The 72,089-nt window shown below is 32.4% G+C and overlaps 3 protein-coding genes and 1 long non-coding RNA gene across 12 annotated transcripts; 1 reads left to right on the top strand and 3 right to left on the bottom strand.

Moving 5' to 3' along the window:
- Positions 1-14,340: 14,340 nt before the first annotated feature.
- LOC127062206 (potassium voltage-gated channel subfamily KQT member 1-like) lies at positions 14,341-43,632 on the bottom strand. 2 transcript variants are annotated; one of them, XM_050989981.1, is made up of 5 exons: positions 42,408-43,632; positions 29,134-29,741; positions 26,290-26,472; positions 21,010-21,187; positions 14,341-16,118 (listed from the first exon to the last, which is right to left on the bottom strand). In XM_050989981.1, exons 2-5 carry the CDS (start codon positions 29,225-29,227, stop codon positions 15,785-15,787), a joined length of 789 nt encoding a protein of 262 aa, XP_050845938.1. In that variant the 5' UTR covers positions 29,228-29,741; positions 42,408-43,632; the 3' UTR covers positions 14,341-15,784. The 2 variants fall into 2 exon arrangements, with proteins under 2 accessions (XP_050845938.1, XP_050845939.1); XM_050989982.1 differs by lacking the exon at positions 14,341-16,118 and having other exon boundaries at positions 21,006-21,187; positions 42,408-43,575.
- Positions 43,633-45,649: 2,017 nt separating this feature from the next.
- Positions 45,650-47,058, top strand: LOC127062207 (STING ER exit protein). Its single transcript, XM_050989983.1, has 4 exons — positions 45,650-46,237; positions 46,310-46,466; positions 46,549-46,777; positions 46,853-47,058. Exons 1-4 carry the CDS (start codon positions 46,117-46,119, stop codon positions 46,997-46,999), a joined length of 654 nt encoding a protein of 217 aa, XP_050845940.1. The 5' UTR covers positions 45,650-46,116; the 3' UTR covers positions 47,000-47,058.
- Positions 46,465-57,730, bottom strand: LOC127062194 (uncharacterized). 7 transcript variants are annotated; one of them, XM_050989952.1, is made up of 11 exons: positions 57,019-57,730; positions 56,018-56,238; positions 55,763-55,903; positions 51,884-55,590; positions 51,581-51,818; positions 51,318-51,495; positions 51,055-51,246; positions 50,394-50,930; positions 50,083-50,316; positions 49,330-49,999; positions 49,057-49,259 (listed from the first exon to the last, which is right to left on the bottom strand). In XM_050989952.1, exons 2-11 carry the CDS (start codon positions 56,209-56,211, stop codon positions 49,204-49,206), a joined length of 6,147 nt encoding a protein of 2,048 aa, XP_050845909.1. In that variant the 5' UTR covers positions 56,212-56,238; positions 57,019-57,730; the 3' UTR covers positions 49,057-49,203. The 7 variants fall into 7 exon arrangements, with proteins under 7 accessions (XP_050845905.1, XP_050845904.1, XP_050845906.1 ...); XM_050989948.1 differs by having other exon boundaries at positions 46,465-49,999; positions 56,657-57,727; XM_050989947.1 differs by having other exon boundaries at positions 46,465-49,999; positions 57,019-57,727.
- A 2,996-nt stretch (positions 57,731-60,726) lies between these two features.
- LOC127062210 (uncharacterized) lies at positions 60,727-62,839 on the bottom strand. Of its 2 annotated transcripts, XR_007781083.1 has the most exons (3): positions 62,735-62,785; positions 62,418-62,516; positions 60,727-61,408 (listed from the first exon to the last, which is right to left on the bottom strand). It is a non-coding gene; the product is annotated as an uncharacterized LOC127062210 (long non-coding RNA). The 2 variants fall into 2 exon arrangements; XR_007781082.1 differs by having other exon boundaries at positions 62,418-62,839.
- Positions 62,840-72,089: the final 9,250 nt, after the last annotated feature.

Raw genomic sequence — 72,089 nt, 5'->3', positions numbered from 1 at the left:
AACATATAATTCTATTAAAAAAAAAAAAAAATAATGAGTGAATTTGATTTTGAAATTTTTCTCATCAGCTGATCTGGCAAAAAGAAAATAATTGACACCATACGATGTATTTCCTTTGTATCAGACAAATTTCTATCAACTTTTTTTGAAAAAGGATTAAATAGATTCAATCCTCACGAAATATTCCAATTTTTCGATATAAACGGAACACCCTGTGTGTTTGTGTGTATGTATGTGTGTGTACATAACTCTTGTGTGTGTCTGTGTGTGTGTGTGTGTATAAATACATACACACACACGCACACACATATACTCCTTTGAACCCTTGTTTAAATTTACGAAGATAGCTTGAAGCATCCGGTAAATTTCATGAATAGCCCATACGTACATTTCCATATTCTCATTAATCTTCCTTCATTACTTCGACGATACAATATGAATGGGACAAAAAAGAAATGAGGAAGGAGCGGAGAGGCAAAAGGAAGAGAAGATAAAAACTAGATTCTATTAGAATCGTTGAAAATTTTTAACTTCATCTTCGAGTTAATAATTCTTTCTCGTCGAAAAATTAGCCATAGACGCATTATACATTGAAATTTGTTACTAAACGTATGTATAAATAAGAAAAAAAAGGACAAAGAAAAAACCGAAGAAAAAAGAAACTAAAAGCGAACGATTACCGTTCTCATTGTTAATGTACCAGAATAAAGTGAATAGAAATTCCTTCTTTTAATCTATTGCTGAAAGATCAGCCAACCAAAGATTTCTCAAAGATTCATGTGCCCCGTTTGATGGATCCTGGTTGGTTTGGCAAAATAAAAAAAAGGAAAGAAAAAAGGAAAAAAAATGAAAGAAAGAAAGGAAAAAAGGAAAAGTAGCAATTATGCTCTTTCATCTTTTATTTATGCTTTCTTAAGGATTTTCACGATGAATAAAAATCGTCCCTGGTGAAATGATCTTTTGTTTTACGCGAAGGAAGGACGGAAAAGAAAGAGAGGGGGGGGAGGAGAGAGCAGTGGAAGTGTCGTTATTTCTTCTTTTTTTCAAGTCTTTCTTTTTCCTAGCAGATACGTAGGTACATACACTTGACCTATTGTTACTAACACGTCATATGTCGGTGTTTAATGTCGTCCGTCGACAGTTTTATTGTTAGGCAATGTCGTCCAAATATTTATTTCGTATAAAAAGTAGAAGGACTTAACCGTTTCTATAAAGACATGTAGTAATTTTCAAATCACAGACTCATATATCAAATATTTTTTAACTCCTATTTCATTTTTTTCATCGCAAAATTAAAATAGTTCATATCTTTATATCCAAATTAATATTTCAATCTATTAATTTTTGTCAAGTATAAATTATATTTATTATAAGATATACAATTATAATATATTATAAATATGTACTACCACATATTACATTATATTACTATTATATTAGTATATATTATATTTTATTATAATATAATTAAAAATACTTAATATAAAATTTATTATTATAATACAGTATAAATAAATACTATCGTGTAATATAATATAATACTATTATATATAATATAAATTATACTATAAATTCCACATTATACAAATTTCTGTTACCCATATATGAAGATTGCATATGGATTTGAATTATAATTATTTTATTCCTCTTTTCTTTTTCTAATTTTGTTTTAATATTTCGAACTATTTTGATTTCAAATAAATACGTACATGCTCATAGCCACAACTATTTCAATCTATAATAACCATTTTGATCGTAAGAAATCGTTCGTTTTCTACCATTACGTATCATTAACAAATTGATGGTTAAGTAACATCGAGGGAAAAAAGGTTCTTCTTCCTCCCTCTTCCTCTCTTGCCCTCTGTGTTCTTTGTTACACGTCGATCGGGAATGGTCAAGAAAAAAATGGAGAGTAATCGTATGCGACCTTTCTGAACGACCTGCGTTGTATTTGTACCAAAAGAGTCTTTTCATTGGAATAATAAATAATGTTTTCGTCTATTTATCTTTCTCCTTTTTCCCATTCTTTCTTTATTTTCTTTTATCTATGAATTTTCGAGAGAATTTCATTGAAATCGATCTTAAGATCGTAATTTTTTTCATACATATGTATTTACAACTTACATTCATTCATATATATACATATATTTCATTTACTTCTTACAAAATTTTTGAAATTTTAAAATTTTTCAACGAAATCGATCTTATGCTTGCACATCGTAAACTACACCTATATACACACACACGCGTACGCACACACGCTTACATGAACCTTCTTACGTTTGTGTAAGCGTTCGTCACGAATATCTTACGATGTTCACGATAAGACAATTCGATCGGAGATCAACATAGGGAAGCATTTAATTCCATAGGAAATATCACCTCGGGGAAATCAACACCTTTCAAATGTGGAATATTCATTAAACGTAATGCTACAAGATAATGATAGAATTACAAAAAAGAAATAGTAGAAACGAGAAAAGAAGAAAAAAGAGAGGAAAAGAAAAGAAAAAACATTTATTCGAACGGACTCGTAGATTAAAGTGATTGAAACTCGAATTCGGCGGAAAACGAAAAGTCTGATCGACGATTAAATTAAAGCCGTGATCCTGGCATGATCGGTAAAAAAAGTTCGCTTTTTTCAAAGAAGAGAAATATCAGTATACGCTTCGTGAGAATAGAAACGTCGAACTACGAGAAAAAGAGGAAAGAATGAGAGGAAAGAAAGATTAAAAGACAGAGAAGGAGAGAATAAATAAGAGAGAGAGAGAGAGAGAGAAAGAGAAATAGAAAAAAAAACAAAGAATAGGAAAGAGAGAGAGAGACAAAAAGGAAGATTAAGAGAGGAAACGCGTGGGTGAAACAAGTAACAGTGAAAAACCGTTCGTTTAAAATAAATCATATTCCCTTGTTAAGTGGCGTGATTATATTATACCATCAGAAATAGTTCAGGTAACTAGTTTAGTAATATTTTTGATTTGAATCGAAGTCATGTTATTTACTATGTCCTAAACATCATGACGTTCCTCTTCGACGTAAACTATAAATGAAGTGTTATATATAACGGATGGTTTTTGCCTCTTTTTTGTTTTTAATAAAATTTGTAAATAATATTGATATCCAAGAAATATGATATACCTAAATACCTATTCAATTCTAATCGATAAATGCAACAACACGAATCGAAAAGTCTCTCTTATCATTTTTTCATCCTTGTTGTTTAACCAGAAAAACAAAAAGAAAGAAAGATAAGACTTGCGTGTAATAAATTCTTATCAAGTCGTTGACAACTTATTTTCTCGGTGGAGACGTTCATAAAATAATGGCAAGCGTTTCGTAAAGTTTGTGTCAACCAACAAAAGGGACATCAAATATATTTTCAAAGAAAAAACTTTTTTGTTGGTTAGTGTCTTTTTCTTTAAAGAAAAGTACTGTAAAGAATGTATATTAACTAAAATTATATTACTTTGTACTCCTAATTGTTCTTGAAAATTCCGTCGTGAAAAATCTTGGGATTTACAAGAAAATCTTGATTTAATTTTCAAAAATATTTATTTTTTATGTTTTCTGATTCTTGAGAAAAATACATATTATTAGAAAATTTATTATTTCTAATATATACTATTAGAAAATTTGAGAAGTTTTATTAATTTCATATAAATATATAAACATAATAATTATATAAATTTAAATAATTCTGCATATTTTATATTTTTTATTTCAAGGTTTTTTAAGGGATCAATTAAAAATTGAGTCGTTTTGTAGCAATTTTCTTTTGTACCTAGTAATAATTGAAATTTCAGTTGAATAATTTTAGATTTAGGTTAGTCATTTTAAATTTAAATATGATAATGATTACGACTTATATGACAATTATTCTGTAATTTGTAATTTAATAAATTCTGTTTTTTAACGTGTTTTATTTATTCTGTGTGTGTGTGTGTGCGCGCGTGCGTGCGTATGTGTATAAAATAATTCTTTCTCGACTTTACGCGTTTAATGCGGTAATCCTTCACACACAAAGTAATCTTATTCAGTTCATGCTGCTGGACTAGAACTTTTTAGTTAAACTAAAATCTATTACATTAACCCACACCACAAGATATTCCTTCTTCCAGTCAAACTTTTTTTATAAAACTAGAACACCTATTTCAAATCATTCATTCTGTTTCTGAATTTTAAAGATGCTTGGACACAGATTATATGGTCGAAAATTATATTAACGTTCTAAAAATATTTACAACGATTTTTCTGTAAATTTCAACAAAAAAAAACAAAGAAAGAAGAAAAAATCAGTAACTTTAAAACGAATACTATTATTTTTACGATGTAATTTGTGTTTCAAACGCGGATTACCTTTTCAATAATAATTAAAAGATTAAATAAAAAAATAGATGAACATATGAAATACAATTCAATATACTTTATTTTTATTTGTCACGAATTTTTTTTTCCTTATTAAAACAGATCTTTTTTCAACTAAATTATTTTTCTTTTCTTTTCTCTTTTAAAATCATAAGTTCTTCAAAAATATCCGAAAAGGAATCTCCAATCGAGAAATAAATTAATTACTAATTCAGGAATTCCCCAATCTCGAGAAAGCAAAAAATTCGGGAAGGGGCAATCCTCTCGCTCCTTCGTCTCTCCCTCTCTCTCTCTCTCTTTCTGAATCCTTCGATTTATTCTTGAGCTTATATTTCGGCATAAGGTTATCCTTTGCGATCGATATTACGTAATCCTTTCGTAGTTCCTTTTCATAAGCACATACTTCTTGATACGAGAAGCCTCTTTATTTCCCATTCAATGAAAGACCTCGTGGTCCCTGACTCTTGATAGCTCTTGAAGAAGCTTCTACATCAAGATATTCCCTTACCTACGCTCTGCTTTACTTTACTCGAAGTAATCCTCAAACCTTCGAAGTCCATGTTCAACACCTTTGCCATACGATCAGGCAATTTGATGAAAGTGAGACAGATAGTGAAAGAAAGAAAGAGAGAAAGAAAGAAAGAGAGAGAGAGAGAGAGAGAGAGAGAGAGAAGTATTAAAGACTCCGATTTCTTAATGATATTTCATACTCGAATTACAAAACGAGATAAAACAAAAAAACTCTAAATTATTTCTGGCCGAGGATAAAAGCCATTCAGAAACCACCTTGAAAAAATGAGTGGTATACACTAGAAATTATTCATCATCTTAATAATGGTTTCGCCGAGATAATGACAATTGGGATTGTTTGTTATAAACGAATATGAAGAAAGAGAAAAAAGAAAAAGAAAACGAAAAAAAGAAAATATTTTTCTCTAAATCGAGAAAAAGTTTTATTTTATTATTTATTTATTTTATATTATTTATTAAAGATTTACTTTACTATTATATTTATTAGATCGAGTCATAAATATGATTCTGTCTTATTTTAATAAACTTTTTACTTTATTACTGAATCAATCACGTAAAAAAAAAATATTTCGAAAAAAAAAAGAAAAAAAAAGAAAAGAAAAAAGAGTAATCGTTGATAAGAAAATAAAAAAGTAAGCTTTTTATCGATAACAAATCTCAAAAATGTTACAAGAGCTTTTATGTGTTAAGAAGATCGTACATACTCCGTGGGATAGTTTTTATACATTCTAGAGTGAAACCACAAGCGACTTTTATCAGGATCATGTGAGCGTATACGCAAACGGTGCAAGAAGTTCGTTGTGAAATGCTAAATACCTCCGACGTTCCGCGTGTCTATTTATAGAGACGACCCGATCGATAGTCGCCCGGTATAGAGAGGTATGAGTGAGAAAGAAAGAGAGAGAACCGAGAACGAGAACGAGAACGAGAAAGAGAAAGAGAAAGAGAAAGAGAGAAAGAGAGACAGACAGAAGAGAGAGAGAGAGAGAGAGAAGGAGAGAGAGAGGGAGAGGAGGAGAGAGAGAGAGAAGGAGAGAGAGGGAGAGAAGGAGAGAGAGAGAGAGAGAGAGAGAGAACGTGCCCCAGAGAACTCTTATACATCGCTGCCCGCACCAATTTCATCCTGCCATTTCAACTTTAGCAGCAGACTCGACTCGACTCGACTCGATTCTCGAGGACTTGACTCTGAAACTCTTATCCATTCACCAAACTCACTCTTCCTTCTTTCCTTTTTCTGACACGTCCACAAGTCGTCTTTTATCTAACACTACGTAGTTACAGCATATCGGAATACACGTTGTTCGTTCGTGTGTGTATATGTATATATATAGATACCACTAAAAATATATCGATACTACCAGCACCCAATATGATTCTGAACCGGAATATTTGAAAAACGGACCCGATGAATTCGAACCGTGAGAAAAATCCTATCGGTGTTCTCGATCCAGGACTTCCACTGTCAGGAATATTTCTCTCTATGCATGTATGTGTCTATGTGTGTGTGTATGTCTCTCTCTCTCTCTCTCTCTCTCTCTCTCTCTCTCTCTCTCTCTCTCTCTCTCTCTCTCTCTCTCTCTCCCTTTCACTCTTTCTTTCTCTCTATTTCTGCGAGACACGTACCGGAAAACCTGTGGGTACGAAATAAGAAAACTCGGCAACGATAAGGCGAAATAAAAAGGAAAAGATTCTCTTTCTTCGACCGTCGACATGAAGCCGGACTCGTACTATTTTTTTTTTTTTGTACAACCACAGAATCGTTCACTAGCTTTTAAAGTTATCTTCGATATTGTTAGATCGTATTTGATGATTTATACACACATACATTTTTTATATTAATCAAGTTATTTCCACGTTTGTTTTCCATGTAGGGAAGTGATTTAAACAAATATTTATTGCAAGTGGATATATGATCGAAAAGAGACATTGTTTTTACATTGCAATTAGCTTTTATCGATTGAAATCATATTTTTCCATTGATAAACACACATATATATACATATATATATATATAAATAATGCATACATACATATAAATAAAAATTTTTAAATATATATATATGTATATTTAAATATATTATGTGTATATATATATATATATATATATATATATATACTAATGATGATACAATATAGAATTTTTTTTTGAAATCACAAGTAATTGGTATCATACAGGCACACATACGCGTGCACACGTTCTTATAAAATATCGTTTATCCATTTACTTATTGTAAATAGGCCAATTTTGAGAGAATCACAAATCTATATATACTTTGCCCACGCTCTGATAAAGTAATACCGGAGACGATGCTTTTTTTGGTTTATCGGTCGTCGAGGAATACAAGTCGGCATCATTTAAATATCACGTAGAAAAGACTTGACGATTTAACGTTGCACCCACTATTATGCGAGAATAAACATGTGTTGTGACTAAAAATGAACGGCCGATAAGTCCAGAGTGAAAACGAAGATTTTGTTAAATATTTTATATTTTTTCCGAGGCATATAACAGCACATGTATACGTAGATATGTACAACGTAAATCGTAAAAGTTGAATACCATATAGAGAGAAAAAGAGAGAGAGAGGGAGGAGGAGATATAGAGGTTAAGCAATTTTCTTTTCGTAAATTGAAAATTGAACGCAAAGAAATAAGGGGAGAAAAAAGAAAAAAGAAAAAAAGAAAGAAAGAAATTTGATTAACGTGTTTTTCTTTGATACCGATGCACGAAAAGTCAACACGAGATTTGATAACTACACCGACAAATGAAAAGTTAAGATTTAAATTTTATCTTTCATATGGAAATAGTATTTACATTTCCAAATTCAATTATTAATGATTTGATTACTACATTTTTAAAGAAAACCCTCGTTGACTTTTTCAAACATATTCGATAGAAATAATTTCGTTATTTTATATTTTTGTCAAAAAAAGTAATATTCAACAATTGGATCTTTCGTGTGTGCATGTGAAATTAAATAAACAAATGTGAATAAAAAATTATATACGATTGAATTATTATCATCGAAATGGTTAGTAATCGATTATTAGACAAAAACAAAAGATAAAGTGTACGAAAGGGGTCGAGAAGAAAAACTAAAAAAAAAAAAAGCGAGAGAGAGAGAGAGAGAGAGAGAGAGAGAGAGAGAGAGAGAAGAGAAAAGAAATTACGTGCAACATTTATTCGCGAACAATGATAAGCTTTATAAACCGATTTTATGTACGTACACAATGTTTGCGGTAAAATCAGACACAATCTCCCCATGTAAAATACAGAAATCGCATTCTCTCAAAATTGATTTCCCGATTCACATGCACGCGCGTACTAGGCGTATGCGTAGTAGTTTTACTGCTAACTTGAAAATTCGCACGAATTCGTCCAATTTCAATAATCACGAGAACGAAAGCCGATCAAATTTCTGATTCGCTTGAAAATAATCGATAATAATACGTAAGTACATTTACGTAGGCATAGAATTTACGAACGATTTTATTGAAAAAAAAAAGGCTAATCGCGATATAACAGATATCCGATCATCATTCCTATAGAGCTTTTCGATTTGTAGGATATCGAAAGTAATCGATTGGATGAAAGGACTCTTTATTAAGACCACGTTAATAACGATATTGATTACCATCGATATTGTTTGTACGTCACCACTACTACCACTCACAATACACATAACGTACTTAAACGTTCTTTACACATTACAGGAGTGATGCGAGTGAGCGCGAATGAATAGCTTCAGTCTCTTTCACGTTTGCTGGATGATGTGCACTTGGCATACGCGGATAGGTGCATAAAATGGAGAGATAGATAGATAGATAGAAAGAAAGAGAGAGAGAGAGAGTCTCAAGAGAGAAAACAAAGCGATCCACGGCAAGTGGAATGCAAATAAGTATAGGTAAAAGTATATGTAAGTACGTATATACGTGAGAGTGTAAGAGGGAGAGAAAGAAATTGTGCGAATATGCATGTTACACATGATTTCTCACGCGTTTCTTTTTCTCTTTTTCCCTCCCCCCTCTCTCTTTCCAATAGGCATTTTAGAAAATGTCCGATAAGAAAAATTTAACGCTCTGAGCTTTGGTTTTATTTGCGAAAATCAAACACAGAAATACGCGAAATACGTGGAAGTTCGACAGAAAATTTAATGGTGTCGATCGTGCCCATTTTCAAGCCCAATTTTACGCTCGACTTCAAAATATTCCACAATCCGGTGAAACGATGCTATTTCTATTATTTTTCTTTTTGTTTTCATTTCATTCTCTCTTTTTCTCCTTTCTCTTTCTCTTTCTCCTTTTCTCCCTTCTTCTTTTTCTCTTTCTTTATTTTCTTAAAAGTATCTTCAATTAAAACGTTTGAAGAACAAACGAACGAGTTACGAGTTACTTGAAAGATCGTAGCGGGCAAATGCACCGTAGAAGTTTCTATCTCTCGTCTATAGATATAAACGAGAAAAACGAGAAATCAAACATAAAACGCCATTACTTGAAGCATCATCAGAATCTAGTATAACTGTGTGAACTTTATATCTTATGACGCTAATAACCAGCAAGAGCGATTAAACGGTAGGAATAAAATAAAAAATAAAATAAAATAAAATAGAAATAAAACAAAATAGAAATAAAACAAAATTAAAGAAAAAAGAGAAAGAGAAAGAGAAAATGAAAATACACCTTCGACATTTAATTTTATCTCTTTATTCTTTTTAAATAAAGAAAAATAAATTTTCTTTAGATAAAGAAAGAAAAAGGAAAAAATATAAGATTCTCTATTATATTAACTCTATGCATACAGCTTTGAATTATTTCTCTAATGCAGAAATACGTAGTAAATAAGACAGAAACTTGCTTTTTCTTTTTTCATCTTTTTTCACTTTTTTTCATTTTCCTTTCCTCTTTACACCGTCCGATTCGCTACGTTGATGATATTTTTTCCCTTTGACATCGTTCTCGTAACGACTAACTTATTTTCTTTCTCTCTCTCTCTCTCTCTCTCTCTCTCTCTCTCTCTCTCTCTACTATTTATCTATCTATCTATCTATCTATCTATCTATCTATCTATCTATCTATCTATCTATCCATCTATCCATCTATCTATCTATTTTTCTTTACCGTGTTAACAAAAACCTCGGGGGTTTTTAAAGACTCTTTCCGAATATGCGCACCGACTCACACTTGTCCGAATAACGCGCGTAAATTATGAAAAGAGCTCAGGATTAAATATGCATGGTTAAGCCTAAAGCGTCAAACTTCGTGACTCTCAAAAGATGCCCACTTGTCGTTTCTTTCATTTTCATTTTTATTTTTATTTTTATTTTTTCCCTTTCTTTTCGTTTCGTTCCTTCCTTTCTTTTTTTTTTTGTAATTTTTTAACGCGACGTGATCGACAATCGATGAAACGTCGATCATCATTAAAAAAAATTTACTAATTTATTCATGATTTATTATTCGAGGTAATGACGTTCGACAACGAATATAAACGATTACGTAAGATTCGATTGTGATGTATTGAAATATATCGTAATAAAGTGTAAATAAATTCGAATGATAAATACTAAAATGTTAATACATTGAAGTATTCAAAATTTAACCTGAACTTCTTTATAATTATATATGTATATAATTATACTATAATTATAGTATTAAATTTTATAGTTGTACCGTAACTATATAAAAATATAATTATACTATAATTTTGATAATTTTCTTACGTATAGTTAAATATAGATACTGTTTTATTATATAAAAAAAATGTTCTATAATATAAATATTTAAATATTCATTCGATTACCTTCAAACTTTACTTAAAGTAGCTTCAAAAATCTTTAAACATTATTTCAATATTTTTCTTTTTATAATAAATGTTCAATAATTAAAATATTTTTTACTTGATTTTCTTTGAATTTCATTCTAGTAAAGTACCCTTACCAATTTCTAGATATTATTTCATCAATATTCTTTTTTTTTTGATTAAATATACCATGATTTAAATATTTATCGTTTAATCTTCTTCAAACTTTATTCAAAATACTTTTTAAAATCTTCAAATATTATTTCATCAATATTTTTTGGAGGATAAATGTACCATCATTCAAATATTTATTATTTAATTTACTTTGAATTTCATTCGCGCGAAATACCTCCGTAAATCTCAATATTATTTCATCAATATTTTTTTTTTCTGTAATAAATATTCCATAATTTCAATATTTTAGCGTTTAATTCTCTTTGGACTTAATTCGAAATATTTTTACAAATTTTCAGATATTATATCCGATTAATATTTGTTTGGAGTAAATGTTTCATAATCTTGAATATTTATCAATTTTTCGATCTTTTTCGAATTTAATTTACACAACAAATCTTTAAAAATTTGCAGATATTATTTCATCGTTATCATTTGTTCAAATCAATATTTGTTCAAACCGATTCAAACGATGATCTTAGAAAAACAACTGATCGGTCGATATTCCTACAAACATGAACAAACTTCCGAGGTAAATCCAAGATACGCGACGTGATTCTGCAGTTGTAAGACGGAATAGGTTGTACAGAGGGCCCATTAGCAACCCGTTTGTATACTCGAGCCGCACTCGAGCATACTCTTTGCTAGCTATCCCTCATGGCACTTCATCTTCTACTACATAAGAAGCTGACCTCGCCTGAATCCCAAACGCGGTTCTATTGTTTCGAAAGTGTGGTTCATCCTTGTCGTAAGGAAGAATAATTCTATACACAAAGGTGACTCCCGTTGATCTCGCTCCTCTCCTATATGTATTTGTAATGATCATCTTATGAGACAAAAAAAAGAAAGAATGACAAAGAAGAAAAGTAAAAAAAACCAGAGAGAGAGAGAGAGAGAGAGAGAGAGAGAGAATAATAATTAAGCAAATACCATTGAAATATTATCAAGAAATGTCTCTGATTCTTTGAAACGAAGAAAAAAAATAATTAAATAATTAGTATGCCTACGTTGTCGAATCTCTACCTACCCTTTCTGTTTCTTTTCAATTTTTCAAAAATAGCCCTTATCTATATTTTTAATATCAGTTGTTCCGAATGTATCAAGTGAAAAGTAAAAACAGATCGTAGTTTTTTTCTCCTCGATACGTTTACCTTGTCAGTTTTCAATAAATTTCGATTCATCGTAAAAGAGATCGCATTGAGCGTATTTTTCGAATACGTAAGGAAATTTCGTGATTAATATGGAGGACGTATTTGTTATCGTAGAAAGACATCGAAGGATCAATATGTGTGTATGTGCTTGTGCGTGCGTGTGAGCGAGTATGTGCGCGCGCACGTATAGTTATACGAATATATATATATATATATATATATATATATATATATATATATATCGATATCATAGTAATCATGTATTAATCTCATTCATAAGGCTGCTTTCGCGCTTTACTAACGATTCCCCTCATTAATGTTAATTTCTCCATTCGGATGCGCTACTTTAATGACGAACAACCAACATTTCAGATCAACCGTGTTGTGTTACGAGTCGTTTTAACGAGTTATAATTATCCATTATCCAATTACTTGGGATATACACAAGAACAAAAATGGAAAAAAATTGTCCATATATCGATAATTATTAAAGTATATCAAACAGATACCTATATGCGAAATAGCTTAAGACTATTATAGCTTTATAACGTTCTATTATAATAATAATAATAACGTAACAACAACAACAATGGTGATAATGATAATGATAATTATAATATGAAACTATAATAATAATCTATACAATCTAAATCATGATCTATTTACAGATTATTGTCATTAATCTATAAAGAGATTATGTAAATTACTATTGTTTCATTAATATTATATTTATTATTATTATTATTTATATTAATTATATTTATATTATGTATATATTAATTTCATAGTGATGATAATACGATAAATACAATCGATGAAACATCATATGGATATTATTTGTCATTAGGCTTCTATACTCGAAAATAAATCAAACAGATTGAACTTTTCAAAAGTACAGTCTTGGAAAGCCCTCTGTATCAAAGTCTATGAATCTTCTAGACAACAGTAAGATTAGAAGTTTTAGGATATAAGTAGATACGGGCGCGAACACCGACGATATGTTATGTGCACTCGAATTTCTAGACATAAAATAGCATACATATGTACTTATGTGTGTATGTGTGTATATCTAAACTAGAAGAGAACTAAGTCTAAACTAACGACTCTTATCAAATTCAAAAAGTCGCTTTCCAAGCTAATTGATTAAACTCAGTCAATAAAAAACATAATTAACTTGGTGACATGTTCCGAGAGTCAATAAACAAACTTTGTAAAAAGAGAAAGAAATAAAAAGAGAGAGAAAGAGGGGGGAGAGAGAGAGAAGTAGAGTACCCGAGTCCGTCCACGATCTATTCCCACGAGTAACTGTGGTATGTTGTGATAAAAATATATAATATTTTCATTGAGTAAAATCAGTATATATGTTCTACCATGCACGAACAGAGAAGAGTGATCGCGATGATGAAAACATTGATGACCCACATTTGCGAGTTCTCCAACCGAATCGAATAGAAACTATTATATTATAAATGTACGATAAGAAGAGACCGAATGGAAAAGGATTGAACAATGTGGTCAGACGAAAGAGAGAAAGAGAAGAAGAGAAAGAGAGAGAGAGAGAGAGAGAGTTCGAAATTAAACTATACTTTAAAAGCAAACTTAAACTATACCTAGTTTCTGACGAGGCAACTACTAGGTTACTCGTGTCGTCGTCTCGTCTCGTTTCGTCCCATCCCGTTTCGTATCGTATCGTATCGTATCATATCGTTTCGTTTCGTTTCGTTTCGTTTCGTTTCGTTTCGTTTCGTTCTGGCCACGAAAGGAAAGAATCGATATTAGTCGGTGGATCGATATCTCGCAAGGCAAGGCCACATCACGACCCTTCTACATTATTGATGCTTGATGGACGGCCTTTGTGGAATGAGAAGTGTCTCGCTGTTTGCGGGTCACCAAGCCATCGCGTGTGCTTACACGCACACATGTCCACACACACACACACACATACATATATAACACACACACTAGACAGACACTTTTCTCGTTGCATGAGAGGTAACGTTTCGTAGCAATGCGTGTAACGCAACTTATACATTTCGATCCAAGTTTTATCGCTCTATCTATCTCCCTTTTCAATCGACTTCAACTTTTTTTTTCTAAGGTACTTCCTTATCGATCAATACTCGATGATTTAACAACTTACATCCATACACATTTTCTTTATGTGTGTGTGTGTGTATACATATAAAATATACATATATACATATAATATATATAGTAAAATATATAGCATATATATATAATAAAAAATATATAGTATATATATGAATATATATAAATAAATATATATATATATAAAATACATTTTTCGAAATTTCAGTTACTATGTGTTTTTTTTCGGAATTCTATCTAAAACAGATCGATAGTCAGTCTATAGATAAATTCTACATAATGTTTCGATCGTTCATTTTACATTTGCGAACGTATTTGCTCTCCAACTGCTGACAACGTTTTTTTAATTGCATGCTGTTAAATATACTGACCCGAGTTTACATTCACACGTCGGATGGTATAAAAGTATATATTTACAAATACACTATCTCTACGTATCACCGGAGTATTTTTCTCTTTTTTCCTCTCTTTTCCTCTCTTTATATTTTACGATCGATTATTACTATCGATATAAATGAATAATATTCTTGTATAGTATAAAGTCTAAACGAAATTTGCTTTACGACAAAAATGTTGTCGATGATAAAATAATAAAGAAGAAAAAATAAATAAATAAAAAAGTAATGTACAATCTAATGTCTTCAAGGATACTATTGTCACATTACAGGAAAGGAAAAGTGTTAAGAGAATGAAGAAAAAGTCGAAGAAAAGTTGGCACCGTTTATACTAAACTTTCGAACTATCCGTCTTTAAAAACTAAGCTTTCATTGAAGCAACAGTTATCGATTCCTAAGCGCTTATTAATCTAACGGAGAAATCTACTTTAAAATTAATGACAGCCGTTGCCGTCGCAATGTCGTTTGGCTGCCGGCAGTCGAAGATTAATTAGAACTTCACAGGATAGGGGGAGAGGAAGAAAATTAGCAAGTGTGACTTAAACGTGAAACTTTCCGGTATATATCCATAGTTTATTATATCTTATAGACGTATCTAAATATTTTTCCATAAACAAAATAACATGTGACATTAGATCCGATCTTACGTACGGACGGATGTACACGTATAAATGTCAACTATTTTTAAAGTATTCTTCCTTATTATCTAACCATCCCTCCTCGTGTCTCTCTCTCTCTCTCTCTCTCTCTCTCTCTCTCTTTCTTTCTCTCACTCTTTTTCTCTCCCACGTGCGAGTTGTAGGAAAGCCTAAAAAAAAATAGGATAAATAAAAAAAAATCAATTCCATATTTTAGTTTACCTTACAAAATTGGACCAGAGCGTTATCTCATCAAATTCATCTCTATCTCAAACCAAGAAGAAATGGACCGCATCGTTTTCGATTGATCGCTATCGGAGTGTAACGTAAAGCACGCTTTCTATGTCCTTGTAAACAAGCGAATTTAATTAAAGAAAAAAATGAAGAAAAATGAAAGGATCGTTACAAAAGATTTATTTATAAAAAATTGTTATTTCAAAAATAAAATTATAAGATTAAAATATACAATTCAATGATTCAAATATACGAACGATTAAATAATAGATAGAAATGCACAACAATGTGATTTTATATAAACGTTGGAACTTTGGCATCGTATCAATTAGATCACATATAGGTACATACATATATAGATACATATTTCTAATCGTAACCTAATACGAGCTAATATTTTAGTCGGATTCTGAATTGTCCGTAACAATTGTTTTCCACGTGAAGCTGCAATGTGAAGTTCGCTTGGGTACGTAAGCCGCGCATGTTTAATTGTCGGCAATGATCGACATGACGAGTAATTAAGGTACGGTATAAACTAGCTGTTGATACAATGAACGCCGGCCTCTGGCCCGATATAAAAAGCCGAAGGAGACGGGGAGACCGATCTACGTTAAACAACTCCCAACGAAGCTCACGGGCACGGCCTTGATTCGACCTCCTTTTCCTTTCTGACTTCTCTGTTTTTCTTTTTCTTTTCTTTTCTTTTCTTTCTTTTTTGTCTTTTCTGAAAAAAAACAAAAACAAACAAAAAAAGCAAAATAAAGTAAAAATTAAACGATCCGAGTTACCTTTTTATTATTTCATTATTCCGTTGATATCAGCGTGAAGACGTAAATATAATGAGAGAAAATAAAAATAAAGAGGATGAGAAAGAAAAAGATAGAAAGAGGGAGAAAGACGGGGAAGATTCAAAGAGTTGCGGACTAATTACTTAATTAAATCTGTCTCTCATAAGTTAATTATATGGATTACACGTTTATTTGCATTTGTATCTGGAACATATGAAGGGATAAAAGAAAAAAAAAAAAAAGAAAAAAAAGAGAAAAAAGGAAGAAGAAAAGGAATTTTCGTGCTGAAAATTTTCACTTCATCTTCGATAAACACTCGCACAAGAAAAGATTGGCACATGGATAAACATTACGCTATAATACATTACATGGATACCTATACTCAGGTGAAAACTTTTTTCGAAGATTACGTTCTTTTGAATTTTTCTCTCTCTCTATCTCCGCCGCCTCTCTCTCTCTCTCTCTCTCTCTCTCTCTCTCTCTCTCTCTCTCTCTCTCTCTCTCTCTTGTCATCTTTTTCGTCATAGGGTATAGGGTATAGCAGAGAAAGAAAAAACAAACTATCGATAAGAGTGCGAAGGCTAACCACGGAAGCGTTTTCCGTGATATAAAACGAAATCCATTTATAATGAATCGTAAGATCGTTGAGCTAAACGAGGTTTGACGTGAGGAAAAGCACAACCATCGACTCTCTTCCTCTCTCTCTCTCCTTTCTTTTTCCACTGAATAAATTCTCGCGACTTATTCAAGGGACAACATAGCAGTTTCACGCGAGGGCACTCTCTCTTTATTCTCTCTCTCTCTCTCTCTCTCTCTCTCTCTTTCTCTCTTTCTCTCTTCCGTTCTTTCTCCCTCGCTTTTTAGCCCTGCGTTCCGCCTTGAAAAGAAGTAGGTTGCAGAACCCAGATAGAGTACAATACATATATAAAGAAAAAAGAAAAAAAATAATATGCACGGAATAAGAAAAGTAAAGGAAGAAACACTGAAGTACAGTTCATATTCATATATGGCGTTATAAAAGTGAGAAAATCGATATCAGTCGTTGCAAAGTGCCTACTCTATCCAACCATCCAACTAACCATTCATCCATCCATCCATCCATGCATCTATGCATACGTCCATACCTACACTTTTTCTCATTCTATCCATCGTTGTCTTTTTTATATCTTTTTAAAACGTTCATTATGTCTATATTTTACATTGATATCGTTATTATTTATTATTATTTATTGTTATTGTTATATACAATGTTTGTTTATATTTATTGTATATTTTCCCTTTACATAAAACATTTCAACTGATGCTCTCTTTCTTTTCATTGTTTTCATATATTTTGCCACCCCCCCCTCTCTCTTTCTCTCTCCTCTCTCCTTGAACTTTAAGAACATGTGATCGTTGATAGTAATTCATCATCTCCATCAACTCAACTCTCGTTTCGATCGTTATCGGATGTCAAAGAAATTGAGAGTTGTTCTATCGGGGCTGTTGGATAGCGTGCAAAGTTATTCAAATTATTTAAATTAGATCATGCCGTGCCCTTACAAATGAAGACAAACATACACGGACACGTGCTACGTGCATACACACTTTTCACGTGTGTTGAGTTAGTTGAGTTACGTCTTGATACATATCAACGCGCACGCTCGCGGGCGTGGGCGCGTGTCTGCATACATGTGTACATGTATGCGTGTGCATCAACAAAGTAGGCTATAGGAATTCTCCTAACCGGAAGCAGAGTTCCGCGGGCAAACGCTTCGCGTGAGAAACAGTTTGATCGGCGGATAATAAAAGGATTTCTTCGAAACTTTACATTACAAAAGAAAGAGAGGGGAAGAGGTTGGCCCGGCCCATACACGTTGCTCCGAGAAATCCGTAAAATTATTCTCCTTCTGTATAACCTACGTACATCTTTCTAGGAAATGCACAATTCCGTGTTACAAAAATTACATAGTTCCTAGAATCGAGTATGTAATTTTATCGAAATAAAAAAAAACAAAAGAAAAAAGAAAGAAAAAATAGAAAAAAAGAGAACGAGAGAAATAAAAAGAAAAAAAAAGAGAGAGTGAAAGAAAAGATGTCCTGATATTTCATAATTTTCTTTCTTATTTTTCTACTTCTTTTTCTTCTTTTTGTTTTACTTCAATCTTTCAATAGTAAACCATTGTTGGTTTGAAAACAACATAACTCTATGCCAGACATTGTTGAGAAAAAATAATACAAGCAATGGAGATGAGAACCTAGATAGATAACGTCGATTTGGTCCGAAAAGAAACGGCACGTGTTGCGGCTAAAATATCCATACTGAACACGAACCAATATGTGCCCCTCGATATGAATAAAATAGTAAATTCTTTTTGCTCGTGACCCATATGCAATATACATATGTACTTTATACATGCATGCATATATACACACGTATATACACACAAACACACACACCAACGCGCTGTGTGCGCGCGCGCACATAAAACTAACCACGGAAGGTTACGAGCACTAGTAATGTTAACACTACTAGTATGTTGACCCAGCCAACGAACGAACGTTTCCGTAATACCGGCTTTTGCCTTCGATTTAAGTGTCCCTTTCCCCTCCCCACTTCTTGCCGAATAATAATTTAACTCTATATTTATTTAAAATAAAACCAACCATCCTGCGAATAATATCCTCCAATATTACAGAAAAAAATCGTTTAATACATACACATAACATTTAATGTACATTTTCAAATTCAATTAAACCGTGTTAATTTATATCTTTTCCTTCTTTTTCCCCTCTTTTATTATTATTATTATTTTATTTCATTACGTTTCAACAAATTTTGATAAACTTAATCTATACAAATAGGTATATTAATCGAAAAAACAAAATTGATGATTCTTTTAAAATAAGCTGTTTTAATCGGGTCATACATGTGTTCAGTAATAGCAGATTCCTGTACGTACTCGATAAGTGATACAAGTTGGACATTGATCAGACCAAGTGGTAGTTGCCCGTATATAGACTGCCATCTATCCGTAGAAATTTCAGTCACGTAGCCGGAAAAAGCATTTCACGACAATGAAGTTCTACGATATAACACGCGGACACCCACGTGTATACGTGATATAATCGATTCGAAAAGCGTACTTCAACTTCTCGCTTTGTACATATGTTCCTCGAAACTCTAAGATACTTTAACTTTATTGCGAGATATATCCTTTCGGTAAAGAACAAGAATTCTGTATTTCCCTGTACCCACTTGGTTGGTTATTCATATAATCTATCAACTATTGTCTCTAAAGAACGCGATAAAACGAGACAAAGTTAAATTGAAAAGTTAAATTGACTCTGATAAGAAGCAAGGGAAAGACAATTCTAAACATTTCATATGACGTTTTTAAAATATCAAAGGACGGATAATATGTAATTTAAGAATATAACAAATACGAAGATACACATATATAAATATTTACATGCAAAAAAAGATGCACTCGTCTTGTAAAAACAATTTAATTTCTCTAAAGAGATTTAAGTATATTCTACTCATAGATCAAGTAAATTCATTGATAATGAACGAATACATATTAAAAGGTCCCATCGATCTTCTTACTGTCGAATGTAGATGACACACACGGGCGCGCACGCGCCTGTGTACGTATACAGTGCACGTGTATATGCACAATAAGTGAGGGTAATAAATTGATGATCAATGAAACGATGTTGAAAGGTAGAGAAAAAACTTAATCATAAAAAAGAATTTTAAGAGAAACAAGTTCGATGGAAATTACAATGTACGATTCCAACGAGATATTATCGAAAATCGTGATCACCACGTATACGCGGATAAATGATTCCTCGAGTTAATCGATAATTGAAGAAGATGACGAAGCAACGTTGCATTAAACACGAGCGAAGGCAGTTTCCCGAGGTAGCAGCAGCAGACCTTCGTAGTCGTCGCAATTATTCATGAGATACGACGAAATTCCTTTCCGTAGATTGGAGTCGAGGCTTAGAGACACGTTCGATTGTATTTATAGAAATCTCATTTTCCAATGATTATATCGACCGAATACATCAGCCGCATTTATCGTTACAGGGGGAAACCAACCGGCGAAGACGCCGTAAAAACAAACTTAATAAGAAAAAATAACTATGTCATTCGAATAATCGAATAATGTTTCTTTCTAACTCGCAACATGACGTATCACTTTAGATAATGTCGTTCGTAATTATATCGGATGATAATATTCAAACTTAGTAGTGTTAATACGAGTATCTCGGTTATCGTTTATAATAAAAACAAATTCCTGTAAATAGGTCCGTTGTAGGAATTCAACTTTGAAATATAATAGATATTTTAATATGCAATGATCGCAAGAGAACAAATATATTAAATTTGTCTTGAAAAAATTCTTTATCAATTTCCTACGAGGAAAGAAATATCAAGTTCCTTCGTAAATAATAGCATCGATGATATTTCTTGTATTTCGAAAAATATGATCTCCGAGTTTAACCTTTTATCCCTTCTCCCTCCCTATTGTATCAGACCCCTTTGAATCAAGCATATTTTTCCAAAGAAGGAAAAACAATTCTTCGTCTATCATCAAAAGAAATCAAGATATTTATGATTTCAATTTTAAATGATTCACTTGGTATGTATGTCATTTCCCAGGACGATCATATTACATTTCTTCATAATTTTTTGTTTTTTCTTTTAGCATCAGGCGTTCTCGTAAAACGTATATTAATAATAATGGCGACTTGTACGGCCAACGTTGTGATAAATTTTCCATGAAAGATCGACGGGTACATAGAAGAATTATTAAAGATGTTAAGTATAGTACTCACACAGAGAAGTGATACAGGAAGCACTTCCAGCCGGTGGGACGTTCCAGAAAGTTGTAAACTTGACCCTGGAAGGTTGCTTTTCCAGCACGGCGATGTTCCTTTACATGATAACGACCCTCCCACGTGTTACGATCACCTCCGGTTCCAGTGCCACCCAACAATAGCCTAGGATCGACACCTGAAAAGTCGTGAAACTCAAATAAATAAGTCATCTCCAATAAAAATTTTCAACGTAAATTGAAATCAGAAGGCGGTCATTTTTCTTTGTTATCTTACTTAATTCAAAAATCTTGAGAAATTTAAATAAGATTGAAAAAGTAATCAAGATAATATTTATTATATATATATATATATGTTATTATTTTTACAAAATAATTATTTAATTATATAACGAGATAAAATAATAAAATATGAGATTGTATAATTGTATAAGTAATTAATTATTTACATTCATACTCACATAACTTGTAAAAAAAATATTATTATTTATTAAATAAATAATACCTATAAATAAAATAATATTTTCTTTTTACAAGCGAAGAGCTTTCTCAGCTGGATTCATTCATTCGTGCTCGCTATTATATTCTTGAACAGTATTCAGTTGTGATTCTAATACTTATGTTTACATCTAAAACGAGTCCTCGCATTAAGTTACACCTACATTACGATGCTTTTTCATTCATCGACAACTATAAATAACTGCCCTGAACAGATAATGATAATTACGTACGTTAATGCATATGTATGTACCTAACTATTAACGCACACATTTATCGATTTGCAGTGGTTAATTCAATTTGTATCCTGGTTCCTTTCGTTTCAAAGATCATTCAATATACCCGAACTGCTATTTTTTATCGAATTGTCGCATAGATTTTCTTGCAGTCAAATAAATAAGAGGCCAATAGATTGAACACGAGGGATAGATAAAGTGGGAGAGAGAGAGAAAGAGAAAGAGAGAGAGCGAAGAATAAGTGCTACCTCCAACGAAGAACCAAAAGGAGATAAAAGATTGGAAGATCGAAAATAAAGTTGTTTATTACTTTGTGTTTTCCCTCAAATAACCTTTAGCTTGGCCTTGAAATTCCGTCTATGTAGTACTACGATCCTTCCCCTTCCCTTTTCCTATCTTCCTCTTCTTTTTTCACTTTTAACCCGCATCTTTCCTTATCAAGAACATATTACCTTCCCCATTCATTCGAATGACAAATTTATAAAGAACACCGATTTACAATGCTAAGGGTCTGTTAGTACCGGTGAGATTCGATTCGGAATAAATAGCAATTGGTTTTTATAAAGAAAACTATCTTCTTCCTTATCCTCAATTAGATATTAAAAAGAAAAAGAAACATTTTAACGATTAGAAAAAGTCGAAACTTTTTCTTTTAATATTTTCTATATAATTAAAATCTTAAAAATATGTATATACCTAAATTATATACAATTATTCGAACAATTATTTGGAATTATATTTATCAACATATTTTATCATGATTATATTATGTTATTCCAATTGAACGCAAACTACATCTCAATGAATTTTTAACCGAATTACTTAACGATTTTAAATGATTTCTAGTACATTATCTTCTTCAATTGCACGCAGAATTTTATCGAGATTAATATTGATTTTTAACAAGAAGGAATTAATCATTTTTATGCTAACTTTTCCTAATTATTTTCTTCAAAGTTACATCAGATTATATATTTTTTTTTTTCAAAAAACCTTTTCTTGCGACCGAAACTGAACTTATATTATTATAGTCTATGCAATTATATATTTAAGACAATATATAATGTCTTCATTAGAAAAATTCCATTCAACCGAAAATTTATTTTTGTTTTGTTGGAGCGATAAAGTTTGCCGATCAAAAATTAACGGCGAAGGCATTGTAGCTTATGAAAGCAATATATGTTCCTATGATATATATATATATATTACTTCTTTTCATATTCTAAAACGATGTATTTTAATTACATTCAAAGAATTTTTTTATAAATATATCGATTTGTCGAGAAAAAGAAAAGGATAAGAAAAAAAATTGATAAAAGTATTCCATCTTAAAAACAAAAGAGACAGAATAAATGCATGTGATATAACGTGGTAATGGATGATACTTATATTTTCTCTCGATCCCGTCTTCTTTCGTATGCTGGAATTTCTGTAGAAATTCGAACGTCGACCAGTACTATTGTTGTTCCCATCATTTTCGTAAGAGATCACGAAGACTGTTTTGTTCATAACGTTAGATTGCATAGTACGTAAAGGATATGCCAAAAGATATTTACGAGCCTCCACTTTGTATTTCCTTGTCTTTGAATGACGTCACACAAAGTCACGTTATATCACCGATCGTTCGTTTTCCTCTTCTTTCGTCATCCTACTTTATTTTATTTCCTTCTTATACTGTTATCAACAACAAGCATCGTATTCGTAGAAGAAATAAGAAAAACAAATGGAAACAATTGAAAAAGAAAAAAAAGAAGAAAAAACAATGTTTATTCTGCATTACACATCACAAAGATCACTGTTTACGAAGCAACTAAATAAGATAGAAACAATGCTTAACAACTCGGCTTACAACTTCGACAACCACCAGACAACATTCACAATCCAATTAGCATTAAGTTAGTGTTGACCATGCACGGCTTACTTCAAATCATGAAAATAATATCTTATCTAATTACCCTGACGTATGTACATAAGTCGATGATGACAATAATGAAAACGTTGCACGAACAAATAGAAAGAAAGAAGAGCTCACTAAATTATTTCACTAAAAATTTTAATTGTGTTCCTAATCGTAATCATAAAACTCTTTTTTCCTCTGGGGAATCATTTAACGGTAAGGTAGTTAGTATATATTCCTCTTTCTTTTCTCTCCTTCCCTCCCTCCCTCTCTCTTTCTCTCTCGATTAATCTCATTAATTTTATTGTCTGTCTTCTAAACACGGCACAACAACGTTAAAGAAGAACGAAACAATTAAGTTAATTTTAATTTATACGACTTAAACACTTTTACAGAATGACACTCGTTTTACGTTTCCACATAAAAAGCCGATCGTATTCCTTCTTTGTTTTCACTATCGTCGTCAGTTCCTCTTCTCTAATTCCGATCTAATTCGAAGCAATCGAACGACTCGAGAGGTTTCGATTAATTCGTCGATACTCTTCTTCGAATAGAATATGTCATTTATAAATATTGAATTATCCGATATTACGTTATCGAAGACGACAACCGAGTACCGTGTTTATTGCTAATGATTACTCAATACATCTTTCAAAATTCATTTTGACGATAGATCGATTCACCGATTAATCTTGACTCTCTCAGCAAGGCCACGGTCAATTGTATTAAAACAAATTTTCTAAAATATTTCTTTATAACTATAATCGATAGTGTTTAGAATATCCCAGACGACGACGAGTACCGTCTTTATCGCTAATGATTATTCAATAATTCAATTTTTATTTTTAATTTAATTTTGTAGATACCTAATTACTATAACTAAAAATAGCTATAATTAAAAATTTGCCATAATTAAAATTCGCCATAACTAAAAATCGCGATAATTAATCGTTATGATGTAGTATAACAAATCTATTATATTATTATGCATCAAAATAATCGAAATAATAGTAATTGTATGAATAAGTAATTTTCTGAATTTTATTGTAACATTATACAAAAACATTTTCCTAAAATTAGCACCTCGTTATCTCTTATTGTTAGCCCGTTGAATGCTATGACGTGTATTATATTATTGCGTATAAGAACCATAAAGATACTAATAATTTTACGAACAATTTATGAATTATATCGTAAAATCGTATAATAGATTCGTTTAATATAAGTTTCTAATTTCCTTTTAGTACTATGAAAGTGATAATATTCAATTTTGAACACTTTATATAAAACTATATTTTTCAAATTTCTTTTGTAACATTTAGAAGAGTAAAAGTATATTTTCTAATAATTATAAAATCTAATGTAAAGATTATGATAAAGCGAATTCTCCTTTATCCTTTTATCTATCGACAATTACGAAAGCTGAATCTGAATACGTATATCGATTAATGCAAAATCGATTCGGCAATCAAGGTATCGAAAATTAATTTCTATTTTCATGTACTAAATTCGTGATAAATAATGTGATAACAGTTCCGTAAATATTAAATATTTTAATGAACTTAACGTTTTGAGGAAGGATTAAAGTTTCCAAGAGAAAAGGATTTTTTCTTTCTTCCTCTTTCATTTTTTTTTTCTTTTCTTTTTTTTTAGAATGAAATCATTCGTCGTGAATGATAGCAGTTATTTTCTATAGTATCATCTTCAAAATCCTTTCTCGTCGAAACACCCTCGGTAACCTGCCTATAACAGAGGAACTATTTTCTGAAATGCTTCCGCCAACAGGATATGACGTCATTGAGCATCCCTACCATCCATGATCCTCGCGTAAGCCGATGCTTCATCGTCAATATTTAAGGAACACACAGAGAAAACACACTCGAAGAAAATTGCAATTAATGGAAGGAAGGCTTCGTAGTGATTCGTTCACAGTAAATATCTTAAGACACACATCTCGACCTCCTCCTCTTCCGAGGTTAACAGTCGATGCTTTAACCGTCGAACCCTATTTCCCATTTTATATAACTAAATTATTGTAGAAGAATATAACAATATGATATAAAACAGGAGTTCACATAATTCCTTCCAACGCATAATGTAATAATTTTATAGCAATAATATAATAATACTAATGATGATGATGATGATGATAATTTGAAATCTAGTTGATAATCTCGCTTTTATCTAAAATTTACTTCAACGTAGCGACTTAATATCGATATTAATATCTCTGTCATAATACATTCAAGTCTTAGATGTTGATCAGTCATTAAGAGTATGCTTAATCCCTAAAGATTAAACAAATAATAATTATACTAATAATGACCGTAATAAAAAGTTATAATAAATATTTTATATTTTTACAACAATATGAAGATACAATCGAAAAATAACGATATAATACCTGTTATATTTTTTTTTTTTCGATAAAAAAAATCCTTCTAGATACAGACTGTTTGTTAGAATCAGATAATTTTTAAGTATCATTTCTACACAAATTATTATTCGAACAGCCATTTGATTAATCAGGTTTGTATTATCAGGATAACAATTAAAAGTACATGTTGCTCTCACTCTTCTCTCATCTAAATTGTATAAAAGGTAGAAAAAAGAAAGAAAAGAGAAAGAGTTAAGACTCGATATCTCTTACCTCCGGTAAAGGTATCATTGTTGTCGGACTGCAAGGTGGTACTGGTATCGGAAAGTGGCGATGGTGCGGGTCTTAAATCCGATGGTGGCTCCAATCTCAGTAAATCACTTCCGCCATCTCCAGTACCTGCCCCATTCCCTCTTCCCACCTGTACAATCGTCACATTCAGAGGTCCCCGGTTACCTATCATAAAACATAAGAAATCTTGATAAGTTTACAATTCTTAGGCTTCTTGGAATATAAACTTCTTAAAAAAAGTTAAAAGAGATGATATTTTCATAAAATAGAAAGAAAAAAAAGAAGGAAAAGACAAAAAAATTTAATATTCAAATTAATAAAATAAAAATACAAAATATCTACATGCGAGTTGTGTATCTAATTCTAATCTCTTTATCCCTTACTAATTCGAATTAAATCGAGCTGCGCAACGTGATTAAAGACTCACTCAGATGAGTGAGTTTCAAACGAGAAAACCCGAAAGGATATCAATTGCGAAACATGTGTTAACTTCGAGCTGGCTTATCGAAAGTTCATTCTACTACTTACAATTAGTTTTTTTCTTTATATCACAAAACCACAAAATCTTATCGATCGACGGATCAAATATAAACGAACCGTTGTGGAATGTAAAACAAAGCGAAGAGTGCTCTGATATATTTAAATAAATATTTGCAAGAACGAAAATGTTATTTCAAATGTTGTTATAATGAAACATTTAAGTGTAAATGAAAAAAGAAAGAAAAGAAAAGAAAAAAAAGAAAAAGGGGAGAAAAAAATGAAGAATAAAAATGCAAATTTACATTTGTAATATTATTTTTGATCATCAATCTATATACATATTTCAGATAATATAAGTTGAATATATTCCTTACAGTTATACATAATTTGATTACGACAGAAGATTAAACAAAGTGGACAAAATTAGATAGAAAAAGTGTTGGTTTCGTCTAGTGAAGGCAGGATCATCGGCACTTCTCGACGATGTCGAGTAAGTGGTAATTAACCTCGGTGTCATTTTCTCATCCCCCATCCTCTCTTCTCTTGGGTAAACCAAGCTAAAATTGAATCCGTTTAACCGTGCGACGAAAGATGGAGAGACAGGAGGTGGAGGATGATTTGTATTCATCGTTCACCGACACAGAACGCCAGAGAGAGGGAGGAGGGAAAGAAAGAGAGGAGAAGAAGAAGAGGGAGAGAGAGGAGATTCGTTGACTCGAAGAAAGAAGATAATTCGATGCAGAAACGTAATCGTACGATTGATCGATTTAACGATCGATTTTCGAGCGAGCGAGCGAGAGAGAGAGAGAGGGGAGGGAGGGAGAGAAAAAGAGAGATAGCAAAATCCTCGGGAAAATTATTTATGATGTTGCAATCTGCGGCGAACGCTTCTTGTACCTCGTATTTTATGGAGCAGATACGCGTTGAGGGGAAAGAAGAATCTCTGAATAGAAAATCCACTATTTTTCCTATATTAAAAACTAAATTTCCAAGAAAATAAAAGGATTCTCAACTCTTAGACATTTGCAACTGCAAGTGGAATACTTCTCACTTCTTGCAATTTTGTCAGAGATAGATAAACTTAATAATACAAAAAAAAAAGGAAAAGCAAAAATAAAACACGATTGATCTAATTATAACAATAATATATTTTATCTAATAATAATACTACGACGTAAATCTATCTGAAGTCATATTAAAAATAGCATCATCATGAAAAAGAATTCGAAGACTTTGATTCTAGAGAGATATTGAAGTCGTGAATTGTTTAAATAAAAGTTCTCGTGACGTATGAAAAGTTTGATTTCATATGTAAAGTCATGAGGAGCTGGACTTTCGGTATAGAGATTATCCACTTTTGTGAATAATCCTGTGCCACGTACGAGTGAAGAATTATCTTGACCTATATATATGGGTCACTGGACAGTGAACGTATTAAATAAAGTATTCACTGTTCTACTAGGAATTCGGACAAACGTCAACGTACGTATGCAACGTAAGCCATGCGTTAAAAAAAGAAAAAAAGAAAAAGAGAAAAAAAGAAAAAAGATAAAAAAAAGAAAAACAAAGTTTATTTTCTTGAAAACTTGAAGAATCTTATGAAAAGACGACTGAAAAGAGCGAAGTAGAAGTCACGAAACGCATATAAATCGCCACTGGGTTGGTACTTGTTTCCTGAGGCTCTCTCTACCGCACGACCAGTGTGTGGGATCCATTGAAGACAACTTTGAATGACCCAGTTTGACAAGAGCTACAACATCTTGTTCTTAGTGTTTACCTATTCGACATTTGTAGTATGCTTATACAGCATTCAAGTAGATATGTAGTATTATAATGAGGCACATGTGCATTTATGTGCGGAGGTAATTAAAGCTATACCTCGGGGCAATCACGACGGTATTATAACCGGGAAAACTCGGAACAAAAGAAAATTTCAATATTAATATAAAATGTTAAAATAAAACGATCAATCCAAAACATTCTATCTAAGTTGGATCTATCCAACTAATATATAACTCTCGTTAAAATACGAAAGTAAATTTAACGAGTAGAACGCCATCTTTATAACACTCCTACAGATTAACCAGATCTCTCCGTAAAAATTGTAGTTTCAGTCGTATGAGAATTTAAACCCTAAAAAAAAGAAAAAGTGAATTTATAACGAAAGCAAATAAACGACTTGAAAACTATGGTCATCCTTTTTCCAATCTGTTATATTAAATGTCCGACTTTTTATAACAATTCAATTTTTACATTCATTTATTTAATATATTGTATCTTATTATCTTTATGATTATCTTAATAAGAAGAATATGATAAAATAGAATAAGTTAGATAAATACTCGCCTGTTCTTGAGGGTGGAAGTAACAATCCTTGGACCTCCTCGAGGGGCATGGCCTGTCCGTGATGTTCTCGATAACGATGAGGACGATCTCTCATACCTTTTCGCGAACGAACACGTAGCGTCCGTCTTCGCGACGCTTCTCGTCTTCGGCGGTGTCGTCGCCGTTTCCGTCGTCGTCGCCGTCGCCGTCGCCGTCGCTGTCGCCGTCGTCGTCGTCGCCGTCGCCGTCGTCGTCGTCGTCGTCGTCGTCGTCGTCGTCGTCGTCGTCGTCGTCGTCGTCGTCGTCGTCGTCGTCGTCGTCGTCCTCGTCGTCCTCGTCGTCGTCGTCCACGTCGTCCTTGTCGATCGACGGGAGAGACGATACGTCCTCGTTGTCGAGATTATTGGGATCGGGATAGGGTACGGGATTAGATTTAGGAAGCTGGGTGAGTCCTGGGGGACTCCTGGTGATGACGGTGGACGGTGATAGAGCGTCATCGCCCCGCCGTCGCACCTGAGACCATACCCCGCTCACCAAAATCGATCAATTCTCCAACTTGTTATAGCGAAATTGTCCTCCGTTCGGTTAAAACAGCTACCTCACGCACCCCAAATTAATAGTTTGGAAATCTGAAAGATAAAAAAGAAAAAAAGAAATTACGATTCGATCGTCGTTACGTGTTAAAACTTATTTCTCTTAGAAATGATTAGAGGACAGATATTATAGCAGCTTTATTTCAAATCACCAAATATTTCAATGGAAATAATTTAAGAAAATCTTTTACAATCTTTTCATTTACGTAATTTAACAAAGAATTTAATCGTCGCATATGCGTATCATTGAGAATTAAACTACATTAAACATTCGTATCTTGTAATTACACAATCACGTGCATTTAGCATATAACATAATTTTGTTTTCGTTTCAAGAAAAATATAGTTATAGTATTACGTATATTAGTATAATTTGGTTATACTAAATATAATTTATACTTAAAAAAACATTTGAAACTGCAAATATGAAGTAATATTACATTTGTGTTAATAAAATGAAATAAAACTGAATACAATAAAGAAATATAAGTTCGTGACTTTGAAGCTACATGGAATTAAGTTAAAAATTAATTTAAGATGATAATTTATTTTCAAGCTTAGATCAAAAGTCGAAAATTCTTCTCATTATTTACTTAACTTGAATTACTTCATATATAAGGCGTTTATTTTGAAATTATAGATCTTATTAATTTAACATTATAGTTTTCTTTCGGAATTGACGATTACAGTCCAAAAATTTTTTCATTATCTACTCGACTCGTATTATTTTACAAACAATAAGATGCTAATGTCGATATAATACGCGTTGATACTGTTATTTTATTCGATCGTTTTACAAAAACAGCTTCTCTTTTTGTTATTTATACTTTCCATTGTTGTAGACATGGTATACATCTACGTGTTTATGTACTTACAATTAATTATCCAATTTTGACCATCAAATTAATTGTAGTACTTCATGAATACATATGCCCTTATCCTACTCACGCATAGATTTGAAATTATATGCAACGAACTATGAACGCATGCACACGCAAGAGATGCTTATAATGTAGTTATAGATCGATTGGGAAACGTGTGTCGCGGTTAGTGGGTCTAGTTCGCTAGAATGGCACAGAGCTCGTACAAAGGAAGAAACCAGTCACGATCATGTCCTCGTCTATATTATAGACATTGCTATATTATCGCGACACGTAGTACATTTCTTTTTTCTTCTCCCAATGTTCAACCATAGTTCCCTCGTTATCGATCGAACCACCAATTTCCGAGTAACTCGATAGAAATCGTGTCCGCACGTGTTCGATAGGAAAATTAGTTATTATAACTGTATACTAGTCATCTAACTTGATTTATTACTCTCTCATGTGTTCTATCGGTGGACAACGCGTTGATAAACTTAAACCGCACGAAATATGTACACGCACATACAAAGTGTTCTAATGAAAAGTGTTCTACCGAGATTATTATGAAACCTAGTAATTTTTTCGAAAAACGCTTAGATAGATCAATTTTATTTTTGAGGGGACAGGTCCTTATATATTCACCCACTTTGAACTAGCTCCCTTACGGGATTAGGGTGACAAGCTCCTTAAAGATCTTAAGTGACAACGGAGGTCAAGTGGGATATCATTTGAAAGGTCTTTTAATTCTCTTTAGAATGGTGCTATTTTTCATTTTGTTTTTTATTTTTTTTTTATTTTTATTTTTTATTAATATTGAGTCAATAATTCCCGAAAAAATGCATTTGGAATTTCAAATTGAGAAGAAATTTTATTTTATTAAATATAAATCAATTATTAAATATATCAAATAAATCAAATAAATCAATTATTAAATATATATATCAAAACATATATCGCCAATATCCATGCAGTAATAAAGTTTCTCCACAGTATTACGTTAAGCATTCTACAATACACCTGGTGTACTTGGATAAATGTGTAGGCTGGTATTTTGGTTAACAAAATTACTGCTCCACTTTTTTTACCAAATAATTTTATCAGAGAATTGTAGTTTAATTTACTTGGGAATTAGATTTATCCATTGATCGTATAAATCATTTAGAACGACCTGAATATACCGAAAGAGATGTTTTCTCAACACTCTGGAACTACTCCAGACTATATGCAGATTCAATACAGCAGTTTTTAAACCAGTATTTTTCCTATCATTCACACTCTGTAATTTTTTTTATGTGAACATCTAAAGTCAAGAATATGTGCCACCCAATCGGCTTCAATAGGAAAACTTGAAGAATGCCAGTAATTATATCGGTTGTGATGCAAAATGTTCGATGTAACATCGAGAAAAGATTTTATTATTGCGTGGATCGGCAATACACGTTTTGCATATATGATAAACTAAGAATCAAGTTTTCAACCTAGAATTTAGAAACATATTTTTTCGAAAACTATTGACTCCAAATTTTTAAAATAGCACGGTTGTAAAGAAAGCACGGTTGTAAAATTAAAAGATCTTTCAAATGATGTCACTTATTGTCATTCAGGATTTTTTTAGGAATCTCAAAGTGGGTGAATTTATGATAAGAACCTATCCCCTTCGGAAATAAAATTAATGTGTCTTGTAGTTTTTCGAAGAGATCATTAGATTTCATAATAAACCTAGTGGACACTTTTCCTTGGAACACGCACACATACGCATACACATGTAAATACGTCGACGAAAATCCGTTATTTTGCCGATAAAATTTCATGAAATTCGAAATGTTAAAAGTCTTTCTGGGTCATTTTATTGGTTAAGTTCGTTTCGTCAAGAGAAAATTTATATGTTAAGCCTGATAGTACGGTGCGATTTTATACCGGATGCATAAATTTTATAACATCTGCATTGCAGTTGAGAGAAAATGTCACTCGTTAAGTCGAACCATTTCTTGTTCTCTTTCGTTCCCTTTCTTTCTGTCTAACTCTATCTTTTCCATCAAATACTGAACGAGAGTACTAGAAAACTATGTATCCAGACACTTTATCGGGACATTTCGAAGACTCGAGATAACGTATCGTTTAAACATAAAACATTTAATGGTTTTATATCTAATCTCTACTAAAACATTCATTCTTAATTATCGAGAAAATAATAACATTAAGAAAAACAAACGTAAATAAAGCAAATAAATAAAATCAACACAAACGTATATATTTATACAACTATAATAATTAATAAATTGCGGAGAATCCCAACGCGTATAAAATTTGTTAAGATACCCTCGTACTTGGTGTATGTATTCGAATTGACCAATCGAATCTCGTTACCTCGTGGAAAATTTTCTAATCGTATAGAAAATATGAGAAAAGAATTGAAAAATCAGTTAGATGTATCGTAAAATAGACCTTAACTGAATAGCGTGTTACGTTGAGTCAACATGAGTCATTACGTAAAGCCAATGATGTACATTGAAATTCGCAAACCACATCAATTGATTCGATGCTTTCCGTGATAATAATTCCTAATCTTCTCTTATATACATAGATTTCAGATTGAAATAAATTTCTTGAAATTTACGTAATAATTTAATGCATCATTTGTGACTTGCTACATCAGATCCTTTTTCTTCTTTTTTTCTTTCTTTCTTCTTACATAATCGAAAAAAAAGTCGAAATGTGACATAAAATGTGATGATAAAAAACTGACTCATCGTGAAAGATAACAAAAAAAAGAAAAGAAAAATAAACCAAAAAACGGAAAATAAAAAATAAAGAAAGAGGACGTTTGAAAGAAGGTAGTCGAGTGTGAGATACGACTTTATTAACTCGATGAACATCATACAGCGAGCCGTATGACGTGACTCGTTTCTACCTTACATTAATCATTTTTGGGTTCGTCATTTCTTCGATTTATCGTCGAAGAAATCGACGGAAAACGATTTATCACATGTTCGGATCACTCGGAAAAAATGTTCAATCCCAAAATTTTCCTTCAACTTTCAACAGATTCTCCTCTGGCATTTGATCATTTATCTAAAATTTCATTCAACTTCATTCTCTTCTCCTACATGTATATTGAGGGGAAAAAAGAAAAAAAAATAATCCTTTGGTATACGAAACATTTTTACTTGAATTTTACTTGAATAATAGATTTTATTTTATAATCTATAAATCTGAATCATTATTATTCAAGATTAAAAAGAATTTGGTCACTGTAATTAATGATCCTACTGTTTACTCTAACCTTGAGGGAAAAAATATATCTATAATACATCAAACATTTTTTTGTTTCACTTGAATGCTTTTGATTTTATTTTATAATCGTTTCATCTAAATCCTAATTAATTAAAATTAAAAGGACTTTTAAAATCAGTGATTTTATTGCTTAATCTAATCTTAAAGAAAAGACAAAAGAAAAGAAAAATATTATTTTGCAACATGCGCGTCTTATTTATCCGCGTATATTCCCGAAAACACATCAGAGTTGGAAACAAGGGCTAAGAATTGATGCATTTCGTAAAGTGGATGGGAACAGTTTCTTACAGCCGGAAGTTAATTTGTTTCAAAGAGAAGAAAATGATGAACATGCGACCTGTCTTTGTAGATAGGCATCTGTGTAAGCAGGTTTCTATCCACATATCCATACGTAAGAAGACAATGTGTGTGTACGCGCGCGCGCGCACAAAGGTATCTATGGAAAAGACAAAACGCACCCTTTATTCCGCCGCACCCAGATGTCTCTAGTATGTTTCGGTTTCGTTCCAAGACCATCCCTTCTCGTTATCGTATCCGTGATCATCATTAATTATTTCTTAAAATAGATTCTCGACAAGAAAGATACCCACATGATACGTACAACAATATTTTTTCATACTCTACGCACGCACGCGTATGTGTGTATCGTACACGTCGTCTTGTAGACTCTTCTAATAGATTATTTAAAACAAAAGAAAGATATAAATATATATATATAGACACACACGCGCGCGCACACACACATATATACAGATGTGTATGTATATATATATATATATATATATATATATATATATAAATGTATGTAACTATGTATATCTCAAAATAATAAAAACTGTGTTAAAAAGGAAAAAGGAAAAAATAATATCAAAATTATAAGCTGATGAAACAAAGAACGTATATATTAGTCATGTTGTGTATTCTCGTTTCTTATTGAATCGGTATAACATTCGAGCATTCATACAAATGCACACGCATATATGCATACTTATGTATATGATTATACAATAGATGTATACCTACGAGAAAGACATAAAAAATAATGAAGGTTAGAAGATAAGGATTACTATATAACCCCGATGCTCGTTTTACTGACTCATTGACTAGTCCCACTACTCATGTTTAACTTGTTAATATAAACATAGTACAATACTTGACTTTCGAGATTGCTGCTTTCCCGAATGAGTAAACTAGTGAACTCTCTCTCTCTCTCTCTCTCTCTCTCTCTCTCTCTCTCTCTCTCACTCCTCTTATTAATTTTCTTTCATTTCTTCTCTTCATTTTGAGATATGTTTCGAGTATATGCTTAATTTGAAATGTTCATTTTCATCAAGACGTTTGATCTCGGCCTCGTCAAGATACGATGTAACCATACTTATCAAATCGAGTAGCTAAAGTTATTAAAGTTGAATGGTATATTGCTTGAAAGTAATGGAGATCTCAGTGGTAATAGACGGCCTGACATTTAACGAGCATGCGGAGCTACAAAATTCCAGAATCTCGTGAAACATGAGAACGGATAAGATTTTCCGAATTTTCCTTTTCCCTTTTCTTCTTTTTATTTTCTTTTTTTTTTGCTTTTCTTGTACACAAATACGTTTTACATTGATATATCTGAACCATATTACTTCACCGGTTTTATTTATTTATTTATATATATATATATATATATATACACACACACATATATGTATACAATTAATTCACATATATATTTAGTATATGCATGATGGATGTGATTTAGTCGTCTTAATTTATTTTTCTATTTTAGTAATTAATTACTACAGTTAATTCGTGGATATTTCTAATAAATTATTCGATATGAAATAAAGATCCCGAAATTTATTAACAGAATAAATTATGAAACAATCAATTTTTAATTTATTACCACGTCTCCGTTCTCTCGGTATGCAAGTATCAAAAATATATAAATAGTAGAGAATTTTTAAAAAACAATTTAAAAAAAAAAGAAGAAAAAACTAAAAAGTAGACTTTAGAAAAAGATAAATCAACATGACTAGTAAAAGTATTAACATTTAGAAAGACAGATGAACCATGAAATGTGTATTCACAAATCGATTGGATCGATCTTTCTTTTCTTTCTTTCTTTTTTCTGCTATATCATGGAAATGTATTTTAAACGCATGAATTTTTCTTGCTACGTATCAATCATTCGTGATACACGTACTATAATAGATACATACGTAGAATGCATGATTTAAGACGTAGCTAACACATTTTTTCTGTTTTCTTTCTTAAGGCTTTCTTGACCTTGAAATTTTGATTAAGTTCAATCTCATAGAATAGTTAATAGATTTACTATTGTGTCGGTTATCGATAACAATGTTGACCTTAATTAAAACGTGAATAACATCCATGAATAATATATAAACAGTTTATACACACCTACATACATATGTACATATATGTATATATAAAAATATTTAATGTTATAATCTGAGGAACTGTTAAATGTAAAATATATACATAATAAATAACGAAACATTTCTATCCTATAGTTATGCATATACAACGAATTCTGTTTTAATCGGTCAATGTGCCAATTGACATGAATATGTTGCCTGACACGTATTATTGACAATTCGATAACATTTGCATAGATCGATTAATGCTCAGCATTGACATATGAAAAGCATTGAATATGCGTGTCATCGAAAATACAAGAGTAAGTCAAACTGGTCATGGTCGAACTTTATGAACTACTATCTACTATTAGACACAATAAGGGAAAAAGAACATATATTGAAAGCCATCGGATAGGGTTAAACATAACTCAACGATGCAACCAATGTAGAGAAAGTAAAATAACACCTTCATTCGCTGTCGACATGTATGAATAAACGTTATTATATTACTCGATTCGAATCAATGAACCAAAGAATTTCGTCGCAATTGTTGGATAAAGGAAGACAAGACGGACGGTTGCAAAGTATAAGAAAAAAAAAGAAAAAGAAAATAGAAAAAGAAAGAGAAATCGAAGCTAAGAAAAGGACGAACTTTTAACGAAAGTTACACAAGCTTAGTGGGAGGGGATTAAATCGCGTTAAAAGGTAAACTTTGGTGACATTCTAACATTCTAAAACAATCGATATCAGGGTGAGTTAACAAAAATAGACGAGTCACCAGTAGGTACACCTAGACGTCGAGTTCACAAACGTTATAGCGCAACACAGCCATCTTAATGGAATATATCGCATATATGCGTAGGTACAGTTAACTTCAAAAAATATTATTACTAAACGCCATTGATAAGCGTACGAGTGTTATGTTTTTGAAACAATAAAAAAAAATATATTTGAAAAATTGTAGAGAAATAAATTGTCAGTTGTGAGTCAGTGATCTGAAAAAAAAAACAAAATGTCTACTTCATCAGAGAATTCGCTAATTCAAATAAAATTTATAATATTTATAAAAATCAATGGTATTAGTAGAAAATATTTATATAATGTATACGATACGTTAATTAACATCTACGTCTCTTTACAAACCTCAAAATGCATTTTTCGCTCAAAAGAAAGAAACACGAAAAAAGAAAAGAAAAATTAAAAAGAAAAAGAAAACGAAAAAGTAATTATTTAATCCATAAAAATGTATAAACACGTACTTGTACATTTCATTATAACACCATCATATTATCATTCTATGTTTAAGGAAAAACCTGTGATCGCAGTCACAACATATCAATATCAGTCATCAAAGGATAATGCTTCGAAAAATCAATGTCAAAGTTCCGCGAACGCACACGCCTACACACAAGACGGTTGATTTTATCGTGATCATGCCCTTGACGATGAATTTTTCGAATAAATCATGATGGACGATCGGTAAAGATTGTATAAAATGTTCCAAAAACGAAGACGAGAGAATGGTGGGAAATTTAAAAAAGAAAAAAAAAAGAAAAAATAGGAATAAGAAAGAAACGGCAAGTAAACCGATTGGATCGATTAAACTGATAGATATTATCGTACTTTTTGTAACCATTCCATGGAAGCAGAAAACCGACAAGTGGAAAATAAATCGAACGTGCGTCAAGCGTGGTCTCACGGCACAGTAGTTATTGATTTTCAACGCACAATTTATATTGTCCTGTAGAAACGAGGTCGATATACACGACATCAGCAAAAGAGACCGAAAGAGACCAAGAGGGGGGGGGGGAGAGGGAATTAATAGAATTACTGCATAATTACTACACTATAAACTGATGCAACAAATTAAGGAAAATTTGTGTACCCATCTATCGAAAGTTCGCGCGTGGATATTTTTGTTTCTTCTTTTCTTTTTTATTTCTTTTTATTTTTTATTTTTTTATTTTTTCTTGTTCCTTTTTTGTTTGTTTTTTATTCGATTCAATAACGCATTATAACTACTATACTATGTGATATCCTACTTAATTTCGTCTTTGTACCGTCTTCCCGCTGACGAAACAATGCTCCTTAAAGTAAAAAGGAAACTAGGCCAATCCGGACCTAGGTTTTGTAGAACATCAAAGAAACGCCGTTAAATGAGGAAGGCAAGTAGGTTGAGACGCGGTCGTCAACGTCCATATTGTAATATTTTATGTGAAATATCGCAGCACTGTTCCGCCAAGTGTTGGAACATTCGTAACAATGACAGCATCAATATCATGAGAAATGAAAGAAAAAAGGGGAAAAAAAAAGAAATTGATAAAAACAAAATAAAGTTTAAAAATATAACAAGTCAATTAAGATCTCGTTCAGATTGTCCTTTGTTAAAAGGATTATAACATATCGAATATATCTCGCATATCTCGCTACGGATAATAATAAAAATAGGAACGTTTAAATTATTCAGCGCGAACAACGTTCGATCATGTCAGATCGCATTTCAAGATAGAAAACCACGGAAGTCTTTCGACGACGCGATCCATGTATTTCAAGATTATTCAAGATAACATTGACGTAATCGCGATGGCCGATTTGCAAATAATTTCTCCAGATGTTTTCCTCCTAAATTATAATCTAGTTATATTCTTCTTTTTTTATTAATTCGAGATAAAATCGAAAAAACATGATTTTTATTACGTTGTAAAATCGTCGAAACATTTCCCGAAAATTCTAAATATATTTGCAAAGCGTATTTGTAAAACTTCAAAGTTCTTGTTAACATTAGAATGGATAATAATACCAAAAGCTTCCGGGAAAAATGTGAATTTTGTTTTCGCAATTGAGAAATGAAAGGGCCATAGAATGTAAATCGAGTGTGAAAAATGGATCTCTTCGGGTGATCGCGTTGCCATCAAACGTATGTAAATGTATTTACGTGTTCACACAAGAACGTATATACAACAATGTGGATGCCGGATATACTTTTTCTGGGAGGAGGAGGAAAGAACTTTTTATTGTATACATATGCATCTTTCTTTCTCTTCGTAGAAAAGCTTTATATAAACTGCTATAACGAAATATATGTCTACGAGGTGATCTATTTTGTATCGATTCACATAAATATTGTTGAGATTTTATTAATAATATTAAAAAATAACCAACATCGTGATGTATATATCGCGTACATATTGTAAAATTGACATTACGAGTCAAATGATAATTGAAAAAAAAGAGAAATCGTTACTCCCGGTATTTTTAATACTTAAAAAAAAATCTCAATATTTCAAACATGCGGAAACGAATAAAAGTAAGTAAAAAAAATCACAGACGTAGCTCGTTGGCATTAAAAAAAGAAAAAAAAAACTTCGATTAATACCTCAGCGAGTCGATTAGAATTAAAGGCTATATTAAAATAAAAACGAGGGAGAGAAAGAAAAAAAAATCGTTTAATATCTTCGCAGTGAGCTTATATTCGGTGTTTTATAAACGAGATATTCGCATACAATAAAAATTCATCGATCCACGATCGATCGATCGCGTGGAATAACACTCTTTTTGTTATTTCACTCTGGTAAAGGATAAAAGGACCGAAGTCGCGCGAACAAAGAGGAAAACGGCATTAATCGATTTTACTTTAAGCTGACGTTTTACCTATATACATAGATAACATGCGCGCGTCCATTTACATACGCATACGTAGACACGACGTCAAAAAGGCCGACGACGTCGTCGTCGCGTCAGGCTTGTCTCGCGTTTCTACTACTTTTATACTGGATGTTTCAGAACATATGCGCATAATTTCCATTGCCGTATTCAGTACATTAAAATAACATTAAAAAAATTATTATAATAATAATAAAAAATAAAGAGAAAGAAAAAAGTTCATACAAATATACCAACCCGGTATATTGGATCTCGTTTCCGAAAATACAGCCTATTTTTTTGATACACCTCCTCATTTAAGAGGATTATCAAAAATGTTCTTAAAATAAATAAATGAAAATCAGCTCGTAGATTACATCCAATCAGTTGGCCATCTCGCTTTTCGGACTGAAATCCGATAGATTTTTTTATCTATGGGGTCACTCAAAACAATTTAGTTTACAACACAGTAGGAGTAGAGATAACATTCAGATACTCCGACAATGTATTATCAGCGAAGTTCCCAAGTAAATTCATACAATATCAGACAACTTCGAACGAGTAAAAATGTTAATGATAAGACGACGTTTTGCGTAGATGTTTAGAAGGTAGAGTCCTATATGGTTACTTAGAAGAATTATTGTAAAAAACGAGTAAACAAGAAATATAATACAAAAACGGTTGTAAATAAATAGCTATCAGGGAAACAAGATCATATGTCGGGCATACGTTTGTATAAACTAACTTTATATTTACTTATTCTAGCGCCCCAAAATTATGTTTCCACATGTTCTGAAACAGCCTGTATATCGTTACTACGTAGAAATATCTCTACATATTCATCGAAGGAACACCGGAAGGTGAGGAGGAAAATATACGGAACGGTTGATCGCGAGAAAACCAATAGAAAAAATAAACAAAAAGAACGATGCGGAGATACGTCTTTGTATCTCGTAGTTTCATCCCTCAGGAAAAGGAAATAGAAAGGTGAATGAGGGTGAATGAGACAGACAGATAAGGCACACCCTATTGCAACTAATTACAACCTTCGTGCTTTCCTACAATCGGAAGAACGATAAATCGTCCTTTTAATTGCAAATATATGTATTCAACGTACACGTTCATCTATGATACGACGCAGATTATCAAAAATCTTTCATCTCAAAAATAAATGATAAACGAAAAGTAAAGGATGATAAATCTCTCGATTTATTAATCTTGTTAATATCTCTCCAAAAGAAATTGTTCGGATGATTAATTTCGTTTGATTTCATGGAAAATCTGGACATTATCAGGCCGATATTCATATAGTTGGAAAGATACAAGAACGAGATAAATAGACAGATAGATAGATGGATAAATAGATGGATAGATAGATAGATAGATAGATAGATAGATAGAGAGAGAGAGAGAGAGAGAGAGAGAGAGAGAGAGAGAGAGAGAGATATAAATTAATAGATATATAGATAGATAGATAGAGAGAGAGAGAGATAAATTAATATATATATATATATATATATATATATATATATATATATATATAGAGAGAGAGAGAGAGAGAGAGAGAGAGAACGTACCAATAAATTCGCACGGAAATTCATTTCTTTTTTTATACGAGACATTCTCGATAAAATCTCGATAAAAATTAGTTAATAAGTCTCGATATGTAATTACCTTTCGATGAATTAACTAACCCTTTAAAAATATTCAATCTACATTCCAGATCGAATAACGACCGTTGCCGATCGATCGATGCTATTACACGTTGCCACAATAGTAACGTCGCGAATTTCGCGATTACCACATTCACATATTCAATTATGTAAACACTCTTTTATAAAGTATCAACATATTATTGATTTGCCTGGCTTTATCGTGTTATTAAGCGTTTATATAAATACCAACGAACAAAAATCGGTATACCTACGTGAAAATATCGTAAATAGACAAAAAAAAGGAGAGAAAAAAGAAAGAAAGAGAGAGAGAGAGAGAACAAAAAACTTATTTACTCCAAGCGATATAATTGACAGTCTTTGTAAACCACCTACTACAATTTTCATAAAAATCGCTTTTAAATAGTTAAAGTATAACGACGATTATGCACGAAAGGATTAATCGGGTCGATGCTTGATAAGGAGGAAGAAGGGATACGTGTGTATTACGCGAGCTCTTTCTAAGCTCACTACGAATACCTCACGAAAAGGAATGTTTTCAGGTTAGTAACCCCATTGGCCAGCAAGTAATATCGACTAGTAGAAAGAAACCGTTAAAAATCCATATGATCATCTTAATCGTATATGATCGTGTTATATTTTCAACTAAAAAAAACGATGATAATTTTAAACTATAGAAATTTACAGGATGTCGGTCTAACGCGTAAAGTGAAAAATGAAAAAGAAATAAAAAAAGTAAAAAAAGAAAAGTAAAGATAAAGATGAATATGTTTCGATTTTATTTAGTCGCTATTCGATTATAAGAATAATAGAAAATTAATATAAATATAACGTAATGAAATGTATGGGGTTCTAGAACATTACCTGTTGCAAGAAGACTCGAGAGATAGCCAGCCGGTCAAACGGGTGGAAATGTCGGCGAACATGATTTTGAATGGCGATACCCTTTTCTCTCTCTCTCTCTCTGTTTCTTTTTCTCTTTTTCTCTTTTTCTCTCGATAGTTTACATCTCGAGACGTATAGAATGTTTCTTCTTCTTTTCAAAAGGAAAAAAATATGTCCTTCAAGATGATTCGATTTCCCGTTTTATTGGCATACACATTAAATTAGATATTGAAATAAATAAAGTAAGTATCAATAGAATAATACGCTTGTGTCTTTCACACGTACATGTGTTACCGTCGACGGGTGAGAACTCTATCACTTTCTCGCATGCATGCATGATCCCTAGCTTGTGACATAGCGTAAAAAGAAAAAAGAAAAAGGAAAAAGAACAAAATAAAAATAAAAAGAAAAGTTACACCTCGTCCTTTCTCCTTTCTCCCTACTTCTTTGGTAAATCTTCCTTCTCCTCTTCTGCTCCTGTTCCTTCTCCTCCTCCACCACCTCCTCCTTCTTTTTCTCTTCCTCTTCCTTACCCCTTCCTCCACCACTTCCACCTCCTCCTCCGCCTCCTCTTCCTATTCCTGCTCCTTCTCTTCTTCCTCCTCCTTCTGTTTCTCCTCCTGCGTACCCCGTCGTCTGTACCACGCACACCAACCACGACCGATGACAATAACCAATGATAACGACGACGACGACGACGAGGACGACGACGACGACGACGACGACGACGACGATGATGATGATGATGATGATGATGATGATGATGATGATGATGATGATGATGTTAATTATGATGATGATGATGATGATGATGATGATGATGATGATGATGATGATGACGACGACGACGACGATAATGATATAATGATGATCACGAATGGATTATATTGAGATTGCGATACACTCGCGATACATTCAAAAAAGGTATGGCATTAGAATGAGAAACGACAAGGGGGATTAAAAAAAAAAGAATTAACGACAAGGACGATGGACGGGCGAACGAACGAGCACGCACGAACAAAGTTACCGTACGTACCACCGACGTAGCCTTTTATAACGAAGAGAAGTGGAGACTCTCGAAGAGAACTCGTCCTGCGTCGCGACGAACGGCTCCTGTCGGAAGTAACACACGCGCCTGATATAACTGCGCATCCACCGCCGCGCATCACGACTCCCTATTCACTGCTATTGTTCCCAGCGTTGCCAACTCAAGCTGATTGGTATTACAATATGGCGCGTAAGACGGTTATTTTTGAATTACTCTCTCATCTGATTTTATATCTATTCTTCCCATAATATTGTTATACGCTTATTTTTTAATTATTCGATTATTTTTATCTTTTATTTGTGTATTATATTTTCGATTCAGAAATATTTCCTTAAACGTTAGCTATACTTATATGCTACTTTTAATGACTTTCTTCCTTTAATGACGTTGAAAAACGATAAAAATACGAGAAAGAATAAAAACTTCGTTTGATCGGTGATGCGTATCTCTAACAATAAGGTCGTCTCGGTGTTATATTATGACGTAAACGTATAGACGTAAATACCATGAGAGAATAAAATTCGATATGCACAGTCCGCCATGTCAAGGACTTTCCTATGTTCGATCTCTCTCTCTCTCTCTCTCTCTCTCTCTCTCTCTCTCTCTCTCTCTCTCTCTCTCTCTCTCAAACACACTCTCTCGCACACACTTTTTCTTCTTTTTTTACAAAGACTCTTGACTATGCAAATACATCTTACCGATTTATTTTTGCAATATGTCAAGAATAATTGTTTGTTATTTGAAGAAAGAAGAAAAAAATAAATTCTAGAAAAAATAAATTGTTTAAATCTTGATACATAGTCGTCTAGTTAGTACGTATGTGTACTTAATCGATCTAAAGAGATTCTATGTAACGCATTCAGTGGCATCCTATCACAATTACGAATTCATTGATCCAAAAGTTGGCGTGACGTCATTTTGTCGATCATTGTGATGTATTAAGATGCCGTCACTCAATTGCATTCGTAAAGATATTTGCTTTTTACCTATTAATACATCTTCAATTATTCGACTTTCTAGTCGCTTTTCCAGTCAAAAAGAATTTTGAGAGCTTGGAAATAACTGCTTTTAAGGGTACACACATACACACACACACACACATCGAGTGTGTCCTTTATAAATATGATGATATTTCGCACGAAGATGTTTTACTATGAAGTAAGTACATGCGTTTTATTTACACTCATTGCTCGTAATAATGATATTAGAAAGACATATATATGTAAGTACACACACACACACACACACACATTTATATTTATACTTAACATTTATATAAAAGAAATAATAAAATAAAATTCGAAGAGTTCTTTGAAATTTATATAACGTCAAATTCTTTTTACTAGTTGAATATCCGCAGACAGTTCACGAATATTTTATTTCACACTTTCAAGGACACAAAACCATACCAGTGTAATATCTCTACTTGATCGATCAGACTCTTACGACCAAGTCTCTATAATCTCCCGTATTTACATTTAATCTCATATAGTTACGAGTACGTACGTATGAATGTATGTATATATGTTTATGTTTACTTTACTTTACGTATCAAATTATGTATTTTTATTTCGTAAACAAAATTAATAATTATTTCTCATTGATGTAATACAAAAGATTAAATATACAATAATAAAATATTGTTTACATACTCTTGTTATCTTCGTTTTATCTTTCTAACCCTATTAACAATTTCGTTTATTTCTCTTCTTATCGCGATCGATTTGATATCACATCTTGACCTAGAAAAGTAAACGTAAAGTATTCAAGTTTAAGCCTAAAACGACGAAATAGATGATTACATAATATCAAATTAATGTTAATAAACCTTAGTCAATCAATTTAATTAATTTTGACGTTTTCGCATTGACTTGTTCTCTTTTAAATAATTACCGCGATAATCTAATGATCGAATTACTTCTTTGTTTGTTAACAATTATATCAAACCCTACTTATCGTCGAATGATATTTTATTACATTATTACCATCCCTTGCTATGTTAATGACTTATAGCTGAAGTTAACAGATCATGAGAATAAATGCTGAAGATTATTACCGACGAGGACGAACCTATATCGATAACGTAGTATTCTTTACGTGAGAATTTATATAATTTATAAAGTACGTTTAATTTATACAGCATTGCTTAAATTTATTACACAAAATTTACAAACAATAAAAACAAATTATAAATAATCTGAACAAAAATTTTGTATTTATCAATTTCATTCTATGTGTTGCCAATTAACAAAAAATAAATTGCAATGACAATTTTAAAAAGAACTAAAATTAGTAGAAGGTTCGTCATTGGTTTGTTTGTTCGCATTATAAAGTTGATACGACATCAATTGCATATTCTTTATCTTATCCCATATAATTTCTAGCTCTAAAAATATCTCATAATTGTTATACTCTTTAGTATAACAATTGATAGCAATATAATTCGAATATGGTAGTATAAATTCAATATAACAGTATAATAGTATAACCTCGAAATAACTGTGATTTCTTCTTCAATAAAAAATTTTCGTATATAGTAATATATACAGTATAAAAATAAATATCGTTATTTATATTGCTGTAAAGTTTTAAAGGTTATCTGAAATTATATTTTTGATAAAAGACCTAATGTGAGACAAAATGCCAAAGGTAGTTTCAAGAAGTATTATATGTTCTGATACCAAAGATCAAGAAGAATATGGTGAAGAAAAACCATTACATATTTATTATTGTTTATGTGGTCAAATGACATTGATTTTAGGTTAGATTATTATAGAATTTTGTTAATATATATCTCTATAAAAGGAACAATTAGAAAACAATTATATTACAGATTGTGCTATTGAAAAATTACCACTAAGAAAAAGAGATGGAGCACGGGTCATTGATGGTAGCAAGCATGCTCATAAAATGACTTGCGAACAAGATGAAATTGTTTATTTGAAACGTCCAGAAGGAATAGAAAAACAATATCGACAAAAATGTAAAAAGTGTGTACCATTTTGATTATTATTATAATTAACATATATAAAGTGTTTTTCTACAATTGCCATAAAAATTACATTTTTACAGATGTGGTCTTTTTCTATATTATAAACATGGCCTTAGCGTGAATATTGTATTTATTGTAAAAGGTGCTGTGATAAAAAGTTCTGGTGAAGGTCCAATGACTGATATATATAATCAAGTAGCAATTGAAAAACCTAAAAAAATAATGGTAACGAAACATACCAAGAATATGGGCAAATTTAGTTCAGTAACTGTATCTACGATAGATGAAGAAGAAGATGAAATCGAAGCTGTAAGTTTAATAAGCTAATACTTGATATATTTTTGCAAATACAATAAAAATTTCTAAATCAAATTGTATTTTTAGAGAGAAGTTGCTGATTCATATGCAAATAATGCACGAATCATAGAAAAGCAACTTGAAAGAAAAGGAATGAATAAAAGAAAAGCTATGCCACCAACTGAAACAAATATTAAACGGACAAGACCAAGAGGAACATTATTAGATGTATAGTTTGTTAACTACTATGTATTCTGAAGTATCATAAAGTATAATGAAGTTTTGTATTCTAATTTGTATTATAGTTTTATATTATAAGTAACATATCTTAAATATATTATTATATATTAAAATGATTTTTCTAATTTATATGTTTCTAAGTTTTAAGTTAGGTAATTTTAAGTTAACTAAAATATTTTAACACTTTTAAATGTTTATTAACATTACGTAAAAGTAATTAATATACAAATGACTAGATATAAACATTGCATAAAAATGTACATTGCAAAATATAGATTAGAATTTAATAAATAAATATATTAACGTACACTATATTAAGGCAAAGCAAGAAGTTTATGTTTTGTAGATGTCAATGAAAATAAAAATTAAATTATTCTCCAATATATCAATCTAGACTATTTTTAATTTGAATAAACTTAAATCTATAATAAAACAGAAGTAATAATTTTCTTAAATAGATCTCTAAATGATCAGAACAGAATTACAATTTTTATATATTTTTTCCATTCTGATCGTTTAGTGTATAAGAAAATAATTGATTATTTGAAAGATAACTTAGATCTCAAAATATCACATATAATATTAAATCAAAACGTATATTTTTCTATTTCGCTATAGTATATCTTCATCAGTCGAAGAAATTAATATGAAACTTAAAAATAGTAAATAAAAATTTGTTTACATATATGACATTTTCTTACTGTTATATATAATAAATGTATTCCTTGTATTCTAAATATTATACAGGTCAAAAATGTATATCAATGAAATAAATATACATATATACTATGGCAATATCTAGTAAGTAAAATTCGATCATAATTTATTTTATTACAGATGTATTGTAGAAATAATCAATAGGCTAGAAAAAATAAAAGATAAACATATGGCTCTATTTGAAAAGGGAATCTTTGCAACTATCTAAAAATATATTATAAGTGACCATATTATATGTATTTTCGATATAGACAGAAAATGTAGTTGCAAATATTTAAAATACATATCTATGTGAAGTAATACATGATTTTTTATCAAGCTTCATCCGATCTTTAAAGATTTTTGTTTATATAGTAGATGCTGAAAAAAAAATTCGAAATATTCAAATTTATTATAAAACTATAAGATCTGCTTATTATCAGCAGTATAGTCCATTACAAAAAAAAAGATTAATTAATTGATGAATTATCTCTGAAAAAAATATTTTATAAATTCACAATCTTTTTCATTCTTTACTTTTTAATTAACCTAAGATATATTTTATCATAAAAATTCGACTGCACCTCTAACAACAAGATGTTATGTATACAGTCCTAATAAAGACATAAATTATACTATATATACATATACATATACATACATACATACATACATACATACATACATACATACATACATACATACATACATACATACAAACATACATACAAACAAACATACATACAAACATACATACATACAAACATACATACATACAAACATACATACATACATCCATCATACATATATATATATATATATATATATATATATATATATATAATACAAATAAATTATGAATAATGAATAGTATAATTTTAAATGATAAACTTATGTCAAAAAGGAATGCGATTAAAATATACATGGACGTATATATATCCCACACGTGTGTGTATGTAGTATAACGTCTGACTGTATGTAGCGATATTTGATATTGTAACAAAATCACATGCTATAAGAACGTTCATATATGTGCATGCGAGCATATACATGTACATATTTCCAGTGTGCATTTATATTGTGCCATAATATGATTTAAATTATCATCTATCTTATATCGAGCATGATTCATTTAATTTATCATGTTCGTAGCTGCGTTATATGACTTTCTATGCGTGTTCATTAATAGGTATGTATCTTGAAAAAGATTACATTTCATACGCACATTTAAGTACTTATCTGAGATGACGCAATGTCCGTTTTTTTAAGTATTGTAGGCTCATCTTTAAGAAACGTGCCTGATCTAGAACCCACTGTAAGTTGTTTGGGAGTCTCTTCGGTATGGCACTTTGTTTTGATCTTTTCATCGTTGACCTTGGAAGATGATTTTTTATTAGTAAGGGCCGGCTTATTTAATCTGTTAATGCCAGATTTAGGGGAAGATTTTCTGCTAGAGTTATCCGATCCTTGTTGAGTAGCGCTATTATCTTTCTTTTCTCTTTTCACGATAGAATTAACCATAGTGGTCGATTGTAAAGCTTGTCGTGCATTTGATATCCTACAAGTAACATTATTTACTGATTTACTTGAAATATCCGGTGTCTTTGCAGCATCTAAAAGATTCCTACGTAGATTAGGTGAACCGTGATAAGCACTTATAGCTGCTGCTCTACTTCTACTGGCCGCGGTTGAATTCTCTAATGATCTTGGTGGCCTACGTGTTACTGTCATTGGATTCTTCTGTTGAATTGGCAATATATTTTTCTTCGTTTTATCATAAATTTGTGTTTTGTTTATACTTTTTCCTAATGTTGGTGATAATTTCTGCAACGTATTAGATTTAGGATTTGCAGTTATTTCTGTCATAAGACTATCCGTAGATATTGACGTATCCATTTTGTTAACATTTTTCTTTACAATCGATGCCTTGTTCTTAGATTCTGCTAATGAATCCACAGACAATCCAATTTCTGTGCTTTTCTGTTTAAAGGATGGTGATTCGGGACGAGTGATACCACAACTTTTACTGATCACATTTTTCTTCTTGTTTGGTCTGGTCATGTTCGATTCTGTCAAACTATCAGACGAAAGAGCTTTCACGTCTTTTTTTACAGGCAGCTTTACTCTTGCTATAGGCTTCTTCTCTGTCACTCGTTTTGTCGCAGGACTAGATGTACGCGATGAGTCTGACGATGAAATTGTGATTTTTCGTCGTTGTATTATCACTTTATCTTGACTTACTGACACATTTTCTTTAGGTACAAATTTGGTTCTTGGTTCTAAATATCTAGATTTTACCTACAAAATTTTATTCATATAATTAATAAATAATATAACATTAAGTATAACAATAATATAACATTAAAAATGTAGATATTTACCTCTATTTTATTGGGCCATGACTTAGGTCGATTTGGTGCATCACTGGTGCTTGGTTTATTATCCTCTTGCATTTTTCGTTCAACGGGATCGCTTTTAGGTTTATTTAAAACTTTTCGCGTTTGCGTCGTTGACATTTGCTTCATTGTTTTATCATTATGTTCCGATATAGCCATTTTCACACGTTTTAGATCTAAATTGCGATTTGCTGAGCAAGCAGACGATGTTTTTGATTCCTTTAATAATAAAAATAAAATTAATTTAATTCCTTTAACGAATACCTTTATAAAGTTTAAAAACGAATAACGAGTACCTTTATAAAGTTCGAATGCCTCGATTGATATCTCGATGTTTCGTGTGGTAGAATAACCAGACATGCTAATTCTTGTATTCTACGGCGAAGTTCCAAATCCATTTTTAACCATGTTGTCGATCTTGCAGCCCTCGCTGCCTCACGAACCAAACATTTTTCAACACGAACTTGAATTTTCTTTAAAAACTCAATAAATAACGGACCCCATTTCATTTTTGTTTGAAAGTTATCTGTTTGCGTGGATGACAACATTTTATGTAATTTTGAATAACTTTTACATGCTTGTTCAGGTGGCAAACGTTCTGCAGCTGATAAAAAGTTATCCTCCAAACGACTTATATTCCATGTTAAATCACGACCAAGTGATTGAAAATTTTCATTATTTAATATAGCTGCAAAATTGTCTGCTAAAAATTTTAGTGATGTTTCTAACAAGTTTGAAACCATTCTGTATACTGGTTCTGCCCAGCGTACATTCGGTAAAGTTGCTAACAGTTTATCACAATCCATCATAGTTTGAAGTACATTATCTGTAGACTAAACAGTGAAATAATAAGATTAAAATGTAACGACATTACAAAAATCTATTAGTTACATTGAAAAGAATAATTATCAAATATATAAATACTAAATATGTATAATATTGTGCTTTTACACATACCATATGTACTATATGCTGTAAATAACACTTTTCCATCAATTCTCTTGGAAGGGTTGCAAATGCTTTGCACGGCCATATTCTTACAAAATGTCTTGTTATCCATCTTAGAGATTTACGATATATTTCATCCAGCCCATAAGCTGCAGCTAATGGCATACACTCCAAAACTCCAACAGCACATACTTGGCAAGGCTAACAATTTTATGCATATTAATACTATATATATATATTAAATTAGGGACATGATAAAACGCGATATTTACTTTATGAAAAAGATGACAATATTTGACTTTCAGAGTATAACCTATAACTTCTTTAAGACCCTCTAGACACAGCATATCAGCTAATGTAGCTAATTCGACAATACTTATACAATCTGGTATATTGCTTTCTCCGCTATATATATGACGTAGTGCAAAATGAACTGCATTATAAGAATATCTGCAAAATATTCTTAACTTTAGTTGCAATATTACATTTTATCAGATATATTACATATAAATATGATATTATAGTGGTAATATACCCTTGCAAAGATATCACATTTCCTGCACTTTCAATCCATCCACCACTAAGAATCGCCGCAAAATATTGACAACGAGAACTTAATATACACTTATGTGCCCTAATTCGTCTTCCAGCTACATCAATTGTAACATCTGGATTAATCTCTTCCAAAAACATTCTTAATAAATCTTCACCCAATCGATTATATGGTTTTCCTCCAGCCAAACTTGATGTTTCTGTTTCTTCTGTACTTCCTTCTATAAAATAATATTTTAATAATGGTTTAGAAAATCAATATATTAGTATATGATGATTTACATACCAGCTCCAGAACGTCCCATGCTGCTTTGCATGCTACTTATGTCACTCTCAGAAATGATACCTTCTGCCTCACCATCTCCAGTTAAATCTTCAAGCGGTGACTTTTGTTTCGACGGTAGTGAAGTACTCATGACAGAAGAAAATACTCGTGAGAGAGTTCTTACTGAATCATTTGTTCTTGACATAACTAATTTACTTTCGATCCAAGATGTTTCTGGAATACTACTACTCATACGATATGTAGCTCTATTTTCCTTGCCAATTAAATATTCTGATGTATGAGAATGTCCTGATGTTTCAGTTAAGTCCGAAAGTCTCACAAATTTAGAACTTGATTTTTTCTTATTCAATTTTAGCTCCTTTACATCATGGCTAACAAGATTTTCATCTGTATTTGATATAGATGTATGATTGTTATAAGTTGTATCTAATTTTTCATACTCTGGGCCTTTTAACTCACATTCTATTTTCTTAATTGTTTCATTTAAAGATTTATGAGTTTCTAATATTTTATTGCCAGTCGAAGGAATAATTGGATGTTTATTAGCTGTAGTTTCCACATCCCTGCTTAATAAATCTGATAATTCATAATCACGATGATCACTATTTGGAGATGGCCCACTGCCACTGCTAATGTCAAATGTTTCACTTTTACGTGTTTGTCCATTAGTACTTCCTGTGCAAGTCTTCCCCCATCCAGACACGTCTGAATACTCGTCCTCATATATTTTTGGATCATCTTCCAACTGCTGCTCTCTATCATTACCTAATTCCTTGTATTGTTGATGTTTGATACTCGCACGTAGTTCCTTATCAATGATTTCTATGTGAGAGTTTGGTGGCGTATCCTTTATATCATATGCCAAACATTCTTCTGTGGATGTATCCATATTATTATTAGAATTACTTTCCAATTCTTGTAAAAAATTTGAATTCTTATGGTTTGTGGATTCACCTCCTGCAGCATCACTAAGAGAATGACTAGAAGAACTTTGCTTTGTTTGCATCTTCTTCAAATCCCTTTGATCTACTGACAAGCTATGCGCGCGTTTGTGTTCTTTTTTTATTATTAATTCCTTAGCAGGTTGTCCATTGCCATTATTACTTTGTGTTTTATCGATATTCCACGAATGACGTTTTAAAACTGATCGTGAAGATGACAACGTTCGTCTTCTTACTATAGGAGAATCAGATTCAATAAACATAAAAACACCTCGTTTTGGTTTTTCTTTTATAGATTTTGTTGAATTTAAATCTTGATCCTCTTGAAGAGTATTAGAGTTTTCACTTGTCACAACTTCGTCAATTTTCGTTTCCATGCGTTTATCAGTAAATGATGATAAATTTCGTTTATGCGTTGTTTTCTGAGCATTTTCAGTTGTTTTTTGTGGATCACCTAAATCAATAAACATAGAGAATATGTTCTTCTTATCACCTTCTTCAACGTTTTTATGATTCGTATCCTCTTTTACAATCTTTTTATTCTTCGGAAAATCATTTTTATTAGATATATCAATATAGAATTCACAATATGCTTTATCAGTTTTATATGACTCTTTTTTGTTTTCCACATTTTCTTTGACTGGTACCTCTTCCCTTGATTCTACATTATTTAAATTGACAAAAAAACCTAAACTGCTATACTTTTCATGGTTGTTAGATCTTACAGAATTCTTAACACATTCAGAAGTAGAAAAGCTTTGTGACATATTTGTTACAGAGTTATCTTTTGCGCTTGATCCTGATTCATTTTTTGTACAATCACTCATATCTACAATCCATGCTGTCATGGAAGAAGACATTCTTGATGGTCTATCTTTAGTATCATCCATAATCACAGAACCACCTGATACAATAGGTGTGGATTCTGTTTTACGTTGTACGATAGGACTATCGATGGGTTTTGTAAAATCTGATGTGCTAACACCACCAGAAATAATAGGAGCAGTTTCATTTCTTTTAGTTTTTCTGATGACATCTATAGATTTAACATTTTCTATATTACAATCTACAGTAACTGGTAAGCTATTGCTACACTTATACGCATTATCATCATCTGCATAACTGTGTGATGCAACTTTATCATTTGTTATATCTACTGCAGGATATAATATATCAGAATTAGTAATACTATTTTGCAGAAGATAATTATTTTCTAATATCTTTTTATCAATTTTATGTTCATAACTGTCTAAAGATAAATATCTTGTATGATACTGCATATTTGTAGTTGCTACTTGAATATCAGAAGTATAATTATTTAATACATCATTAATAGGTACAGCTGTTGAATCTGGTGCCACACTAGAAATCATATCACTATCTACACGGTGTCCTGAATATTGTGGTATGGCACTTTGAAAAACAAGATTGCCTTGTCTACGTTCATATTCTTGCCTTAAAACAGAAAGCTTATCACTTGAATCAAGTTCAAATGTATTTCTTCTTATTAATAATGGTTGCTGTGTATCTCCAGTAAAATTTGTAGTACTTTTTTTAGGATTCTCTAACTCATCATTTGTAATATCCAAGAGTAAGTTCTCATCACTGTTTACATTTATTTTATCTTGACAATTATTGATATTTGTGCTATTATCAGGACAAGGTGAAGCATGTGTACTTTCACCGCTATCTGCTTCTTTAATTTCTACGGCTAATGACTCTTTGTTTGTACCTTTATTCACATCATCTTTGCTGATTAATGTAGAATTAACTTTCGTTATCCTAGCTATGTCAGCAAATGGTTGAAAGTATTTTGTTACTTTCATTTCCGGTTCAAATTCCACAATTTTACTACATTCATTCTGTAAATTTGTTACTTTAAATGGACATGTAAACTTATAGAATTGATCTGCAGTAGTACTTGATAAAGTCTGTGCAAAATCAGCAGAAACAGACATATAAGATCCTGCGTTCCTACCATCTTCTTTAACATTTATATTTAAAATTTCCATTTCATCATTCAGAGAAGATGCATCTATAAAGTAATGATTGCTTGTATTAGAATTATTGCATACTGATGAACTCGTGAAATCAGTCAATTTGTGTTGCATGTTCTCTGCACATGTACTTTCTGCTTGGGAACAATTATCATGCATTTCTTCATCTTCTAACTTCCCTAATACTTTCTCTTTATATTCATCATTTTCTTTTGGAGCAGATTCTGATGTTTCATTTCCTTCACTTCCACAATCTGATTCATAAAATGGATCACCAAGAACTTCATTTTCATACTCTGCAATCTCATCATTATGTAATATTACTTTTTTAGCATTTTCTATTGATGAACCTGATGAATATTCATGTTGGCTATTTATAGAAGAGCTTGTAGCACTGCTATCATTTACAAGATAATCCATTAATGCTATTTTATTTAAATCTTTTGTACGACACGAATCACTATAAGTGGTCAAAGTATTATCATGCTTGAAATCAGTAGTAGATACATTGTCTTCATGATCTGTTTGTGTAATATGAGCTGAATGCGTTGCATTAATAGTTGAAGTATATATTGGTAATTGTGATTCCTCAAAATCTACACCCAAATTTTCTGAAGTTATAGTTTCAAGATGATTGACTGAGTCAGCTTCTACACTAGAATGAGCCATTTCTAATGACATAGGATTTGTATTTATCGCAACATAGCATTTGTCCACCTTCAGATATTGTTCAGTTGTACAACTTGATAGTGACCATATTTTATGTACTCTGTAAAGACAAAAAGATATCAATCAAATTTTTATGACAAAAATATAATTATTGTTTTATAAACAAGAAGTTATTTCATAAAAAGAAAGACATACATAAAAAAGCAACTATAAGAATAAAAATTGCTATGTAAGCTTATAGATTCGAATAAAAAATGATGTACCACTATTACTTAAAAAAAAACCTTTCACTGAAATTTGATCCATTATTGAAGTAAAAAAAACTTCTTATTGGAGGTTTAGTAGCAATATCGTGAATAAATAATATTGATAGCCATTTCTTTTGTAAGAAATCCAAGTTATTGTGCAAATATCTGTAAAATATAATTAACATTTTATAAATGGATAGATTAAAGGTTAATCAATGAATATTGTATTACTGGAAGCATTTATCTTTTCTATATCTACAACAAATAATAAAAAGTTACCTTAAAAAATATTTATATGTTCGATGGATATCTTTATCATAAATTTTATTCCCTTGCTGATTCTGCAATTTCTTAAATTGCAAAGTCAAAAGAAATTCATATATGTTTAAAGTACAGAATGATTGATCTTGCAACCACTGTTGTACTCTTCCTATATTTCCATTTTCCCTGTTGTGTAACTTTTTTGCAGCCATGAGACATATTTATTTATACTTGTTTACCTAAGAATACAAATACATAAGATATACAAATATTAATTCTAATTCACTATAATGTTACTGTATCAATATATATATATATATATATATATATATATATATATATATATATATATATATATATATATATATATATATATATTATATAATTATATGTATTCTATTTTAATGATCTTATAATATCTAAATTAGACTTAATTTATACTTTTGAATACATCTTTTAAAAATATTATGATATATAAAATCATAACTTATTTATTAATTGAAATATTATAAGGAAATAATTAGAATATTATATTCATAGATGTTCTTTATGCACTAATAACTATCTTTTAAATACACGTCAAACAGATACACATCTGCTACACAAGATTAAAAAATAAACAGTCTGATTTTAATATTTTATTTTTTATGTAATTACCTCACATACATATACACACATAATTCATTAATATAATGATTAAGCAAAAAATATTTATTCAAATTACTACGAAGTCGCAACGTATTATGAATTTTATTTATTCCCGGTGTTCGAATTTTTAGAACAGGATCGTAGAATATGGGCACTGCCAATTAATGTCAACTTGTGGCTACTGTCATTGTATAGATAGACATTGAAATGCTATTAAAGTAGAAACAATGCTCACAACTTTTTCTTACAGTTACGAATTTAAGTTCAGAGCTTTTCTATTTAATATCTCACAGCAAAAGAAAAGCATTTTTAAGATAAACTTTGATGCGAATTTCTTAGTAATTTATTGATCGTACGTCATACATACGCACCTCGCATTATTTTGTCTCCCTATGCAATGACAAAAACTACGTCAATTATTTCGGGAACCTTCTATGTCTTTCCTTAAAAGCATATCATGCGTAGAACCGCAAAAACTCTATAAATTCTCTATTTATTCGCTTAATAAATCACCTACTTCTTTGTTATCGTAATACACAACCACAAATTTGTGAAATGACGATCCCTGTTCCAAAAACATTATGCAAGTACTCTGAAGCATCACAAGATGGCGCTTATTCATGACTTTCTCAACTAGCGAATCCTATCCAATGATATTTGTCAAAAATATTTTCTAGCTAATGAGATTGACGATTTAGATATAAACTTCATAATTAATTTCTATTTTGATTCATCAATATTTAGTTTTAAATTAGATAAAACTATCTACTGACGAAAAGAATAATTTGAATCTTAATTTAGTTCCTGGTTGTCACAAAATTTGCTGATTACTTACAAAAATATGATTAATGTATGGATATACAAAAAGTACATATATATTATATATCTTTATACTTATATACATGCCTTCATAATTAGTATATCATAGTTGTACAATTGAAACACTTTTGTTACAATTGAAATATGATCTAAATTAAAGTATATTAAAATATTGATGTATTTCATTTAATTTCATAGTATACAATATTATCGTATTTGTCATCACTTTGAATAGTTATAAATGAAAAAAAAAGGAAACTGCTTCATTATTTGACTGATATCGTGGTAGAGATTTTAATCAATTATTTATTATAACTCCTATTTGTAAGTCTGTTAACATTGTTCCAATATTTGGATGTACGACAACAATTGTTTCTTTCTTTAAATTGCCTTTTAAAAATCTTGATATTTTTCTTGTACACTTAGGAAAATAAAATTCAAAAAGATTATTCATGACAACATTACTTGTTTTTACAACTTCTGAAATATACTCAATCTTTTCATGTAAAATTTCAATTGTCATTTATTTTATATTGATTTACAATCCTATATTGAATATCATAAAATTCTTCATTCATTTTAATATTAATGATTTCAATAGCATCTGCATAGACATATACTTGCAAAATATATCGTTTTGTATTTACCACAACTATATTACATGTAATGCATATAAATAAAATAATTTTTCTTTATACTTATACCGTACAAAAGTGTATCTAATTGTCTAATATCCAATACCATTTTCCTTTCTAAAGTTAATAATAAGGTGTTAAATATAAAATGTAAAGTAACATGGAATGTGAGATAAAAACTGCGAAATATAAAATATATATATATTGGAAAAATTTTATAAAATATAAAGATTCTGTAATTTTATAATCTTATTTAATAGTTTTATATCTCATAATCCATAGTCAATGCAGTAATATTTTTATAATTTTTCTATAGAAGTATATTAGAAGTATATTAGTTCTATAGAAATATATAAATTTAATGAAACATTATAAAGACTTCATAATTTTAATTAAGCATAATATTCCTTCTCTAGATTCTATATGTCCGTAGTTAATATTTCATTAAAAGGAACTTTGTTCTTGATATTGCAGACAATTGAATTTAATAAGATTATAAGATCATCTATAATTGCATCCTCCATATTTTTCCTTAAATCATCTGCAATTGCTTACAATTAAATAAGTAATAAAATTGATATACTTTTCAAAATAAATAATTTGTAAAAATTACAAACCTAATAGATACTAGAATACATTTTCTATAAGTTTCCATTTTTGTAAAATAAAAGAAAAGAATCTCTCTTGATCTTTTTCGTTTAAATTTTGCATTAAATAAATAAAATTTTTTCCCCCATCTTCTATGCATAATAATAATTTATTATTAAAATTTTTAAATTAATTATTCTAATATTTTTTATTAGTATTTAATAAAATAGTAGAAAATTAAATATCGTTAAGGCTGTTCATCATATCGGTTTTATAATAGTTTACAATAACTCGAGGCGTAATTCTTGGCTGATTTTAATAAATAAGGTCTCATTTTAAAAATGAATTTTTAACGAGATTTAAAAAGAAATTTAAACGAGATTTTTAAACAAGAATACGACTTTCTTGAATTTTTGAAAAAGCATTATTTTTATGCATAAACTATTATCGAAGAAATATCACATACAATTTTTTTAAAAAATTGGATAAAATCATTTTCTTGTTTAAATCTTCACTTTAAAAATGAGCCTTTGAAATGTTTTTTATCAAAATTAATCAAGAATTATGCCTAGATTTATTGTTGGCTTTAAACACTATTTTTAACATTTTTTGATATTTTTCGTGAAAGGTGAGTATTATACAATGATGCCCCGTGAAATTTGCGATGAAAGAGAAAAAGCGCCTAACTTCACTACTGCTTTTCATTTTTACATTTGAATGGTGTGTTTTTTTTTCATTGAAATAGATGAATTGTCTGGTTTTGTGTACGTAAAATAATGCACAAATTTTCTAATTTATTCCAAACATAAGAAAAAATATTTTACCATGCTTATATGTAGAAACTGTAGTAATTCACTTAGGAAGTTTAATAAGTTTTGAACAAATGGTAAAAATAAGGAAATGCGTCTACAGTCGTTCATATTAATAGATGTGTTTGTGATATTAAATTTTAGAAAAATGTGTAATTTTTTTTATATTTTATATACTAGAGATATAAATCTTATAAGCAATTAATAGAATCTAGATTTGTTATTCAGGAATCGTGCGTACAAGGCTGGATGATTCCATCAATCTTTTTTTTATTGTATTTTTATTTTATACTGTGTATTTTGTAATCATTTTTATCGATAAGTTTATAATCATTGTTTAATTTCCTTTTTCAGCAATCGGATAATAAAGTTTTAGTGAATCAATTCCATTGTTATTGTTCCTGATTTAAAAAATTTGACTTTTTTAATTGTAACAATGTATCTTACAGTTCTTTCTCATTCTGTTGTTATATTAAGAAGTATTTATCTCCTTTTGATAGAAGCAATGAATAAATATTTATTTAACACATTTATAAAAATTTTGCGATTGAAATATTGTTTATTTATTATTTTATTTTAAAATTATTTTTGTACAGTTATTTTTTATATAGTTTTAACTCACGCTGTAATAGGAGAAGCTAGCAATTTGAGACAATAAGCTAGCGTGTGCATAAGAAAGATGTATTTGAATTAATACTTAAGAAAATACTTATTTAATTTCATATTATCGATTAATAAAACTTCTAATGGCTATTAGATTTTATATGATATACTACTTTTTAATTATAAATAAAAATTAAGAAATTACTGTACACGCACAAACACACAGACACATACACATACACATACATATTCACATAATATATACAAAGTGACACGTTGCGTATGTGTGTTCAAAGTGCTCGCTCACTACGCGCAATCAATTAACACTCTTTTGAATTCGAGTGTTGCTAAAGATCGTAACGAAGCACCGTCATCCTGCTAATTCAGATAATTGGTATATATTTTCTAACGTAGAACACTTTCCAATATTCTAACCAATTCTCAAATAAATAATTATTAATCGATATTGTTAACGAGTCATGACAAAGTCAAAAATAAGAAATATCCAAATGGAAAATAATTATATGCGCACATATAGTTTTTTTCCATGCAACTTTTTTTATATTCTTGAATTTTGTTTCTATAGATATCGAATTGTAATGATTAATTTTAATAGATTGGACTAACCAGGTATCCGTTTGCACAGCCTTTAAGATTGTATATCATATTTTTAATGTCGCAATATTTCCGGTGGGCTTTTGCGAGACCACTTGCATCTTTGCATTATCTTGAGAGATTTTGCGAGACCTTGTTTGAATCTTGATGTCATTCTGAGCGTTGTAGCGAGACTTCTTACGTTTCTACGTCATCCAAAGAGTTTTCTCGAGGCTACTTTGCGTCTTTGCATTATCTTGAGGGATTTTGCGAGACCATTTGAATCTTGATATCATCCTGAGTGTTGTTTGCGAGACCACTTGCATTTTTATGTCATCCAATGGAATGCAAGGACACTTGGGTTTTTAGATGGACACTTGTGTTTTTGAATTATTTTGTGAGATTCTGCGAAACCATTTGCATTTTAGTGTTATTTTAAGACTCTTTCGAGACCACTTGCGTTTTTGCGTCATCCGATGAGTTTTTGCGTCCTCCCAAGAGTTTTTGAGAGATCACTTGCGTGTGTGCATTATATTGTGGGATTTTGCAAGATCGTTTGCACCTTCGCATTATTTCAAGAGTTTTTGTGAGACCTTTTGCGGAATCCTCCTTATCCTAATGAGGTCAGTAATCACATGTCGACGATGATTGTGGACCCCTCTTCGGTACACAGCCGCTTCTTTGCTTCGCTGCTTTTCAAGGGCATTTCCTACCTGCGACGCAAGAAAAGTTTATGCACCAAAAAACATCATCCCATTATTTTAACTGTATAATTAAAGAAATCAACATAGTAATCTGGACTATGTCACAGGATAAAAACGTCCCCGTTCTTAAAAACCTAACATCGAATCTCTTATCTTATGTAAGTAATTAATTCTTTCTCTTTTTTCAACAAGAGTAGAAATTTTTACGTAAATCTTCGTTTCGAATCGAATAAACTAGCAGTAATAATATATCGAAATCAGTAAATACAACAATTCGAACGACGATTCGATGTTATCTGGCTACTACATATCCTTGGCTACGAATTATTTCATATTTTATAAATATTTAAAAAATAAAAAAAATTAAAAATATAAGACTATTATATATTTTGCGAATTATCCTAGCCTGCGGACAATCAATGGACTCAAAGAATTCATTGACACATTAATGTGCACATTAAACAGGCACACTTACTCGAATGTCCCAGCAGACATTCCTTCAAATCGATAAAATACTAACTCTTCCCACTTCGGTGTGTAAAAAATAATCGAAATTAGAAAACTATGAAATTTATAACACAACTTTATATATGTATATATCCATATAATAAATTAAATATTATAGAAATAATTATGGGAAATCGCGGAAATACGAAGAGTTAATACACTTAATATACTTAATTGTCGAACATATTCAAAAGTCTTTATCAATTCGAAAGATATGCAAAGACTTTCGAACCATTTGATAATGATATATCACGCGATACGAAATGTTCAAATATGGAAAAAGACATATACGTTGGAAGATATTAAAATTTGCTGAAATTTTGCATAATATCAGGAGATGGTACTTTCCAATCTTGAGTGGAAATTTTACCATCTGGTCCTACCTGTTTAAAATTAACTATATAATCTCACAAAAAAATGTATGCTACCTGCCTGCCTATAATCTATATTTAGAAAATAGCAAAATTTAAAAATCATTCCAACACAAATGCTCTACGATTATGTCACATACCGCCAGGAAGCCTATACTAAAGAGTATGTTCCAGGGCACCTCCGATACCCTAGCTCAAACGCGTATGGTTCTGAACTAATAAGGAGTATGTACCAATTGCTGTAATCGACTGTCAAGATTAATGATTATCGCGTAAATGACTAAACCAAAAAATACTAGTACATACTAGTATACCAACATACTAGTAATATACGAGTATTTCAATATTTTCATAAAATGTGGCAATCCACTATATAAAACGATATTAATAATAATATATTAGGTATGTATGGTATGTAATTATTTAAAAGTTATCGCGAAACGATGTACTATTTTACCATCTAACACGAGCACACAAGTGAAAAGTACATCGTGCCCAATCACTAACGCAATGTCAGCCGCGAATAAGGGAGAACTTAAAACTAAATCCATACTGACATTTCCTCACCCAACGGGCAACATCTGGGCACACGCATAGATGATAACGCAGAAAGCATGGGGAGAAGGAACGGGAATTAGTTTATTAGAAGTTAAAAATCCTGATCTAAAAATTGATTAGCTTATTAACTGGGGCGTACGAACTATGACTCTACAAGTCCCTTTGCTCTTTCATTAGTAATGACTCTATTGGATTTTTTTTTAAAAACCATGACTCTATTGAGACTTTTCTTGTATGAACGAAATAGATTGAATATTTAATTAATTTTTCATGCAATAATAATTTACGCTCTAGGTAGCATAGTTTCGGAGATATAAATTTTAAAAGAATTTTTTCTTCAATTTTACATAAATCGCTATTTCGGCTTCTATTTATTCGATCCTGGCGAATAAGATACGGGCATAAAGGGTGCAACGTGAGCTTTCCAACGACCTATAGAATGACACTTTAGAAGGCGTAGTTTCGGAAATATAAATTACAAAAAATTTTTCCTTAATTTTACATAAATCGCTATATCTCCGCTCCTATTGGTCCAACACTACCGGAAAAATAACGGCGTATAGAGGGCAACGAGAGCTTTCCCCATAGAACGTTCCGCTAAATGGTGTAGTTTGGAAGATAATTGGAATTGACAGTTTTCAAACATGGCGCCCTATCTCCCCTCCTATTTGTCCGACACTGCCGGAATAAATATGGGCGTATACAGCGCAACGAGAGATTTCCAACGACCTTTACAACGACCCCCTCGGAGGCGCAGTTTAGGAGATATTGATTTTCAAAAAATTTTTTTTTTAATTTACATACATCGCCATATCTCGACTCCTAATGGTCTGCTCCAAGGGAACAAGATATGGGCATAGAGAGCGCAACGAAAGCTTTCCAACGACCTATAGAATGTCCCACTAGGTGGCGCAGTTTCGGAGCAATTAATATTAAAAAATTATTTTTTAATTTTACATAAAGAGCCATATCTCGGCTCTTATTGATCCGCTACTGGCGAACAAGATGTATGCGTAGAGGGCAAAACGAGAGCTTTTCAAAGACTTTTAGAACGACCACCTAGGTGGCGTAGTTTGGGAGATAATCGGACTTGACTGTTTCAAACATGGCGCCCTATCTCCCCTCCTATTAATCCAACACTGCGGGAAAATGATGGGCGTACAGAGCGCAACGAGGGATTTTCAAGGACATTTAGAACGACCGCTTCGGTGGAGTAGTTTCGGAGATATTGATTTAAAAACATTTTTTTTTAATTTTACTTAAATTGCCTTATCTCGGCTCCTAATAGTCCGTTCCCGTGGAACCAATATTGGCATAAAGGCCGCAACGAGTGCTTTCCAACGACCTATAGGGTATACCGCTAGGTGGCGTAGTTTGGGCGATAATCGTACTAGATCGTTTTCAAAGATGATGCCCTATCTCGCCTCCTGTTAGTCCGACACAGCCGGAAAAATATGGGCATATAGAGCGCAACGAGGTCTTTCCAACGACCTTTAGATCGTCCCCCTAGGTGGCGCAGTTTCCGAGATATTAATTTTCAAAGAATATTTTTGGAATTTTACATAAATGGCCATATCTCGGCTCCTATTGGTCCGATTCTGGCGAACAAGATAGGGGCGTAGAGGGCGGAACAAGAGGTTTCCAACGACATAGAGAACGTCCGTCTAGATGGCGTAATTTGGGAGATAATCGAACTTGATTGTTTTCAAATATGGCGCACAATCTCCCCTACTATTTGTCCGACACTCCCGGAAGAAATTGGGCGAATAGGGCACAATGAGTTTTCCGAGGACCTTTTGGACGTCCACATAGGTGGCGCAGTTTGGGAGATAATTGGAATTGATCGTTTTAAAATATGGCGCCCTATTTCCCCTCCTGTTGGTCCGACGCTACGGGAAAAAATATGGGCGTATAGTGCGCAGCAAGAGCTTTCCAACGAACTTCAGAATATCCCCCTAGATGGCGTAGTTTCCGAGATATTACTTTACAAATATTTTTGTTTTTTTTTTATATAAATCGCCATGTCTCGGTTCCTATTGGTCCGATACTGGCGAACGAGATATGGGCGTAGAGGGGGCAGCGAGCGCTTTCCATGACCGAGAGAACGTCCCGCCATGTGGCGTAGTTTGGGAGATAATTGGACTTGATCGTTTTAAAATATAGCGCCCTATCGCCCCTCCTATTGGACCGGAGCTAACGGAAAAAATATGTGCGTATAGGGCGCTAAGCGAGCTTTCCAAGGACCTTTAGAACGTCCCCTTAGGTGGCGTAGTTTCCGAGATATTAATTTTCAAATATTTTTGTTTTTTTTTTTACATAAATCGCTATATCTCGGCTCCTATTGGTCCGATCTTAGTGAACGATATACGGGCGTGGAGGGCGCAAGGAGATCTTTCCAAGGACCTGAAGATCGTCTTCAAATATGGCGCCCTATCTCTCCTCATATTAGTCTGACACTGCTGGAAAAAATTGGGCGTATAGAGTACAGCGACCGCTTTCCAGCGAACTTTAGAGCGTCCCCACAGGTGGCGTAGTTTCCGAGATATTCACTTTCAAATATTTTTGTTTGCTCTTACATAAACTGCTATATCTCAGTTCCTTTTGGTCCGTAACTGGCGATCGATATTCGGGCGTGGAGGGTGCAACAGGAGCTTTTCTACGACCTACAGAACCTCCAGCCAGGTTGCGCAGTTTGGGTGATAATCGGACTTGTTCGTTTTAAAATATGGCGACCTATCCCCCTCGTACTGGACCGACGCTCCGGGAAAAAATACCGGCGTATAGGGCGCTAAGCAGGCTTTCCAAGGAGTTTTAGAACGTACCCTTAGGTGGCGTATTTTCGGAGATATTATGTTTCAAATATTTTTGTTTGTTTTTACATAAATCGTCATATCACGGTTACTATCTGTCCGAACCTGGCAAACAAGATATGAGCGAATAGACGGCTACGTTTTGAACGTCCCAATAGGTGGCGTTGTTTCCGAGATATTACTTTTTAAATATTTTTGTTTTTTTTCTACATAAATCGCCATATCTCGGCTCCCATTTTTCTGATTCTTGCGAGCGAGATATCTGCGTAGAGGGCGCGACGAGAGCTTTGGAATGACTCCGGTCCCGTTCTTTTAGGTGGTATAGTTTCGAAGAAAAAAATTATTAAAGAAAAATTTTGTTTCCTTTGTTCTCTTTAAAACGATATATCTCGACTCATATTGGTCTGATCTGGATAAAAAAAATATGGGCGTAGAGGACGCAACGAGGGCTTTCCAATGATCCCGGTCGCGTCCTTCTAGGTGCTATAGTTTCGGAGAAACAAATTATTGAAAAAAATTTTCCTTCCTTTGTTCTCTTTAAATCGTTATATCTCGGCTGCTATTGGTCCAATCCGGACGAAAAAAATATGTGCGTAGGGGCGGGAAAAGAGCTTTTCGATGACCCCAGTCCCGTCCTTCTAGGTGTTATTGTTCCGGAGAAAAAAATTGTTAAAAAAAAATTTTTTTCCCTGTTCCCTTTAAAAAGTTATACAACGGCTCCTATTAGTCAGATCAGGACGAAAGAAATATAGTCGTAGAGAGCGCAACGAGAATTTCCAGTGACCCCGGTCGCGTTCTTCAAAGTGCTATAGTTTTGGAGGCAAAAATTGTTAAATAAAAATTTTGTTTTCCATTCTTCCATTTAAACCGTCATATCTCGGCTCCGATTGGTCCGATTTCGACGAAAAAAATATGGGCGTAGATGGCGCGACGAGCGCTATCCAGTGACACCATCCCGTTCTTTAAGGTGCTATAGTTTCGGAGACAGAAATTGTTAAAGAAAAATTTTTTTTTGCATTCTTCTCTTTAAAAAGTAATACAACGGCTCCTGTTAGTCCGATTTGGACAAAAAAAATATCGGCGTAGAGGGCGCCACGAGGGCTTTCCAATGACCCCGGTCCTGCCCTTCTAGATGCTGTAGTTTCAGAGAAAAAAATTGTTAAAGAAAAACTTTTTTTTCTATCTTCTCTTTAAACCGTTATATCTCGGCTCCTCTTGGTCCGATCTGGAGGAAAAAAATATGGTCATAGAGGGAGCGACGAGAGCTTTCCAGGGACCTCGGTCCCGTTCTTCTAGGTGGTATAGATTCGGTTAAAAAAATTGTTAAAAAAAATTTTTTTTTCCTTTGTTCCCTATAAAAAGTTATACAACGGGTCCTATTGGTCAAATCATGACGAAAAAAATATGGGCGTAGATGGCGGGATGAATGCATTCCAATGACACCGTCTCGTCCTTTTAGGTGCTATAGTTTCGGAGAATAAAATTGTTAAAAGAAAATTTTTCTTTCCCCTGTTCACTTTAAACCATTATATCTCGGCTCCTATTGGTCCGATTTGGACAAAAAAAATATGGGCGTAGAAGGATCGACGAGCGCTTTCCTATGACCCAGTCCCGTTCCTCATGGTGTTATAGTTTCGGAGAGAAAAATTGTTGAAGAAAAATTTTTTTTCCATTGTTCTCTTTAAAAAGTTACACAACGGCTCCTGTTAGTCCGATCTGGACAAAAATATAGGGCCGTAGAGGGCGCAACGAGGGCTTTCCAATGATATCGATCCTGTCCTTCTAGGTGCTATTGCTTCGGAGAAAAGAATTGTTAAAGAAAAAATTTTTTTTCCTTTGTTCCCATTAAAAAGTTATAAAACGGCTCCTATTGGTCCGATCTTGGCGAAAAAGATGTGAGCGTAGGGTGCGCTACGAGCGATTTACAATGACACCGTCTCGTTCTATTAGGTGCTATAGTTTCGGAGAGAAAAAATGTTAAATAAAACTTTTTCTCCCTTTGTGCTATTTAAATAGTTCTATCTCGGCTCCCACTGGTTCGATCGGGACGAAAAAAAATGCGCGTAGTGGCTCGACGAGTACTTTCCAATGACCCCGGTTCCGTCCTTCTAGGTGCTATAGTTTCGGAGAAAAAAATAGTGAAAAGAAACATTTTTCTCCTATGTTCTCTTTAAACCGTTATACTGCAGCTCCTGTGGCTGGGCTCTGGACGAAAAAAATGGGCGTAGAAGGCGCGTCGAGAGCTTTCCAATGACCCCGGTACCGATCTTCTAGATGCTATAGTATCGGAGAAAAAAAATGTTAAATAAAATTTTTTCTTCCATGTTCTCTTTAAAGCGTTATAACTCGGCTCCTATTGGTCCGATCTGGACGAACAGAATATGCACGTAGGGGCGCGACGAGAGCTTTCCAATGACCCCAGTCCCGTCCTTCTAAGTGATATAGCTTCGTAGAAAAAATTGTTAAAGAAAACTTTTTTTTCCTATGTTCTCTTTAAACTGTTATATCTCGGCTCCTATTCGTCCGATCTGGACAAAAAAAATATGCGCGTAGGGGCGCGACGAGAGATTTCCAATGACCTAGGCCAAGTCCTTGTAGGTGCTGTAGTTTCGGAGAAAAAAATTGTTAAAGAAGAATTTTTTTTCCTTTGTTCTCTTTATGCTGTTATAACTCGGCTCCTATCGGTCCGATACGGACGAAAAAATATGGGCGTAGAGGGCGCCGCGAACACTTCTCAATGACCCCGGTCCGGTTGCTCTAGGTGCTACATTTTCGGAGAAAAAAATTGTTAAAGAAAAATTATTTATTTTCGTTGTTCCCATCAAACCGCTATAACTCGGCTGCTATTTGTCCGATATGGACGAAAATAGTATGGGCGTAGAGGGCGCGACGACCCCTTTCCAATGACCCCGGTCGGGTTGCTCTACGTGCTATAATTTAGGAGGAAAAAATTGTTAAAGAAAATTTTTTTTTCCTTTGTTCCCTTTAAGCCGCTATAACTCGGCTCCTCTTGAACGGATCTGGACGGAAAAAACATGGGCGTACAGGGAGAGACGAGCTCTTTCCAATGACCCCGGTTCGGTTGCTCTAGGTTCTATAGTTTCGGAGAAAAAAATTGTTAAAGAAAAATATTTTTTTCCTTTGTTCCCGTTAAACCGTTATAACTCCGTACATACTGGACCAATCTGGACGAAAAAAATATGGGTGTAGAGGGCGCCAGGAGCACTTTACAATGACCCCGGTATGGTTGCTCTAGGTGCTATACTTTCGGAGAAAAAATTGTTAAAGGAGAATTTTTTTTCGTTTGTACCCTTTAAACAACTATAACGCGGCGCCTATGGGTCCGATGTGGACGAGAAAACTATGGGCCTAGAGGGCGCGGCGGTCCCTTTCCAATGACCCCGGTCCGGTTGCTCTACGTGCTATAGTTTCGGAGAAAAAAATTGTTAAAGAGAAATTATTTTTTCCTTTGTTCCCTTTAAACCGCTATAACTCGGCTCCTATAGGTCCCATCTGGACAAAAAAATACTGGCGCCTTTTCCAACGACCCAGGTCCGGTTGCTCCAGGTGACAGAGTTTCCGATAAAAAAATGTTAAAGAACAATTTTTTCTTCTTTTGTTACTTTTAAAAAGTTATAACTCGGCCCCTATTGGTCCGATCTGGACGAAAAAAATATGGGCGCAGAGGGCGCGACAAGCCCATTCTAATGACCCCGGTCCGGTTGCTCTAGGTGCTATACTTTCGGAGAAAAAATTGTTAAAGGAGAATTTTTTTTCGTTTGTTCCCTTCAAACCACTATAACTCGGCTGCTATTGGTCCGATATGGACGAAAATAATATGGGCGTAGAGTGCGCCACGAGCCATTTCCAATGACCCCGGTCGGGTTGCTCTACGTGCTATATTTTAGGAGGAAAAAATTGTTAAAGAAAAATATCTTTTTCCTTTATTCCCGTTAAACCGTTATAACTCGGCTCCTATTGGTCCGATCTGAACGAAAAGTATGGGTGTAGAGGGCGCAAGGAGCACTTTCCAATGACCCCGGTCCGGTTGCTCTAGGTGCTATACTTTCGGAGAAAAAATTGTTAAAGGAGAATTTTTTTTCGTTTGTTCCCTTTAAACCACTATAACTCGGCTGCTATTGGTACGATATGGACGAAAAAAATATGGTCGTAGAGGGCGCGACAATCCCTTTCCAACGACCTGGGAACAGTTGCTGTAGGTGCTATAGTTTCGGAGAAAAAAAATTGTTAAAAAAAAATTTTTTTTCCTTTGTCCCCTTTAAACCGCTATAACTCGACCCCTATTGGACCGATCTGGGCGAAAAACATATGGGCGTAGTGGGCGCTACGAAGCCTTTCCAGTGACCTCGGTCCGGTTGCTGTAGGTGCTACAGTTTCGGAGAAAAAAATTGTTAAAGAAAAATTTTTTATTTTCGTTGTTCCATTTAAACCGCTATAACTCTTCTCATATTGGACCGATCTGGACGAAAAAAACATGGGCGTACAGGGAGTGACGAGCCCTTTAGAACGACACCGGTCCAGTTCTCCTAGGTGCTATAGTTTCGGAGAAAAAAATTGTTAAAGAAAAATTTTTTTTTCCTTTGTTCCCTTTAACCCGTTGTAACTCAGCTCCTATTGGTCCGATCTGGACGAAAAAAATATGGGCGTAGAGGGCGCGACGAGCGCATTCCAATGATTTCAGTCCAGCTCTCCTAGGTGCTACAGTTTCGGAGAAAAAAATTGTTAAAGAAAAATTTTTTTTTCCTTTGTTCCCTTTAACCCGTTGTAACTCGGCTACTATTGGTCCGATCTGGACGAAAAAAATATGGGCGTAGATGGCGCGACGAGCCCTTTCCAATGATTCTAGTCCAGTTCTCCTAGGTGCTACAGTTTCGGAGAAAAAAATTGTTAAAGAAAAATTTTTTTTTCCTTTGTCCACTTTAAACCGCTATAACTCGGCTCCTATTGGTCCGCTCTGGACGAAAAAAATATGGGCGTAGAGGGCACCACGAGCCCTTTCTAGTGACCCCCGACCGGTACTCCTAGGTGCTATAGTTTCGGAGAAAAAAATTGTTAGAGAAAAATTTTTTTTTCCTTTGTTCCCTTTAACCCGTTGTAACTCGGCTACTATTGGTCCGATCTGGACGAAAAAAATATGGGCGTAGATGGCGCGACGAGCCCTTTCCAATGATTCTAGTCCAGTTCTCCTAGGTGCTATAGTTTCGGAGAAAAAAATTGTTAGAGAAAAATTTTTTTTCCTTTGTTCCCTTTAACACGTTATAACTCGCCTCCTATTGGTCCGATCAGGACGAAAAAAATATGGGCGTAGAGGACGCGACGAGCCCTTTCCAACGACCCCGGTCAAGTTCTCCTAGGTGCTATAGTTTCGGAGAAAAAAATTGTTAAAGAAAAATTTTTTTTTCCTTTGTTCCCTTTAACCCGTTGTAACTCGGCTCCTATTGGTCCGATCTGGACGAAAAAAATATGGGCGTAGATGGCGCGACGAGCCCTTTCCAATGATTCTAGTCCAGTTCTCCTAGGTGCTACAGTTTCGGAGAAAAAAATTGTTAAAGAAAAATTTTTTTTCCTTTGTCCACTTTAAAACGCTATAACTCGGCTCCTATTGGTCCGCTCTGGACGAAAAAAATATGGGCGTAGAGTGCGCGACGAGCCCTTCCCAACGATACCAGTCCAGTTCTCCTAGGTGCTACAGTTTCGAAGAAAAAAATTGTTAAAGAAAAATTCTTTTTTCCTTTGTTCCCTTTAAACCGATATAACGGGCTCCTATTGGTCCGATCTGGACGTAAAAAATATCAGCGTAGTGGGCGCGACGAGCCCTTTCCAATGATTCCAGTCCAGTTCTCCTAGGTGCTACAGTTTCGGAGAAAAAATTGTTAAAGAAAAATTTTTTTTTCCTATGTTCCCTTTAAACCGTTATAACTCGTTTAATATTGGTCCGATCTGGACGAAAAAAATATGGGCGTAGAGTGCGCCAGGAGACCTTTCTAGCGACCCCGGTGCGGGTCTCCTAGGTGCTATAGTTTCGGAGAACAAAATTGTTAAAGAAAAATTTTTTTTCCTTTGTTCCCTTTAAACCGTTATAGCTCGGCTCCTGTTGGTCCGATCTGGACGGAAAAAATATGGGCGTAGAGGGCGCGACGAGCCCTTTCCAATGACCCCGGTCCGGTTCTCCTAGGTGCTATAGTTTCGGAGAAAAAAATTGTTAAAGAAAAATTTTTTTTTCCTTTGTTCCCTTTAAACCGTAATAACTCGGCTCCTATTGGTCCGATCTGGACGAAAAAAATATGGGCGTAGAGTGCGCGACGAGCCCTTCCCAACGATACCAGTCCAGTTCTCCTAGGTGCTACAGTTTCGAAGAAAAAAATTGTTAAAGAAAAATTCTTTTTTCCTTTGTTCCCTTTAAACCGATATAACGGGCTCCTA

This window comes from Vespula vulgaris, chromosome 3 (genome assembly GCF_905475345.1).
Source record: "Vespula vulgaris chromosome 3, iyVesVulg1.1, whole genome shotgun sequence".
NCBI lineage: Eukaryota > Metazoa > Arthropoda > Insecta > Hymenoptera > Vespidae > Vespula > Vespula vulgaris.
The sequence above is the reverse complement of the archived record's forward strand: the minus strand, read 5'-3'. Positions and strand labels throughout refer to the sequence as shown.

Coding starts and splice junctions, on each gene's coding strand:
- LOC127062194 (XM_050989948.1), bottom strand. CDS start 56,211: ATGGCTGCAAAAAAGTTACACAACAGGGAAAATGGAAATATAGGAAGA. Junction 50,317..50,393: donor GGCATTCGAACTTTATAAAG/GTACTCGTTATT, acceptor TTATTATTAAAG/GAATCAAAAACATCGTCTGC. Junction 50,000..50,082: donor CATGGCCCAATAAAATAGAG/GTAAATATCTAC, acceptor AAAATTTTGTAG/GTAAAATCTAGATATTTAGA.
- LOC127062206 (XM_050989981.1), bottom strand. CDS start 29,227: ATGAGAGATCGTCCTCATCGTTATCGAGAACATCACGGACAGGCCATG. Junction 26,473..29,133: donor ACTTCCACCCTCAAGAACAG/GCGAGTATTTAT, acceptor GTTTTATGATAG/GTAACCGGGGACCTCTGAAT. Junction 21,188..26,289: donor CAATGATACCTTTACCGGAG/GTAAGAGATATC, acceptor ACGACTTTTCAG/GTGTCGATCCTAGGCTATTG.
- LOC127062207 (XM_050989983.1), top strand. CDS start 46,117: ATGCCAAAGGTAGTTTCAAGAAGTATTATATGTTCTGATACCAAAGAT. Junction 46,467..46,548: donor TATCGACAAAAATGTAAAAA/GTGTGTACCATT, acceptor ACATTTTTACAG/ATGTGGTCTTTTTCTATATT. Junction 46,778..46,852: donor AAGAAGATGAAATCGAAGCT/GTAAGTTTAATA, acceptor TTGTATTTTTAG/AGAGAAGTTGCTGATTCATA.